At 38.9% G+C, this 60,948-nt stretch overlaps 1 protein-coding gene and 1 non-coding gene across 2 annotated transcripts; one reads left to right on the top strand and one right to left on the bottom strand.

Moving 5' to 3' along the window:
- Positions 1-26,481: 26,481 nt before the first annotated feature.
- Trnas-aga lies at positions 26,482-26,563 on the top strand. Its single transcript has one exon. It is a non-coding gene; the product is annotated as a tRNA-Ser (tRNA).
- Positions 26,564-46,084: 19,521 nt separating this feature from the next.
- On the bottom strand, positions 46,085-60,669 carry LOC111595721 (protein suppressor 2 of zeste). Its single transcript, XM_030225107.1, is given in 12 exon segments — positions 46,085-46,498; positions 49,358-50,267; positions 50,316-50,424; positions 50,426-50,472; positions 50,475-52,404; positions 52,406-52,473; positions 52,608-52,955; positions 54,077-54,317; positions 55,460-55,639; positions 55,739-55,835; positions 55,925-56,155; positions 60,497-60,669. Coding segments are annotated over 11 exon segments (4,155 nt in total). The 5' UTR covers positions 56,064-56,155; positions 60,497-60,669; the 3' UTR covers positions 46,085-46,412.
- Between the last annotated feature and the right edge of the window lie 279 nt (positions 60,670-60,948).

Consider the following 60,948-nt stretch of genomic DNA (forward strand, 5'->3'; position numbering starts at 1 on the left):
TAATGTATACGTAGTTTTTATAGTTGGAAAAAACTACAAAAAAATATTTTTATATTCCACTATCTCATAAATCTTATCACAATTCCAGATTTAAATCACTCAAAACATTTTCTACATATTTTCAACTCAACGAAAATACTTCTTCTAAGCATCCAAGAGCGAAAGAGACAGGCAGATCCTAGCTTAGCAGAAAGTCGGTGCGATCATTGGATTCGCTGTGACTGATGTCAGCTTATGATGATGAGAGCACTCAATAATCATAATTCGCTGTCGCAGCGCTGTCACTGCAAGATGTGACGCGTCATCAATTCGCCTCGATGCTCACTTTCTACTCTAATGCACAGAGTGTGTAAATACAGTTATAATAGAAACATTCACTCATCATTTGCTTCTTTCTACGCTTTCGGCTCTTCGCTTACATAAAATGGCGTCGCATAAAGCTGATGACTGACGTCACAGCTGCACAGCAGACAGCGAACAACCTTTAATCGAAAAACTTAATTTAATTAACATTCTGTTCGGGTAAATATTTGTTTTTAGACTTTAATTGAAAACAAAACGTTCTAAATTGAAATGCCACAGCGACACGCAAAAATGCTATAATTAAATTTATCACTTAGCGAACCGCAAGGCGATGCCAAACGAAGCTTTCGAAAGACATTCGTTGAAATAATTATAAATAAATGAGAGTGCTCAGGCGGTGCGGAAGACGGCGGGACGGGACGTCGGTCATAAACAAACGCATTTTCAGCCAGAGAACATTAAATGAAAAGTCATAAAAACAGCGCCAGCTAACGATAATGGGCAAAGGCCAAAAGCGAAAACGTAATTGCGATTTTGATAGGCGACACTTTTCATGTGACGCCATGTGTGTGAGTGTTGGCATTTGCGGTGGGCGTGTGCCACACACAATGCCGTTAGGGAGGGGCAGCGTGTAAGCATAAAAAAACTCATCAAATATTCCAGCAACAGCGGCAATAGCAGCGTTAACTTAATAATCGCCATAAATGGCGCCATTCGCAACGCAGTGCCGCGCCAGCCTTTGCCTCCCTCTCCTACGTCGTACACTGTCGGCAACAAACTGGCAAACAGCAACAATCTACAAATGACGACTGAATTTTCGCCATGCTGCGTAATGATGAAGTCTGGCAACAGCGCAAACGACAAACGCAAAACTGAATTATAGTAAAATGCGTTCGTATGCGAGCTATGTGTGTGTAAGTGTGTGTGCTATGACCTTTTTCGTGACGTTGCAATCGGCAACACCAGTGACTGACAAGATATTTCATTCGAACTCAATATTATATTCGAATTTCGAATGGGAGAGCCGTCGTTGACGAATTCGCCGCAAGAGAGTATGAGCACGAGAGCGCACGAGTGCGCGCCCGAATGTACATACGTTTCGTCTGCTTCGTTTTTGCTTTCTGTGTGTGTGTGTGTGTGTATATGAGTGCGGATTTTGATTCAAAACAGAAAAGCGCGGAAAATTTTATAAGCGCGCCACTTTTTGTTATGCTTAGCTCTGCGCTGCTATGCTGTGTGTGTGCGTGTGTGTGTTGTTGCTTCATTTTGCCACTGAAAAGCGGCAACAACGCATTGTTAACGTTTTCGGCACTCTCAAGCGCTGTGGCTCGCCTTCAGCTTCGTAATTGAACGAAACTCGAACGTTAGCCAAAAACAAAAACAAATAATAATAAAAAAAGAAGCAAGACGCAAAAAAAAACCTCTAAATTATTTTTTTTATTTTCGATTATTGTTTTCGCTGTTGTTGTTGCTTTTATCAAAGGTCCCGCAACTGCGGCGCATTTATCGCATCTTTTTGCTTTTCCATTGTTTTAGCCTTGTCCGAAAAGTTGGCTAACTCTTTTGTTAGGGCCATAAATCGTTTGATTTATTTGGCCATTTGGCACATAATGAGTGTCTACTGTCCTTGAAGATAAGCAAAAGCTGAAGCTGAGCACCTAATCTTATCTATCTATGGTAACTTTCCTAGCATTGTTAAATTAAGAAAGTTTAGAAAACGTACCAAAACTACTTTTTGCCAAGTTAAAAAGTATTTTTTTAAGTATTTACAAGAAATAAATCTTTTTTCTACCTGTGAAATTGATTGAAATTTCAATTGATTCTATAAGTAATCATGAGAAATTTGGGAAATATGCAGAACACCCGAGGGAAGTCATTGAAAAACTATTTCTTATTGAAATTTCTACTTATTGCCTAAGTAATCATGAGAAATTTGAAGGATATACAATTTACCCTGAAAAATATAAGAACAAACTTTTCATCCAATATAATTTGTAAGAGTTCTATAACATTAGCCTTGTTTAAAGATGTTTTAAGGCTGTCCCGGATTTCCCTAGGCAAAAACATCTCAAGAACTCTTAAAACTACCTAGAAAACAACATGTATTTCATCTAATTCTTTAAAGTATTGCAAAGCATTCTATAGAAAGCAATATCTAAGACATTCATACATTCAATCTAAGGCCTTGATCACCCGTTTCTCTGATAAAGTTATTATTATGAAAAACGAATTACGCAGCGAATGAAAATAGACTTCATATATTGTGTTTTTAAATGGGTTCTCTGGACTGTAGAATACCAAAAATATCGATAATATCGATGCTAGCTAATTCAATCAGATTTTCAAACTCTAAATCTATATTTGAGTGTTATAATTGTCTTACAATCGGTCCACCATTTTGTTATAGATTTCTGTCTACTTAGATATTGTTTGAGAACAATTTGTGCTTATATTTTGGACTTCTTTGTGAACAAAATGTGCAAACTAGATATGTAGATGTTTTAGATATTCATATGTATGTAGGGACAGACGGACAGAGAGACCGATAGTAGCAGTGAGAGACGACGAGAGTCATATTGCTGGAGAACATATTTCCCTTTTCCTTTTAGGGCGCCAATATGTGTGCAGCTCCAAGCAAATAGTCACATCTTCAAACTTACACACTTTTACATACATACATTGAAGCTAGGAACATATGTAAGTTTATAATACCCAACACTAGTAAAACTTTTTAACTTTTCTTAAGAAATTTAATAAGCTAAGATGATTTACAGTAACAGGCTTCTATATATAGATACCAACACACTCGCAATGCAAATGAAAGCAAAAACAAAGACAACGCGAATGATAAGCAGCAGAACATAAAATTCCGAAGGTCAAACAGCGGAATATGAATTAAAATATGCATTTACAAACTCACATACCTGCATACATACTTATGAATATATGTAGACACAAAATAAATAACTGCATTTAAAAGATTTAACAGTTGTTTATAGGCCTGCTTTTTGTAGATGTGTCTGCTTTTGATGGCACTGACGCTGGCGCTGACGTTGACGCAAAAGCAAAGCAAACATGAAAATAAACAGAAGCAAAATGCTGATGTTCCAATTTAGCACAAACTTTCGCTAGTTGTCGCCGCTAGGGGCAAAGAGAGAGAATAGAGAGAAAGAGCGAGGGAAGAGTGGGCAGAATGCTGGAGGTGACGACGTGCAAAGCACATACACACAGAGACAGGCAGACATACCGACTGAGAGACAGTTGCCGCCGCCGCCGCCGCCGCCGTCGTCGTCGTCGTCTGTGTGTGCAAACGTCATCAACATAATTTTCATCACTCAGCGATAAACACGAAAATATGCTGATGAAAGACGCCGAACAGAGCGCCGAGCAGCGCACACACGAATGCCAAACACAGCCACAACACACGACACGAATGCAAGCCGAATGCCAGAGAGCTGCATAGACAGAGTGTGGGTCTCCCAAGGGGCCAGAGGTGGAGTTTCACAGCCAGACAGAGCGAGAGCGAGAGAGCATGAGTGAGAGCGAGAGCGCGAGCACGAACAAACGCGCGAGTAAGTGCAATCGGTTAAGCTAGCGGTTGGGGCCCAGTCTCACCAGTTCGCCACAATGCCAGTCAGCAGTCGGCGAGTGGGTGTCGCTCTGTACAAAGGCAACGGCGGAAGCGGCTCATTGAGACTGCGAACCAAGCGGCCAATTTGCCGCGCGCGTACAAAAACAACAACAATGAGCGCGCAAATGCTGTGTGTCTGGCAGCCGCACACACACACCCTCCCTTCTACCCGCCCTCTCTTTTTATATTTCATTTATGCTTTTTTTCTTTTGTGGCTGTTTTTGCCTTGTGTGCGACAGCCGTGACACTCCATTTTTATTTTTGCCTTCGCCTCATCGACAAAATATGCTCTTGGCACGAAACGTTTGGCCGCCGACGTTCGTCGTTGCTGGGTACCCACTGTACCACATAGCTGCACTAATTGAAGCTCATGATTAAGTAACTTTTGCAAAACTCTCAAGTCCCACAGCTACAGCCGAAGCAAAAGGCACAAAAAACGACGACGACGACGACGTCAACGTCGACTTTCCGGCATTTGTCACGAAAAGGTCTCTGGAGCTGCAACTTTTATGGTGCGCCTTCTCTTTTTCTCATTGTACCCCATTCCTGCAGCTCTACCTCGCCCCATTTCCGCTCCCTGGAAAATGTCAAAAATATAAATCAATTAACTTTTACGTACAACTTTTGCACAAAAGTTTCAAAGCTAAAAACATTTTTTTCGACGGCTTTTCAGATTTTTGTCTTTATGTAGTTAGGAAAATTGAGTATTGGCTATATGGAAAGTATCGGATTGGGTATGGATGATCTTAAAGGCATTCTGGTAACTTTAAAGAGGTAAAGAAGAAGAGAGCTAAGCGCTAATGCAACTTTTAAGGTATATATATCACAATGAACATGATTTCTATGCTGAAATTGGAAGTAAAAAATAAACGCTTACAATCTTTTAAAAGACTAAGATTAAGCGTGGATTAGGCAACATTGCAGAAATATATAATAATAATAATATACCTTAAAATCTTATCTAAGATGTATGTATAGACTACGTTACGTATATATACAAATAGCTCTCCAAAGGAGCTGTTTATAAGAAGAGGGACTTGAGTCCGCCTGTATGTCTGGATGTCTAGAAGTCTGTTTGTATTAGCTGTTACTATGTTTTCTCTTAAGCATAAAACTGATTTGACATCATAAGCGAAGGATGTCTTCAAAAGGCCAACTCCTATTTCATCCATTCCATAACCTCTAAAGTTATAGCTCCATATAACTATGAGCTTATATGTATGCGTGATGTCTGAATTAGTAAAACGTATACCTAACATATGAATAGTTATGTGTGGTATATGTGCTCATATATTTATACGTATGTATAGCTAGTTTTTAGATAGTTTATAGATTGCTTATGGAACTGAATGGTAACTTGATTACAGTGCCTAAGTCAAACTTGGATTAGTTTGAGCTTCATTTTGTAGTTCTCGTTAGCTCAGAAAAATTGTCACTTCGGTGTCAATCCGAAGCCAAATTTTAGACTAGTTTGTACACATATTCTTCAGTTAGTTGGAAATGCTCTGCTCATAATTGTTCCACTAGAAGAGATATCCTGAACTTTGAGCCAAGCAGCTGTTCTACACAAATTAGATTTCTATATTTTGAGATAAATCAGTTAAGGTATATAAAAAGAGCGAGGGAAAAGCATGAAGTTCTCCATCTTTATGATTATTTGAACATCTAGGGAGCATTTAGTTCCCAAATCTGTTGACTTTAGTTATTGAAACATGGGAAAAATGCTCAAATGAATGAAGTTTTTTTTTAAAGAAACATTTGATGTTTTATAATAAAGCTTCAGCTGCTCATGCCAAGAACGATTTGTTAACAGTTTAAGTCTTCAATCTCTAGCTCTAACAGACAGACGGACGAACAGACAGGACGACAAACGGATGTCTTTCCTCTCAACCTTTATCAAGTATCTATATTCTGCATAGAGTCAGCCACGCCTTCTTCCGACTGTCACATTAATTTGAATAAAGCCAAATTATAGCCTCAATTTCCCAGTTCATGGGATGACTTGCTTTGTTAGTTAATAACTATATATAAGCTATACTTAACAGAATAATAACAATTTGGCTTGATTTCTGAAGAAAGACTTCTGAAATACTAGAATTAGAAGCTTTCTATACACATTCATTTTTATAGTCTAGACTAAACGCTTTCAATTAGACAAAACCAAATTTCAGGCATAGAAATTCTTAGCTACTAGCTTATGACAGTAAATAAACGTTTACCAACACTTAAACAAAAATGGCGCTCAAAGTCTGTAATCAACATTGGAATGTGATCTAAGTGGAAATTATGATAGAGCCAAGAGGAAAAGCAGATCCACAAGCAACACCTGAACTCAAATGAAGGTGTGAAGAAATTAATAATATATGTACGTATGTTAATTAGTACAAAACAAGTTTGCATCGTGGATGTTTAGCCCAACTCAGATAAGATTTAGTGAAGAGTACGAAATTGTGCCTCGAATCACTTTCGTTTATATTGTTTATAAACATTTGAAACGAAACGAAAGCTCATTAAATTTAATGTGCAGCATAGAAAGTTAATCGTGTAAACAAGTGACTAAGTGTGTGTGTGAGTGTGTGTGAGTGTGTGTGTGTGTGTGTGTGTGTGTGTGTGTGTCTAAATATCAGCTACAAGAAAAGACCTTCATTTGCGTGTTATTTACAAACAAACAAAAAACGAGATACATCAACGAATCTCTATGCGTAAAGTATTTGCCTTCTGAAGGCCCTATATATATATATATATATATATATATATATGTATGCATATATAATAAGTACTTATGCACACACACAGCACACATCTCTAGTCTCTGTGGAACTGCCCAGCAGAGGAAGAAGCTGCTGCCAAAGTAAACAAAGAAATCATTTCAATTCCAATTGCCAAGGCAACGTCCAACAACAATTCCAACGGATGTTTACTTCGTCCGAGATATAGAGAAGACCAAGCAGAGGAAGAAGAAGCAGCAGCAGAAGTGCCAATTTTATTTATCACTCACAGTTGACTTTATTAACTCACAAATTGTGAATAAATTCTACAAAAGAAAAAAACACTTGAAACTTGAAATGGAAAACAAATGGAAATGATTATGTTTGCTAATGATGATAATGATAATGATAATAGCTATGAATATGATAATGAATGAATGGGATAGCAAATGTATAATGTTAGCATTGGCTAATGATAATGAAAATGCTAATGATAATGATAATGATAATGATAATGATAATGATAATTATAATGATAATGATAATGATAATGATAATGATAATGATAATGATAATGATAATGATAATGATAATGATAATGATAATGCTAATGCTAATGATAATGATAATGATAATGATAATGATAATGATAATGATAATGATAATGATAATGATAATGATAATGATAATGATAATGATAATGATAATGATAATGATAATGATAATGATAATGATAATGATAATGATAATGATAATGATAATGATAATGATAATGATAATGATAATGATAATGATAATGATAATGATAATGATAATGATAATGATAATGATAATGATAATGATAATGATAATGATAATGATAATGATAATGATAATGATAATGATAATGATAATGATAATGATAATGATAATGATAATGATAATGATAATGATAATGATAATGATAATGATAATGATAATGATAATGATAATGCTAATGCTAATGATAATGATAATGATAATGATAATGATAATGATAATGATAATGATAATGATAATGATAATGATAATGATAATGATAATGATAATGATAATGATAATGATAATGATAATGATAATGATAATGATAATGATAATGATAATGATAATGATAATGATAATGATAATGATAATGATAATGATAATGATAATGATAATGATAATGACAATGATAATGATAATGATAATGATAATGATAATGATAAAACTATGGAAGGATATATTGATAGTTGTCTATTTGTGACTGTGTTTATAATAACAATGCCAATGATAGAGAGCAATGCAATGTACATTAGTTTCTGTCGAGGAACTGTCTTGAGTCTAAAGTCTCTTTAAAAATGAAGAACTATCCAACAGCCTATAACACCTTAAGCTATTTGCATTAGTTATTAAATAAAAACAAGCTTAGATAACTTGGCTCTGAGGCAAGGTTGGTAGACAATTGTTGTGCCTGCAGGGTATCTTCAAGTCGGACATCTTTCTAGCTACCAACTTTTCTTTCTGGTTGTTTTTCAACTGAAATTTGATACTTTTCGGTGCATATTTCGGCGCTATTTGCTCATCCTGCTGGCCCGAACGGACAAACATAGTCCGTGGCTGGACTGGGCTACTCGTTGAAAATCGCGATTATAGCGGAGCCAGTGACAGAGGCAGAGGCAGAGGCAGAGACAGCGACAGAGCTTGGAGACTGAGGTAGCTGGGCGACTGGGCAAAACAGTTGAGAGCTGAAAAGCTGGGGGAACTGCATGACAGTGTCTGAATTTAGATGCCGATAAGTAAAATGTATCTGCGGCAAAAGCCGAGGTGCAAAATTCAATGCGAAAGCCAGCCGCAACTACAACAACAACAACAACAACTAGCACAATACCAAAAGCGTCGTCAACAACAGCAGAAACAACAACAACAACAACAACAACAGCAAAGAAACTTGCATAAATGGAACCAGTTTTGAGGCCCAGTCGGAGACGGAGACGCAGCCAAAGCAGAAGCTGAGACAGAGGCCAAGCCAGAGACAGAAGCAGAGGCAGAGGCAGAGGCTGGGAGCCGTAGCTATAGCTGAAAAGCCGCTTCGGCTTTAGTTAGCGACAGCGACGAATAAATTTATGCAGCCTAAAGCGCGTTTTGTGTCCAGGTGGAAGCAGAACGTGGAGAGGAGCAGCAACAGCAGGAGGATGAGGAGGTGGAGAGCAACAGAAAAAAAAACAGAAAACACGGGGAACGGCCTGTTTAGACAGCGAGAGGCGAAACGGGAACGGCTAAAGGGGAATGGAAATGGGAATGGCACACTGGAACTGGAGACTGGCAACTGGGTAGTCGGCATTCAGGGCCGGCACAGTTCGCCTGCCGTGCCGCCACACGTTCCACCCCGTGCCAGTGGCTCGTTGCTTGTTGCTGATTGCTCGCCCCTCCCATCTCTCCTCCCTCCCGTTTCCATTCCATTCCGTGCCGTAACTCGTCGCGCATACCAATGAACGACATGTGAATATTAATGTTTGCCGCCACAGCCAAAACGGATTGGAAACGGATCGCAAACTCAAACTCAAACTCAAAGCCAAAGCCAAAACGAAATCTTGTGACAATTTTGTAGACTTTGCTTGCAAATGATTCGCACTATGCGGAGTTAAATTGCGAGAATTGCGAATTGCGATTTGCGAATTGATGTTTGCAGCCGCGGGTCGTTCGAGTGTGTAAACCCGAGACATAATACATATGGGAGGGGTCTAGCAGACCTACAGCAGCGAGAATATAAATATTTATATACACATTTGTTAACTAATGTAAATAAAGTGGAGAGTAAGAGAGAGGAACTGAGCGTTGTCTTGGTCTTGGATTAGTACTGAGACTTAGCTCGAATAATATTTGATGTGTTCGTAGTATATAAGAGTGTTAAGTCTTGAAGTGATTAGTATAAGTATAAGTATAAGTATAAGTATAAGTATAAGTATAAGTATAAGTATAAGTATAAGTATAGTCTATTACGTATCCGTCTCAGTATAAGTATAAGTTAGTATCGTATCCGTTCGTCTGTATCGTCTCCTCTCCGTATCTCGTCTCCGTCTCCCGTCTCGTCTCCGTCTCCGTCTCCGTCTCCGTCTCCGTATCCGTCTCCGTATCCGTTACGTCTCCGTCCTCGTATAAGTATAAGTATAAGTATAAGTATAAGTATAAGTATAAGTATAAGTATAAGTATAAGTATAAGTATAAGTATAAGTATAAGTATAAGTATAAGTATAAGTATAAGTATAAGTATAAGTATAAGTATAAGTATAAGTATAAGTATAAGTATAAGTATAAGTATAAGTATAAGTATAAGTATAAGTATAAGTATAAGTATAAGTATAAGTATAAGTATAAGTATAAGTATAAGTATAAGTATAAGTATAAGTATAAGTATAAGTATAAGTATAAGTAAGTATAAGTATAAGTATAAGTATAAGTATAAGTATAAGTATAAGTATAAGTATAAGTATAAGTATAAGTATAAGTATAAGTATAAGTATAAGTATAAGTATAAGTATAAGTATAAGTATAAGTATAAGTATAAGTATAAGTATAAGTATAAGTATAAGTATAAGTATAAGTATAAGTATAAGTATAAGTATAAGTATAAGTATAAGTATAAGTATAAGTATAAGTATACGTCTCCGTCTCCGTCTCCGTCTCCGTCTCCGTCTCCGTCTCCGTCTCCGTCTCCGTCTCCGTCTCCGTCTCCTTCTCCGTCTCCGTCTCCGTCTCCGTCTCCCGTCTCCGTCTCCGTCTCCGTCTCCCGTCTCCGTCTCCGTCTCCGTCTCCGTCTCCGTCTCCGTCTCCGTCTCCGTCTCCGTCTCCGTCTCCGTCTCCGTCTCCGTCTCCGTCTCCGTCTCCCGTCCTCCGTCTCCGTCTCCTCCGTCTCCGTCTCACGTCATCCGTCTCCGTCTCCGTCTCCGTCTCCGTCTCCGTCTCCGTCTCCGTCTCCGTCTCCGTCTCCGTCTCCGTCTCCGTCTCCGTCTCCGTCTCCGTCTCCGTCTCCGTCTCCGTCTCCCGTCTCCGTCTCCGTCTCCGTCTCCGTCGCCGTCGCCGTCGCGTCGCCGTCGCCGTCGCCGTCCCCCGTCGCCGTCGCCGTCGCCGTCGTCGTCCCCGCCCCGTCGCCGTTCCCTTGGTGCCGCAGATTGAAGTAAGCAGATCCATTCATAGAAGTGCGCCATAAAGCTTAAGGTTTTTAATGATAAGACAAGTGTCAATCAGGCATTCCATAGAATCTATCGAGCTCACTTAGACCACTTGGAAAATTTGAACTAACTAATAACTAAGTTTTGCAAATATATCAAGGTTAGAGCATACTCCAAGGAGCTCCTCCAGAGCAAATCTAGATAACTAAAGATTAATTTATGAGTTCTGTCTTCAAGTATGCTACAAACCCGAAAAATCTAACTACAACATGTGAACCACAATTTGCTCATACAAAAGCCACTTATTTATGGAGCTGCCCACGTTAAGTTTTTAGTTGAACTTATTTTTGGCTTGCGCAATTCTGCGATTGCGATTGCAAATTGCAAATGAGAATGGGAACGAACAACAACAACGACAACGACAAGAATTATATGAAATCCGTGCGTGTTAAGGATCAAACGGGTTTCGTTCCAGCTCCAGCTCCAGCTCCAGCTCCAGTTCCAGCTCCAACTGCAACAGACTCAGGTCTCATTGTCAGTTGTATGCCACATGACAACTTGATAAAGATTTCATGCCTTTGATTAATATATTAAGTCCCCGAACGGAAAGCCAGAAAGATGAGGAGTAGAAGGGCAAGAGGAATGGGCAAAGGAACGGGAAGGGAACGTGAACGGGCACGTGAACGGGAACGGGAACTCGAACAGCAGGCCGACGGCAAACACCAAACGCCAAAGCACACTCACACACTCACTCATACACACACACACACGCACAGACAAGGTGTGCAAAGTTTTTGGGACATGGCCATAAATCAACTGGGAACTCGCAACTCGCAACTGGCAAACTCGGAACGTGCAACGTGCAACTTCTTGCTCAGTTGATGCCTCCGTTGGGGAAACTTGCAGTTCCGCCTGTCTAATGCGAGACTTCGTGTCAATTAAATAGAATTGAAGTTCACTTCAGTTCAATTTGATGCCATCTCCGCCTGATGCATTTCCAAGTGGGCTTCAAATTCTCTATTCCACTATCGCCCCTCGGGGACCAAGGACAACAAATCGTTTTTGTTAGCATAGTCAAATAATAAATTGATTACAAGTATGAGTAGTTGAGAGCATAACAGTTAGCTGATGGCTATGACCTGAGTCAGCAGCAGAAGGTACACACAGAGTGAGGTTCTAATAGAAAATGCTGTCCGAAGATTGAGATCCTGACATATATTAAGCATATATGTTAAGCATAATTTCTTCATTCAAAAACTTATTTTCCGAAACTATCGGCAGATGAAGAACAGCTTATATTATAAGTATAAGTCTTATAAGTATAAGTTATAAGTCTGATAGATCAGTGTTATCTTCTCAGTCGAGAGTATCTCAGTCTTTCGAGACAAACAGGATAACTATATATTCCAGATTGAAGCGAAAAGCAAGAACTGTATTTGGGTTATTTTCAAAAATTATTTATCTGACTTAACGAATTTCTAGACTCCAGAATAGGGATCCTACATTGTATTCCACTTTGCAACTATTATCACTATTCAATATAAGTTAGATATATATGATATCTATAATATTAGTTGAGAGGTTGCCTGGGATAAGAAACATGCTAAGCATATTCCATCATGCCATTTAATAATATTACAGCTGGTTTTGGGGAGACTTCTACGGGTATAACTGCTATAAGGATCCGAAAATGAGCAAGTTGTCTACTTAACCATTTCAAGTAACTACCATTTATATCTTCAGCATATTTTGTGATTAACTCAAGGTTTCGCTAGTCTCTTCAAGCCATAACCAGTTGGGAATTGCATCTTTCAAACTCTGTGTGAGGCCAGCGTTTACTTTCTATGTGCTTTTGCTTAATGATGAGTGTAGAGCTAGACAGAGACCTTTGGTATATAGAGTTATTGGTATATCAAGTTTATTGTGTATTGACTAACTGATATAAAGAGTTTTGCAAGCAAAAGTAATTTAGTTTAAAAAGTTTTTGTTCTTATCAAAGTTTTGCTACTTGCTACTAACAAACTAGAAAATACCACTTGCAATCTACCCATAGATAAAAATAGATCACACGGTATCTGTGCATATGTTAGAATACCTTTTGCCAAGGTAAGCACAGAAAGCATTCGACTAAATAATGTTGTAGCTGGGAGCTGAGATCTGGTTGCCTGAACCAATCATTAAATGGCATAATTGAAGCCTTGGGGAATACACAAGGACAGCGCACAGAGGCGAAATCTCGAAATATAATAAAAATAAAAAGTCGAATAAAATGGAAATGACAACAGGCAGCAGAGGGTGGACGCAACGAGGGACACAGATGCAAGAAGCACACAAAAAAAGAAGCGTTGGCCAACCCCAAATGGAAGTGAATCCGAATGCACACAGCTAAAGCAACAACAAAAACAACAGTAAAGCAAATAATAACAACAACAATGAAAGTGTGTGTGCAATGTCTGTAATGTTCTTAACATAAAAAGTCAAAAGCAAACACAAATTCGCTGAGCAGTGTAGCTGTGTGTGTGTGTGTGTGTGCGCCGCCTCAAGCACTGGCAGGCACACAAACGAGCGTAAAGCACGCGCCAGCCAAAGAGAGAGAGAAAGAGAGAGGACCACCCACCACACAAACAACAACTGAGAGCATCAGCAGCGCCCGCAACGAGGACAGCGCATCAAAATAGAAAAGAAAAAAAATTTGTTTTGCACGCTCAAAACTTTTTTTCTATTTCTATTTTTTTTCTTTTTTGTACTTTTGCTATTTGCTCTTCGCAGCTCCCCTTGTGTGCCTTTCACTTTGGCTAGTTCGCTCGACTGCCGGCTCTCCTGGGCAAATATTTAATTTTTATAAAGCCTTCATGCTCTCTGCACGTTGTAACTGTATGTGTGTGTGTACGTGTGGGTTGTCTATATGTGTGTGTGTTCTGCATGGGCTTAGCATTTTGTGTGGGCTTTAAAAATATTAAAGGATAAACGCGCGCACATAAAGCTAACATTTTATGATTGCGAATGCTGTTGCTGCCTCTGCTGCCTACGCTGGCTTGTGTGTGTGTGTGCTTGTGTGTTTTTGACATTGGACTAGCTTTTACAGTAGCTTTGCCTCAGGGGAACACTTTTACATCTCTGTTTTCCTCTCTCTGCGTATGTGTGTGTGTTTGTTTGGTTGCTGTGGCGCCTCGATTTGCCTTCATCAATTATTGCTACAAGTTTTGCCGCGTCGCTGCTAATAGTTGATAAAATATGTATATGAAAATGGGCCTATCATTACACGTTGCACGTTTCACGTTTCACATTTCTATTTGTCTAACCCTGTCCTGCAAAGACTTGCCGGTGTCCCTGTCCCCTGTCCCCTGTCCCTTGTACGGTCTGATGTGCGTGTCCTGCGTATTGCGTATTTAGCTCTACCCACCTTCATTAGAATGCATGAGGTAACAGCCCATTCATTAGACATGTCTGTATTTGTCTCTAACAGTGAAACGTTCACGCACGCCAGGGTGACCAGGTTATGCAAATATAGCTTAAAGGTTGACAGTTGTTAGCACTTTGAATGGGATTTGTGTTATTAGAATTTGAAATAATGCGACTTTATCTATAAATGAAGTGTCTTTGAAATATAATTTCAATTTGCTTTAAATTTACTTTAAGGTAAGGTAAGTTATTAAGATTTTACATTTGTAATGTAAATATATACAAAAAAAAGTAAGTCTTACAGGCAGGAGCGACATGTGTGACCCATCAAAGGTCTACATATGCATACAATGGATATCGTATCAACTGCTTATCATTCAAGAAACAATCCTCACCCAAATCTCACCTCACAAAAAAGTAAAATTACTTTAATCAAGTGCTAAAACATCAATCTTCGCTCGTCAACAACAAAATAACTCGCAATAAACTATTTCTTATTGACGTCAGAGCTGGTCACCCTAAAACGGCGAATACAAAATGGAGTAGCTAGCGCCTGTTTGTACGTCCCTCTATCTATATATATACACATGTGTATGTGTGAGTGTCTGTATGTGTGTTAAGGGCTTGGCGTGCGCTCGCTCGTTGCTGTGTTTGTTGTACGCTGCTCACAGCTCTAAATCCGAAAAAGAAGAAGCAGCAGGCAAAAAGCAATTTCGAAAAATGCTAAAGGGCTCGCTTGCTGCGGTCGCTGCTTAGGGCTCGGTAGGCAGTGACGGCAGCGGCAGAAGCAGCGACAGCGGCAGCGGCAACGGAAACATGTTCAATTATCAGAACCGCAGCACGTTGTTGTTGTTGCTGCTCAGCTCAGCTCTGCTCTGCTCTGCTCTGCTTGCTTGTATTTTACCCCGATAGACACACATACATATGCCCATAGAGAGCTGTTGAGTGTAGCCCCAAAAATGGTTTGAGGTTAAGTTGAATTCATGCCATGCGGTCGTCGCAGTTGGACGCTGTTGCTGCTGTTCTTGATATATGCTATGCTTTGCTATGCACACCCTTTAACAGCTTAGCTCTCCTCGCTGCCTCTACCCGCCCTTCTCTCTATCATTCACTCTCGCTCTGTGTTGTAACATATGGAATTGGCGTGTCGACGTTGACGAGCGCTCGTCTCCGCTTCAGCTCTGTAAGCATGTGTGTGTTCGTGTGTGTGTATATATGAGTGGGTGGCTCTCTGCCCGTTGTTGCTGACTGAGTGCTGCTCCAAAGGGGGCGGCGTAAAGCACTCAACGAAACAACAGCAACAACAACAAGAAGAGCAACAACGGCGCTACGTAAAGCGCCCCTGGGAATATGACGTTATAATTTATTTTAAATCTCGCCCGTTTCGCTCGCTTTAAATGTGAACAAGAGCTTTTTTTATTATTTGCCAGCAGCCATAAAATCCATTGCGAAATGCTCATATGGGAAAAAAAGAAGAAAAAGCAGAAGAAACAGAAGGGAAAAAGCATTTGGCTAACTAATTAGCCAGCGTCCAGGGGGCGTGCACAGCGTGAGTGGGGCGTGGGGCATCCCGCCCTCGAATTTTTTTATTGACAGTTAGAGTAACTGTTATTAAATGGAGCTACATCATTGTTGCAATTGCACAACGGAAATTCTATGCAATTTTCGCTAGGTTTATTACTTGCGAAATATTATGATTTTATAATTCAGGTTTAGGGGGCTTCAAATGGAGCGTGGGTGAGCCATGCGGCATGTATGAAAAGCCTTAGGCATTTCTTTTGTCATTTCCAGAAGCGTCTGATATCTGTAACTGTAAAGTTTATCATCAGATAATACGTTATTGAAAGCTTTCAGATAAATATCTGAATATATATACAATATCTAATAATTCGAGAAACTGTTTCATAGCTTTGAATCGCATAGTAAGTCCTCACAATGTTTGGATGATATTTAAGTAGTAGTACGGAGATAAGAGTAGTAATCCCCTTCATACATCTACTCTGCGCATATCTCTGCTTCATCTTCTTCTTCTACTTTGTATTCGTAAGCTCCTGTATATCTCTTCTTTTTGTAGATTCCTCAATATATGATTCGTAAGCCAATTTTCAGGATATTCTCTGCAATCTCCAACTCTAAGTATGAGTCTGATATTTCCTAAATGAAGTGGGTGTAATAGAGAACTTAAGAACTCACGAGTTCCAACTACAGAAACGAAGAGAAGTGCATACAAACCATAGAGGAAGCTTAAGAACCATAGCTCTATATTTGAGAAGCTTTAGACAGAGATATACCTATGTTTATACATATAACACACAGCCAAACGTTGACTCAGTGTAGATGAACCCTAAGAGAATAAGATAATTGAACCCTAAGGAGATTTAGTTAGAATTCAAGTATACCCTTGACAGTTATAACAAAATCAATATACAGATTTAAGGGCTATAGGTTTGGTCTAAGATCCAGATAGGTTTATATACGTGTGCCATAAAGCAGCTCACGGAATTTTGTACAACTAGAAACTATTATGAGTAATACAACTAAGAATATAATATAAAACGAATATCTTTTAAAGCTTAAATTTGAAATGTTTCAAATATGTACACATTTATCTACCTAATATATAGTGTATATTAATATATAGTGTATATATATAATAATAAACACATATACTAGGTATACATATCTATAGAGCCTTACATATTTACTATCATAATATATCATAGTTAAAAAATTGCGTTTCGTATAAACTTAGTTGTTGTTGTTGTTGTTGTTGTTGCTATTGCAGGTTGTTTAGCTCACACAGACAATGCGGACAAACCCTCCGAAATGGCCCAATTGACATTTAACGCTGCCTTTGACCCGCGTGTCCAAGCCGTGACAGCCGCTGCCCGCTGCGCTCTCTCACCCTCTCCCTCTACCCACTCTCAGTACAGACATACACACACACACACACACACACACACACACATACATACATACAAAGAGTGTGCTGCAATTAACCGCAAAGGTTTCCTTTTGTTACTCTCCACTCTACACCGCGCCCTCACTCAACTCTCACTCACTCTCTCTCTCTCTCTCTCGCTCTCTCTAACAGCGTCTTCTGTGCCTAAACGAACGAACGCGAACACGAACCCGAACTGCGAGCACGAGCTACGAATACGAATTGTTGCTGGGAGTTGGGCTGCAGTTTGTCGTCGTCCGTTAGCTTTAAGTCATGAAATAATAATAGGCCTCGACGTAACTTTAATGGCACAGTTATTAACTTTTGTCCACGGCCAGGAAGTGGACTCGGAACTGGACTCGGCGCCGTCCCTCTATAGAGTCCGATAATATTGTTTTCGCTTATCGCAATTATTATTATGTTTTCTGCTTCTTCTTCTTCTCGCTGTTGTTGTTTTCTAATATAGCTGAAGGCTTTGTCTGCTGCATGTTTCCCTTCTGGCCTGCCGCAAAAGCCAATTTCAATTACTTGAGTGATAACAATTTTTCTATTTTTTTTTTAGGTTTCAACCCAATATCCATTAGGCCGCACCAGAGTTTTGGGCTTTAATTTCAAAGTATTTCCCTTTTAGTACTTTTGGCCAATTTTCATTCAGCTTTAAAACTTTTGCGCTTTGGAGCTTTCTGCAAGCGTCTCGCTGTCAGCTGTGCCTGTTCCCAAGCGCCCCTTGCGAAAGTACTTTAGAGCTTCAATAGACCAAAGAATTTATATAGATCAAACAATGTTCTCATGTTATTATGGAACCCACTAACAAAGCAATAACTATGGGAAGTCGGCTTTTCAGCTTTTCAGCTATTCAGCTCCCATAGTTCATAGTTATTTCCGCCCCACTTCTTGAAACCTTTTGCCAAGATCTTAAAAGTTTTTTCATTTATAATTTGGATATGGACTATAGCTATCAAAATCACTTGAATTTGGCTATAATAAATATCAAATGAGTTAATAAGATAATCAATAATAATATATGACTATATACTCACTAATTTTGGAATATATGTGGTCATTGTTTGAATATACCCCTGATTATTACAGTATGAACGTTTCCAATACTATAAAAGCTTCACTATATAATGTATATTTTGGTATTCTTATATATATATACATGGCGTATCGCTAATATAATATGACGTTACTTTAAGAGCCGAGTCTGTCTTTTCAGTATTCAGGCTTGCCACCCACTGTTTCAGTAGTGCTAGGGCTGGGAGTTGTACAGAGTTGTTATGTAGCTATTATCCGAGTGAATTTGCGTCTTGGCTGTACGCTTCTCAGTTCTGAATTGTATTCTCAAATTGTCACTCCATAAGAGAATGAGACAAATATAGCTGTTACAGAACGTAGTCCTGGCTGTTGCCAAGCTATAGATGGCGATTTAGGCCATTCGGACAGGGTCGTTATGTTGTCAGTTGACAACGAAAGACGACTAGAAATTGACATGCTGGAAAGACAAGGTAAATACCTTATGGGGCGCGGTTGTGGAAGTATATATTAAAATGGAAAGTGACTAAAGTGATCCAAGCTCACACATATATAGATATATAGTATATGAATTATCAGCCAGTGTTTCAATTGTTGCTGTATACTAAACAAAACTGTTTTAAAATCGAAACTTCATGCTTAATGATAATGAAAACTAACTGAAGTTCTTAAAACATCTATTAAACATTTTCTCAGAACAGGCAATTATAAAGTCTATAGCTCTACTATAACTCTTTAGATATTCAATCTATAGACAGCTACCGATTAGCTATTACCTATTCTAAGACTCTTCCACATTAACGAAAGTTCACTTTTCAAACTATCTTTTAAAATATCAAAATTTAATAAGATTCGATATTATTCGATATTCTATCATAAAGTGTGTAAGACATATAGACAAATGATTTTAACTGATTCAAAATCAGTCAACTTTATGGTTATGAATAACTAAAACTTGAACAGGATATGGAACTAGCTCTATATTGACCACTTGTATTCATTCTTTCAAAGTCATAACCAAAACGGATATCAACGGAACGAATCATTATTCAAATTTGACACGAGTTGTTAGGGAAATACACAAACATTTACCAACTTATGGACCTCTATATGCACTATTATTTTCATGAACACAGCTGTATGTTTAGCCATGCAGTTGTAACTGCAGTAAATCAATTAATCAATCAATCAATCAGACAAGTGTTGTGAATGGTTCCTAAAGCTAAGACATCTAATATTACAACTAAGTCAATAAATAACCAATAGCAAAATGCATTGACTGGCCGTAAAGGCGTATACCTCGGGAAAGCTAAGCAGGTTAGATTGCTTATGTTGAAATTTATATATGGATATATATATATATGTATATATCTATATATTCTTGTTCGGCAATCAATAGAGTTGTCTGTGACATTTGTAAGCAGCGTTAGAGGCATTGTTTAAATACGTAGTTCCTTTAAAACGACCTTTAGTTCAAGCTTGTTCTTAGGTTATCGATAACTTAGGTTATCGATAACATATTTAAGTTATTTAAGCATATTTCGCTTTATTTAAGAGCTCTTGCTCTTGATTAACTGGGTCTCTAGACTCTACTTAAGTATGTAAATTGTACGCCTTTTGCATACATAAGCCCATAGACCACGAAAAAAACTGAAAAATCTATATTTTGGGCTTATATATTTGTGAATTAACTGAATTATACATTTATCGAAACTGATTTCTGCACAAGAAACTTATTTTAAAGCCAAGTTTTGTCGTTACACAAACTTGTCATATGTTACAGGGTATCTACCAGTCACACACAGCCGCCCGCCGCACTCTTAGCTGTTGTAATTGAGATTTGTTTTCGAGATTTTGCTTTGCCATTCAAATGAAATGCAATACGATTATTACGTCTAGCTGAAATTACCTAATGCCAGCCGAATGAAGTAATAATCAATAAGGCGCAATAATAGTGCTAGACAATATATATAGTATATATATAGTAAACATGTATATGTTTATCTGGCATTTTATGGAGCAAACGGAATGCAAAAATTCGTGCCGTAAAATCAATGAAAGAAAGTCGTAAATTAAATAATTAATGCAATAAAATTGTTATATAAATATTGCAATACCCACACACTCACACACAAACAGCATGTGGTATATGCAACCAGTTTATGGACGCAGACAAAACAAATCAAAAATATATAAAGTAAATAAATAAAAAAAATGCGAATTACAAAATGCGCACAAAATTTGTAAACCCAAAATGCAAATTAAAAGCGATCAATAAAAACGCGAATATATCAATAAAAATCAAAATGCAAATTTTCACAGTTGTTGTTGTTATTGGCAATCGGCAAAGTGACGAACGATAAAACTGAATATGGAAACGAATTGAATATGGAAAATTTATTAAAGCAGCCAAAGAAGGGGTTGGCGGAGAGAGAGAGAAGAGAGAGTGAAGTGAAGAGAGAGCAGAGGCAGTATCTGTGCTATGTGCCAAATATAGCTACGATCCAACTGCAGCAGCAGCAACGACGACGACAACGACGACGATCGAGTACCCCCATGGGTGCTAAATATCGAAAAAGCGAATAAATTTTCGTGCACTTTTCGTATGCAATGCGCAGATACAGAAAAACAGATACAGGCCTAGAGATGAAAGCGTGAGCCAAGCGTGAACACAGAAGGCTAGACATGAGCCAAGTCAAATCTAACTAAAGGTTTCTCTGCTATCCACGTGTTACTTACAATATGTGTATACACATATCAATAATAAAATCTTCATAGATAATAGTTTTAATTATTTCACTTCATCCATTTGTCCATTTAAACAGACTTTGCTCAACATTTTTGCTCTATTTGTGCTTTGCATAACTATTTTTCGTGCTTGCTAAGCTTTCTAGTTCGTCTCTCTATCGCCCTCTCTCTGTGCCTATGCACATCGCTAAGTCGGCGTCACGATGCGAAGTCGGCAGTCACAGAGCAATCATCATCATTAGCAGCGACGCGCGCGTAGGCATCGACTGCGGCAGCGACAGAGACTACAACGGCGTGGATCGGTAGCCGACGCCTTGGGGAGCTTTATTTTCTGTTTTGTTTTTTTTTTCGTCGGTTTGGGGCGGTAGCTGCGCTGGCGACACGAAGCGTACGCCGCGTCGTTTGCTAATTAAAAAATGCGCTCGCTACAAAATAAAACTTAATTGCGATTGCATTTTGCGATATGCGCAGCGCGACTCGTCGCGACGCGACGTCGTCGGGCATTGGCGCAGCAATTGAGTGTAGCTACGGCAGAGGCGGAGCGCACGGGGCGTATGAGCGAGCGCCGGCAATGCGCGTTGACAACAACAGCAACAGTAACTACAACGGCAACAGCAACAACAACATAGGGCCAAATTGAGCACAAGAGCCCACTCGACTTTTGTAGCACGAAGACGTAAGTAAAATAAAATAAAAGCTGCAACAACAACAGCAAGTTAAGTGATGGAGAAATCTGAAGCACAGACGAGAAGCACAACTCGCCGCCGAGTTGCACTTTAAACAGGTTCAGACTGCCTGCTGCTGCTGTTGTTGTTGTTGCTGTTGTTGCTGCCGCCGCTGCTGTTGCTGCTGGGTACAGTGGCCGGCAATGCAATTTGGTTTTTTATTGCGCGACGCCACTGCAGGCAACGGGCGCGCTTAATAAAGATTGATTTACACACAAACACAGGCAGACACTGCAGTCGCGGTGCTTTAATGGGCAGCCAGCACATAATATATACCCAAAAATTATGGCAAATAAAGCTGAATGAGAGCACAAAAGCTTAATCGTTAAATATGCTCAATTGCCCAAATTGCTCGAGGCGTAGAAGGGCTAAATAATAATGAGAGCACACAATCTCAATTGCTACATGTGCTCAAAAGCAAAACTCTACAAGGAGGAAAACATAATGACAAAAGAGAATAGAAGCAGAAAATGCTCAATGATGAAGCTCTGCTCTAAGCATTCTGCCGATCTCTACTAACTCTACATCAACTACGCTACATTGTTTGAACTCTCCAAAATGCGCATGCAAGGCAAAGAAAGACCGCAATTGCCAAAAGGCATAATGACAACTTACAATGAGAGCAGTAAAGCGCTCAATACTCAATGCTCAATGCTATGCCGATCTCTTCCAACACTCCGACAGCTTAGTCGAGTGCAAGCCACGCTCAAGTGCCAGTCGCTGCATAAAGGCGAAATCAAAACGTAGCAGGAGTGTACAAGACGTTGAAGTAGAGCGCAAGCACACACACACACACACACACACACACACCTATATATGCATATACATTGTATACAATTCCAACAACGACGCTGCTGCCTGCTCCCAATCAAAGTGACGTCGACGTCGACGTCGATGTCGGCGTCGAGCGCAATTGCCATTTATGGCCTTGATTTATGTATCTCTGCTACTGGATCTCTAATGCGAGCGCAGACGTACAAACACACACACACTAACACACGTACAGCGAGTATATTGAATTTATTTGCAATTTATTTCATTTCCTTGGCTTGCGGCATGCGGCGAATGTCCGAACGGTCCGAAAGATGCATGGCAATGTCTCTTTGCGGCAGATTTTCATGTTGTTGTTGCATTAAAGTGTAGCCAAGGTAATGGGAAAATGCTGACTCGCCAGCAATTTTCCCAACAACAGAAAGGGTCAAAGTACCTCCCCAGTTTATTGACAGCTTATACCTACATACGTATGTGTGGCTCTGTGTGTGTGTGTGAAAGCTCTCTTCCAAAAGCTCTTTTGCATAGCATTGTTTGGTATTAGATTAACTTGACTGACCTCAAGCTCTGGCCACAAATCCAATAAACACCATCAATTTATTTATTCCAATCAAATATTTTATGTGCTCCATTGGTCATAACGGTGCTTCGATTTAACACATCGTTTGTACGTCATCAGCAACCCCAAAGGCACACGCAAAAAAAAGGCAATTGCTCTAATCGAAAGCAACAACATCCCCCGTTTCGGCGGTCAACAATGCGAATTCGAATTCGATTCGAAAGTTAAGATTGTAACCCGATATCAGCGCTGCACCACTCGAGCGAGCAGTCGACGCCATTGTTAAGAAAAGCAGAAGAAGTAGAGGCGAAGAGGAAGAGCAGCACAAACACACTTCACTCACATCTCAAGAACCGTTGATTCGTTATAAAGTAGCCAAAGAGAAAGAGGAAAAAGCTAAGCCTATTTGAAAAGCCGATACTTGAGCATAAGCCAAAGCAATTGAGTAGAAAGTTTTCGACTGTCAAATTTAACTGCTTAAAGTCAACTTTTAAAGCTCTATGAACAACATTGGAAGATAAGCCAAAAGCTATATTAATTGCCAGCTTGACAAACGGTGCCGATTACATAAAAGATAATGCATATAAAATTGCTTATGTTTCTAAAGCTTTAAGAGAAGGTTTCCTTAACACTTCTGTATTAGTAAACCTCATTGCTTTGTTTAGTATTATCATAATTCCTCATATATGACTATTATATTATATTTTTTCTTATGCGTATGTATGTATCTATGTATCTATCTGTTCTCAATCAACTCATCCATTTATCTAACTATATATCTACCTACTTCTCTGCCTAACTAACTATCAATCTGTCTAGTTTGACCAAATCCTTTAATTTCTATATACTATTTATATTTTGAATCTTCTAGAGAGTTGTAATCGAAAAATCGTTCTTATATTTAGCTTCGCGCCCATAAACGATAAACACAGTCAAACAGATAATACATTTTTTACTGATTATTACTGATATCTATACAAAATATCACTTATTTTCTAGTAAAAGTTTATTTAATTTATTTTTAAGTCTAAACTTAGGATACATATATGTATATAGATCATTCCTATAAACAAACCCTAGGCTTTGAGTTTAGAACTTATGGGTTAAGCTGACTTAGTGCCTCGTCTGCAAGATCTATGAAAAACATTGTAGATTGGTTTTTCTTGGACGAACACGCCCTGTTTTTATGAGGCTTGTCAGTCGCGTCACTAAGCATAGGTACTATAACACTAACTGAACAAGTTAGGGATCTACAAAGACAGAAAAATGTGAAAAAAGGTTGCTCTGACTCGCTTTATAGAAGCAGTATCAAAGTGCTCTTATGAACTAATATTTTATATATAATACAATCCTTTACCTGCCCTGATCAAGGGTGTTCAAAATAAAGCCCTAATAACAACCTATATAAATATGGTCCACATAGCTTCGCTTTCCATCCAAAATCGCTTGCTAACACATGTCCAACTTATTATGAAAGAACTTCCAAACTAAAACCCAATTAGTCGACGTAATCGCTCAGCTTGGGAACTGTAGAAATTCCGACTACCAGGAACTGTTTAGCACTTCAAATACCTCAGACTTCAGACGCAAATACTTCGTACTTCTAACTAACTAATCTAATGGGGTTTGTTTTTATTGTTTGCTCAGTTTAGCAGCGTCAACTTAGCGGCTTTTCGAGTTAATGAGTTCACAACGGAGGCTAAATGCGCACCTGCCCCAACCCCAGCCCCAGTCCCGCTCCATCCAAAACTGGGAACCCAACACATTTGTGCACATATTTGCCTATCTAAAAGCGAGCAAAGCTTTATGGAGTTTATCATTTCAAATGGAAATTCAAGTTGAGTTTGCCAAAAACAGCTTGAGAAGTGTCTCTAAATTCCAAATTTTTACCTGAGCGGAAAAAGGCAAACCACTTGAACTTGTTCACGGTTATATATATCTAAGCTCATGTGTTTATCTAAGTAAATAGAGCAAGAGGTATATTCTACATTCTGAGTTTCAATTTCGGTTCAATTTCTCAACATTTGATGTAATGCAAATGAAAAGTTTTGATCGAAAAAGGTCTTACAAATAGGCTTTTATCAAACTTTCTTTTTGTGCGAAATTTTAAAGGTTTTATATATCAGCAAATGAAGATCCTCAAGCTTTTGTTATCGAAATACCAGATATATATTTTATATATTAATATATACAATATCCTCGGGAAATTTAGCTTGTTTTGCCTAAGGAATATATTAGTTTTTTAAGTTTTGAGAAGTTTTAGCAATTGGAATGTTATTTCTTGGTCTTAAAATTGGATATTTATGAGTTAGGTATGCCCCATTAGTTGCCGAGTCTTGTTATAAAAGGCATTATTCCTTGATCTATGTTAGTTATGGGCAATTTTATGAGATATTCGTAAATTCAGAAAACAGTCTTACTGAAAAGTATTTTAAAATGAGCCAAAGTTTTAAAGCTCTATTAAAAATAAAACTAAATTTCCAATTGGAATATCACCTGTAAAGCAATTTGGCAACGCTGCCAGCAGCTTTTATGGCGAATTCTAAATTGCAGCGAAATTATGGCGAAATGCTTTTGCCGTTGCTCAACGTAACGTTGTGGAGAACGTAAAAGTTTTTAGAGCAAAATGCAAACTACAAATGTGGCCTAACTTGGTATACCCAAACATACATACATACATACATACATAGATACATATATACATATATGTATAAGGATGTACATACGTGTGTGTATATAGCGTGTATTTTCTCTAAATTGCTGCGAAAATTCTGCAAACTCATGGCATTTGAGACACGAAACAAAGAGATTTTCTACTTTGGACATGCCGCAACATTAAGTTTGAAGACTAAAAGCGAAGAAGGCGAGTGGCGAATAGAGGTGGACGACGACGGACGCCGACTTTGAGAGGTCAGACACAAGATGAACAAATTGTTTCTACGCATTTTTACGTGAAGTCAACAACAAATAAATATAAAGCAACAGCAAAGCTGAGCAGAGTAAAGCAAAAAAAAGGCAGCGCTAATGCGCAGCGAGAACAATGGAAATGAAAATGCCAAAAAAAACCCAAAACGAAACTAAGTCAAACGCACAAACTAAAAGCGAACTATAGCGCCAAAGAGTGAGAGAGAGAGAAGGCGAGAGAACGAGTGCACAAAAGTTTCTACAGCGTAAATAAGTTTTTTTTATAAGGCTTTACTTTTATTGCATTGCGAAGCTTAAAGTCTAAAAAGTATCTTATCTCAACGTCTCAAGAGAAACAACGCAAAAATCAACAACAACAACAACAACAGCAGCAGCAGCAGTCAGAACTTACACACACATACATATGCAATCACATGCTCGAATGTGTTTATTTTTAGCTGACGTTGAAATCGCCGCCGCTTCGCCGTCGCCGACCGTTCTTGACGCATCGCTACGTCTTACGTTCGTCGTCGCTGACGTCGCGTTGCCGAATCGTTAAGTCGCTAACTAGACGAGCGTTGACTATAAGCAGTCGTGGCCGAGCGGTTAAGGCGTCTGACTAGAAATCAGATTCCCTCTGGGAGCGTAGGTTCGAATCCTACCGGCTGCGAGAGAGAATTTGACGCGCGATGTCAATTTTTTTTTATATTTTTTTTTATGTGTGAACACACTTCATTTCGTTTTGAGTTTTTATTCTAGAAACAGAGCCCACCCACATTTGCGTCCGTCTGCAGTCCGTTTTCTACCTGGGCCTGTGCCTGTGTCCAACTGAATAAACGTTTGTATGGATGTAGTGGAATGAATGAATGAATGAATGGGCGAATGCTGTGTGCAGCAGTGCGTTATCTGCTCTTCTGCTTCTTCTTTTGTGTTTTTGTTGTTGTTGGTATTGGCTTTTGTCGGTTGCGCGTTTTACCTGCGGGTCGCGGCAAACGGCTACGGCGACGGCAATTTTTATGGCATTTTTATCTCCAAACAGCAACAACAGCGTTCGGAGCGTTGCCACACTGTTTGCCTGGGCACAGCTTAATCTGGTCTGCTGTCGTCAACAGAAACGCCGCTGCCACCGCCGCCGCCGCCATTTTATGGCTAAGGTCGAACGGCAATGCGTCGGCTTCGAATTCGTTTTTGTTGTGTAGAAACTTTTTACATGAAATCGTTTGCCGTAAAAGCTGCCTCTGCAGCTGTGTGTGGGAGTTGAAACGTGCCGATTGCCTAGGGATATATCGACTAATAATATGTGCGGGTAAACGGGCAATCGGGCAACGGGTAACGGGTAACGGGTAACGGGTAATGGATACGGAAACGGATATGGCGTACATGCCGTAAATATTCAGAGCAAATTATGGCAATTGAGAGCGAAACAAGAACAGTTATACACATATATTTATATATGTACTTTTTTGGCAGACAAATTGTATAAACGTGTCGATTGGCATTCTAATATGTTGAAAGTAACATTAGCTTGCCACATATACACAAGCAGCGCTTGCCACACCTGAAAGGTCTCCATTTTACAGCTGCAAAATGACTTTATAAAAGTGGTGAAAGGCAGCTAAAACAAGCCAAATTGTCGACTTTTCCCTATGCAAAGCCTTAAATATCTTATCTATAGAAAGACTATAGAAAGTCTATATAGATAAGATATTGTCAATGAAAATGTTAGCTGAATTCTATGTGGTTTTTGGTTTGTTCTATATGTTCCACATGTTCAATAAATTTCAGCTGAACCGTATATTCCATCTGTTCCATAAATTCCATATGTCTCTTATATTGCATACGTTCCACCTCTTCCATATATTCCATATGTTCTCTACATTCCATATGTTATATAGGTTGTATATATTCCAAATATTCCATGTATATACATCTTTTTCGCCTGTTCCATATGCTCTATATGTTCCACATGTTCAATAAATTCCATCTGCACCGTATATTCCATCTGTTCCATAAATTCAATATGTCTCTTATATTGCATATGTTCCACCTCTTCCATATATTCCATATGTTCTCTACACTCTCTACATTCCATGTGTTATATATTGTATCTATTCAAAATATTTCATGTATATAAATTTTTTTCACCTGTTCCATATGTTCCACATGTTCAATATGTTCCATATGTTCTTTATGCTCTGCATGTTCTACACTTTCCATATATTTCATATGTTACTTATGTTTCATTTATTATATAAGCTGCATATGATATGTATGAAAGTCGTATAAGACTTAGCTTACTTATAATATATATATGAAAATATATATATGAAAATATATTCAGATTTTCTAATCAGTTTTTTTATTATAAATTTATATATTACTTTTATTTATGATTATATTGAATGTTGTCATAAATGATATATGATCAATATCAATATCAATATTCAAACTTCAAACTTCAAATATATCTCATCTTGATCTGTCTATCATCGTTATCTGTTTATCTTTAAGCTGTAAGCAAATTGTAAATTCGTTTTATTCTCTTCTCTGAAACTCGCAGAGCTTGCAAATAGTTTAACATATGCAAAGCGCATGCAAAGCTCTGCTAATCACAAGCTTTGATATCAGTCTGAATATATCTATATACATATATATCTATATATATATATATAGATAGGTATTCCGGCATCTGGCTCAGCTGGTTCGTTGCATACATTAACATTCAAAAAGGCAGCACAAGTTGAGCTGCGATGTTAATCAGCTTCAATAAATTTGATATGAAATTTATTTTTTGTTTTGCTGCTTCTTTTTCTCTTCATCAAAGCTGTAAATTCTTTAATTCAAGCTTTTTATACTCTAGAATAATAGCTGTAAACGGGGCATTTTGGCTCTGCTGGCGTGCATGCAGCAGGCAGAGGGGCAGTAGGCGTGGCAAACAGCATCAATTCCTTAGACTTTTGAACTGTATGACAAACTGAGTCGTTTTAGCCAGGTTCCACTGTACATATATTCCACTATCTTCCTGTCTATCTCTATGACCCGCATTGCTCTCAGTTTCCACAGTTTTAAAAAGTAGCTCACACTGCTTAACTTTGCTTCAAATAAATGATAATCGATAATCGATAGCGATTTATCGCTTAAAATCGATATCAAATCTCACATATTTAAGCTTCTCTTGTGCAGTTTAAGAGCTAGATTCATAAAATTTGATATCTTGCTTCTTCCAAAGTAGACTTAGCTACGCAGCCCTTCCGTTTTTATATACCTCACATCCTAGCCAGCATCATGGCATGAAGTACAGCGTATCTACCAGTCGAGCATTGCCAGCTTGAGCTGTCTAAGTTTGTTGTTATTTTCGACTGCTAATTAAAAGTCGCAATAAAGCGCCAAATGTACTTTTTGATATACATATATCTATATACAACTGTATATATCCATATATCCATATATGTAAATATATATAGATTCACTTAGCATTGTTTCAAGCTCAAGTCTCGCCTTCAATCTTAGCTTTATATGGCCTACCCGACATGTATTTATATAGATATTATATTACCTATCTATATTGAAGGTCTCTAGCGAGTTGTGCTGCATATCAATGGATTTGACATGAATATATATATATATATATATATATATGTATATATATCCATATGGCTATAGTCGCTCTGGCTGTTGCCAAATTGAATGCTTTTCCAGTTTCTATATTTGTCATAACTCATCAAATTTATGGCCAATAAAAAGCATCTCAAAATGGCCGCAGCTGGTTTTTTCTCGCTTCTTTTAAGCCTTTTTTATGTCGCACATATTTCGGATGTCGATGGAACGTTGCGAGTCGAACTCCCCAAATGGAGCGCAATAAAGGCGAAACACTTTGGGCTGCCCGTTCGCGTAAGTGAAACGAGAGTATATTGGTTTCTCAGTGCGATGGCTTGTCCAGGGACTTGAAATTTGGATTATATATATAATCACATGTGGCCTAGGCTGATAGCTGATCAGCTGATAGGACAAATCGGACAGAAACAATAGGAATTCATTCAAGAGGACAGATCGATTAATAATTTTCTGCTTGTTTCAGAGCTAGTTTTTAGCAAGTTTCAAGCGAGTTTTCAGCTAGTTTTCAGCTAGTTTTCCAGTTAGATCTGCTCTTAGCCTTAGAACTATGCTGTTCAGTCACAGGCTTATGTGCTTTTGGCATGTGAGCGAGTATTATGCCGTCGGCAACGACTGACTGCGCCTTAACTGCTAAATTCCAACTTGAAATGGGCTAAAACTGTATCAAAAGTGCGTCTAAAATACGGGGAAAGCAGGGAGCTAGTCAGCAGAAAATTTCAAAGGAAAACTAGCTTATTGCAATGCTCAAATATCCAAGAAAAGCTTCAGTCTAGCCATTTACCCATTGGTCTTTTCATGCCCTATGTCTCAACTGAAGCTAGAGGCAGTCAAAATGTAGATAATTCTCAAGTATTATTATATATATTATATATATTATATATATTATATTTATTATATTTATTATATATATTATATTGTACTTCTATCTGTTCTTTGCACATTTTTAACATCTAGTTCTCTATTAAACCTCTCTCTGTATGATTTATATATATAAATTGCAATCCTCTTCTATTTCAATATGAACCTATAAAGCTGCCTTTCTCTTTGGCATTTTTCCTTAAAGACTTACATTGGATTCCGCTATAAATCTAGCTGTTCGGCTGTTATGATATATCTGTATATTTATATATATATATATATATCTATATATAGTCTCTCTAAACTTCCTAACAATTTGACACTCGCTACCTTTATGATATTTTCCATATTAATCCGTTTTACATCTATGTCTACACACCTTATTATATGATATAAATGAAATATTATGAACTTCTTATAGGATATATATAGTATCCTATAAGAATTTTATAATATTTCATTTATATTATCATCGTCTATCATCGTGATTTGTTTATCTTTAAGCTATATATATATAGTATCCTCTAAGAAGTTCATAATATTTCATTTATATCATATAATATCATATCATATCATATCATCTCATCATATCATTGCCCACACAATCCAATCATATCGACACCTCACCCCACTCTAATATTATCATATGATATCTTACATCTATCTCCTTACCTATACGTCTCTGTGCATATCGTACAATTCTATTATAGATCTATTTCGAAACACGATTGTAATCAACTCTAAGAGCTATATATGTAACCCTTATGAATGTCATTTCGACAGACAACTGTTAACTTTTTTGGACCCTTTTTACTCGTTAGCCACAGCTAAAATATGCACCCCCAGCAAAACTCAATTATGAAATATGCGTCCGACTTGCCGGAACGTATGTGTTTCCTTAACTCAAACGAAATATAATTAGAATTTTTAATGAGTTTTAAAAGTTGAGTTTTTATAAATAATAGAATGGCTGTGTGAGGCTAAAGAATAGCATAGAGAGTTATGGGTATGAATGATAGAGAGATAATAGATAATAGAGAGATAAATATGAAAGACAGAGATCGAGTTGGGAAGAGATATTGGAACTTCCATTAGAAAGTTTAGAGTTATATGACACCCAGTAAGCTTCCATATTGAGAGTACCATAAAGTTATAGTAATTTGTTGATTAGAAAAGTAGGAAAGTAATAGGAAAGTACTCAATCTGAACTCTATCTCCTCTCTTTATAGAGTAGAGATTCTATCTGAACTCTATTTGCGCTCTCTACTTTCCTACTTTTCTAACTAACAAAGAGAAGAGCGAGAAGAGATAGAGTTGAAATGGAGTTGTTATAGAGTATTGATAGAGAAGAGATAAAGCAGAGATAAAGAATAGTTAGAGTGGAGATAGATAGACATCCATTAATACCTTTTGCATAGCAGAAAAAAGCATCTGCTTAGATTTAAGATCTATAATGCAATATTAAAGTTGATATATATACGTAAAATCTATCAATCACATCTATAAGATTTATCTAAATGAGCTTAGCAGACCTAAAGTGACTAAATATTCTAGTAAAAATGAAGATTTCAGCCTTATCGATGTCTGAATAGAACTAATCTGGAGTAACAGCTGAGAATACATGATCGATGCCCATTTGGACTAAGGGTTATTAAAAGAAGAGTTGGAAGAGCTGACGGACAGCTGCATAATTTGATTGAATTTTGCTGGAAAACTGGAGAAAATAAAGTTTACGATTCGTCACGCTCTCAGATGATTTCTAGATTTCATATAGACAGATGCAAAGTAAGATGAAGTATTGTTCAAAGCCCAAATACTCTTAACACGATCTTAACTTCTGTAAACTGTCCAGCTCAAGAAAGGATCATAGAGAGAGAGAGAGAATAAAAGTTTTACTGAATATCAAGTAAAAGCTTTAGTTTACACTCTATACACAATATATACTCTTAACAGATAAAAGCCTTAACGAATAGAAGCTCTACAAAGTACCAAGAGAACACCTGTACCTAACTCTGCATCCATCTTAACATCTGATTACAGCTATACAGAGTATCAAGTGAAAGCTTTAGAAAGCTTCAGTCACATTGCGGCACTTACGAAACGTCAGCGAAGGCAAAGCATAAAACTCAATCAAAGTCCAATTCGATTAAGTCGGTTACATATATTGATATAGCTTATGTACATAGTACAAAGGGAAACATGACTCACGTATTATGCGCTCTTTCGTGCTTATATGACAGGCAACAACAAATGGCGTAATTGAATTTCCTGCTGTTGCTGAAGCTGATGCAAAATCGCAGCGATTGTCGCTGCAGCTGCAGCTGTTGCTGTTGCTGTTGTGAATGCCAATCAAATTGGTGCAGCTCGCGCCGCAGGGCGTCGACGGCGGCGTCCGTGTCGTCGGAGACAGCGGCAGAGCCATCAAATAGCTGTCAGGGACACGGAACAAGGACTTTGCATGTGTGTGTGTGTGTGTGTCTGTTATGACGCCATTTTATAAATGCCAACTTGAGTTGAACTTTAAAAAGTTGCTGACTGCTGCGACTGCTCAACTGGCTGGTAACATTTTAAAATTGTTAATTAAGATTTATTTAATCGAGTTGCCACCTAATTGCATTAACACTTAGCGTACGCGCTGTTCATTTAAATTTATGAATTCGCCACTCAACGCAAAAGTTTTATAGAATGCCAAGCGCTGGGCACTCGACGAGGCACGAGCAAGGCAAGAAATGAAAAAAGGGAAAATTGTATGAAATTTTACGAATATAATTAAAACGATTTTCCATGAAATTTAAAATGAATTTTTTGCTTGCGTATAAAGTTGGCAGCTGGCAGTGCGAGCGAGAGGGACAGCGAACGACAGAATGGAGCGAAAAATGTGAAAATAAAGCAAAGTCCGTATAGTCCGTTGGACCCAGAGCGAACTTTTTGCTACTAACATACACACACATATATACATATATATATATATATATATATATATATATATATATATATATATATTTATATATATATACCGACTAGTCCCTCAGTACAGCTCATCCCCGCTCGTAACCCAAACAACCAACGAACTGCTCGCAAACAAGGCGAAAAAGCTAGAAAATTGCAAAGCGTAGACAGCAAAGAGAGGCAGAGTGCTGCGAAGAGAGCAGTTGCAGTAGTAGCAACGGCAGCGGCAAAGGCAGCGACACAGGCAGTGGGTAGAGAGAAGGCGCACTTTATTTTGGGGCCAAGGGAATGTGTAGTTGAAGAAGAAGTAGAAGCAGCAGCACAATAAGCAGTTGAAGACGAAGCCGAGAATAAGCAAAAAACTTTACAGCCTGCACTTGAGTGTATGTGTGTATGTGTGTATGTGTGTGTTTGCGCATTGTGTTGAGTGAAGATTGCGAGCAGCTGAATAGCAGCAGTGGGAGAGAGAAGAGCGGGCGTAAATGTAAGGCTGCAGGACTGAACGACGAGGGAATAGAGGAATAGAAAATGCGAAGTGAGCTAAGCAACTGCTTGATGAATGGAGCGAATGGGTCGGCAGTGGCAGTGGCAGCGAGCGGGAGGGTTTTGGCAGAGTGAGCAAATAAAAACAAGCGACGTCGTCGCCGCAGCCGACGACACATGACAAATGGCGCACTAGTTGACGACGGCAGCGGCAACGGCAGCGGCAGAGGCAGTGAAACTTTTATAGTGGCAGAAAAAACTGTAAAATAAAATGTCTGCACACAAGGGTGAGCTGGCTATGTGCATGTGTATGCGTGTGTATGTGTGTGTATATGTGTGTATGTGTGTGTGTGTGTGTTTGTATGCATATGTATGCGTGCAAAAAGCAAACCTTGAGCTGTGTGTGAAAAGTCAAAATAGAAATATGTATATAAAATTTGTGCTCCATTTTTTTGGGGGCGCCGCGCAATTGCAATTTAAAATTGCTGTCAGGCAGTCAGTCATGAAATGAAATACGACAGCCAAAAAGCCACCGCAGCAGCAGCAGCAGCGGTATCAGCAGCAATAAGAACGGTGAACTAAAAGCACGAACAAATAGCAAATACAGCAACAAAAGTACATTCAATTTGTTCATACAAATTTATCGCTTGTCGAGAGAGAGAGCGAGAGAGAAAACGAGCGAGTTGTGGGAGCGAGCGTGAGGGAGAGCGAAAGTATGTGACGCGGGCATTGCTGTGGAATTTTTGTACGAAAAACTTTGATTTTTGTTTTTTTGTAAAGCAACAAAATGAATATTTTGTTGGATGTTTTCGAAACGTGTTCCTGTTTCACACAATATGCGAGCGCACATACCACATACATACACTTATACATACAAACATATTTATTATTGTTTATTTATGATGCCCTTGTCGACACTAAACAACAAGTTCAAACTTTTAGCTCTGGCTCCATTATACAGTTCACACATGCATGTGTATATGTAACTGCATACATCGAATTCACACACACATACATGCATGCATTCACTTACGTATAAGTAAAATATGTTTCTGACATTTATTGTCAAATTCTTTTCTGCTATTCCTTTTACGCAATGTTTCTCAATTTGTAAAAGCTTGTTGCTATGCAATTTAACAGTAAATAAGAGTATACTAACACATGTACACACACATATACCTATATAGAAATATGATATAGATGATGCATGTGCTTGAAGCTAAAGATGTAGTGCAGATATAAAGAAGAGATTCTCAGGGAAAAAGGTGAGTTAGTTGCGATAGTTTACAATCTAGATAGTACAATAGAAAAAACTTTAAAAAGACTTGTTCCGTTTGACATGGATACATTTAAGTACTACAATAAAAAACTCATCTTTTAATTAATTAATGGAATTAAACAATCGGAACTTCAACTAAACTGTAGTATATAATCATTAGCAGCATAGAGAGCCATATAGAGTGCCCTAAAAATAATGATATCTATAGCTATATATTCCATATATCATATTCTAAGACAAAACTTTAATATTCAATTTTTCAATTTCAATTTTTCATGTATGTAGCAATAGGTTTCTCAAATGTATCTGAAAACTGTGTAACTAATAAGGCGTGCCGGATGTGTATCTGAAAAGTCAATATACCAATAATCAAGATAGTTCAGTTGCCTGTGCTTAATTACAAAGATTTCAAATGCCGTTCATAGAATTTTTATTGATTAAAAGCTTCCCAGATACACATCAGATATGCCTTGTGAGTTACATGTATGTATATATTATATTATATATCTGCTATGTAACTGTAAAAACGCTACAGCTAAGATAAATGTATCTGTGATGTATTTGCAATGCATTCAACTAATAAAGTGCATCTAAAATGGATCGGAAATGCATATGAAATCTTAGCAAAATGTATCTGCAAACTATCTCTGTGCTTCTCTCTCTCTCTATAATGTATCTGTTTTGTAGCCAAGTAAGTATCTCAAAATGCATTAGAAATGTATTCAAAGATGAAAATGGAACTTGAAATTTTTCAGAAATTTACTTTTGAAATCTAACTAAGAAAAAGTTGAAGACTTTCGAAAACTTCTTTATGCATAAGAAAGTATCTAAAATGAGAACTAATCTACTAATCTAGTAATTACTAATCTAGTAAAAAAATCTTCTAATAATACTAAATACATGAAGCTTGGCAGCTCACTGTCTCAAATGTTTAATCCTTAAATTCTTCTATCAAAAATTATAAGAAGCGGGAAATATTTTAGTATAAGTTACTGATTAAACCAAGTTACAAAAAGTCAAGAGTTGTATATACACTATATATACATGCATGTGCATATATAGCATAATTGAGAGCGGATATTTAAATGATGATATACCAAGCCAAAGAACTTATCACTAAACTGTCTGAATCGAAGAAAAACCCAACTTTTAGCTGGATAAGTTCATACTGGGGTTTGTTTCGAGTTCGAGATAAGAAGATGAGTCAGTAAAATATAATTATAAACTATAATATAAACAATATGAACAAGCTATTTGGTATTATTCGTATACTACGTAGAGTTTAAAGAAGATGAAGCTGAAGCTGAAGCTATGTAAGCCTCTACAATGATGTAGTTGTACTTCTAGATAGAGATATTTAAAGTCTCTACAATCTTCATAATAATCGAATGATAAATTGGAATTTTATAAGTAATAAGTAGAAGAATATGGTTAAAGAGGGAACTTTATAATGCATTGCTGTAAATCATTCAAGTAAATCAGATACGAAAGGGCTTTCCCTACATATAGGGGTCAAAAATAATCATATCTTATGAAAAAATATATAAATATATATATATGTATGTGGAATAAATATGTATGTATGCATGCCCGTACGAGTTCCGCATTGAGATTGAGGCACAATTGAAAGCAATTCGGAATCAATTAGAAAAGAAATTTGAAGAACTCAGAGAATCGCTTTCAAGTAGCACCGACCACAAAGAAGGGAAGAAAACTAAGTTCCGAGTTTTGTTTTCTCACGCACAAAGCGCCGTCGCCGTCGCCGTCGCCGTCGACGTTGACGTCGACCGCACTTCACAAATGAGTGCACATCATTTTGATGGGCTCCCAGTGCCGCGATCTCTCTCGCTCTCTCTCTGTCACCCCTCCTTAACCAGTTCTTTGCCTTTAACTCGTTCGCCCCGTTGCAGCGACAGCAAAAGTAATAAAAAAAAATGATGTGCATGTGCATGTGTGTGTGAGTGCTTGTGTTGAAAATCAAAAACGAGGCGCAAACATAACAAGCCGAATGCCGGCACAGACGCAACGGCAAATTGCGGCGAGAGACGGCATTGCGGCGAGGCTATCATCTTCCATTCCAACGAAGCGAAGTATTTCGAAAAACACGCCAATTGGTCATGTCTCGACCTCGGCGAGACTGCAGCAGCCTGCGTCTGTGTGTGTTTGTGTGTGTTTCAGTGTGTGAGTGTGTGTGTGTGCACGCGCTTATTATTCGATTAACTCGAATGGCCCTGCAGCGGCAATATAACTTTTATTTGAGTTCCGCCTACACTCTGCCAGCAAACAAAAAGCACAATTCTAGCAAAACAGAAACAGCGCAGAGCGAAGAGCGCACAAAACAGGTGCACACTCAAAGAGTTACAAAAGCACACACACACGCACACACATAGTCATAGAACGTCACTCACTCTCATCAGTATCGGGTCGCTCGGTTCACACATCGCACAGCTGCAGAGTGAGCTGCACTGGTCGCTGGCTGGCACGATGGGACGTGCAGAATCTGAATCAGAAGCTCGCCGTTTGCCAAAGGCATCTACTAAACTAACCTACCCAGCCCCTACTCCTGCTGCCGCCGACGCCACTCTTTTTGGTTCATTTCGACTGCGCCTGCCTTTGGCAAACGGCATCCAATGAAGCCGCAAAATTGTGGCTGGCTGCGAACGTTGTTCAAAATGGCAAATTGCCATGCGAACCAGAGCCAGAGCCGGGGGTGAGAGTAGCTGCCAAACAAAAGCAACAACAACAACAACGACATCGAAATCGAATTCGCTTTGCGTGTTTTTCGCATATCGTGTATTGTTGCTGTTGCTGCTGCTGCAAAAGGAAACGGGCGCAGGGGCGCAGCGGTTTGGGAGGGGCACACCTTGAACGCCCGCAACTGCAAAACGTGCCGAGGATTCGCTTGGTTAACGCTCATTTTGTTGTTTTCTTCTTCTTTTTTGTTGCTTTGTTCACTCACTCGCTTGCACTCACTCACACTCACACTCACACACGCACACACATAGAGACTGTGCTAGCTAGCGCCTTGCGCATCCGTCTCTGTCTGTCGGCTGACCTTTTCATTAGTTTTTAATCGTTGTTCGACATTCCCAAACGAACGGCAACGGGTTCAAAGTTGAAGCGTGCAACGGAACGTGATACGAAATGAACAACTGGAACTGGAGCCCGAACTCGAACTGGAACTGGTTACACCAAAAGGTGACTGGGTTTATCCATTTGCCAGATCTTTGGCAAAATACAAATTTCCTCAGTTCCAAGTAAATTGCAAAACTCATGGAATTTTAGATAAGCTTGAATCACGTCAAAGACTTTACTCGAGGGTTTTAGTTAATCATAGAGCTTCTGCATAAACTTAGAGATTTTGATTTTGTGATAAATCTAGAGTAACTTAGGGTCTTGCCTGTAGATCTGAATATCATAAGTCATATGAATTTGAAAAAAATCTTTAGTTAAGTTTCGACTTTTTACATTTGATGTGTACGCGTTATAAGTGGGTTACATAAGCAAAGGTTTATTAAGTTTTGACTTGAATTTAAGTTAGTTTCCAAACTCTAAAGCTCTAATTGGAGTTAAAATTCTGTTTCTTTTCGATACAGTTCAGTGTTTTTCAAGTTCTAGTTCTGCCTTATGCTTAATAGTTTCAGTTATGAAAATTTGCTTTATATGCTAAAATACTTTCTGTCAACTTCATTATAGAAAACATACATCAGAGTAAATTTGATCAAAACATAAGGCAAGACACAGAGAACTATTCAAACACATCGATACATTAGAACTTTAACTAGAAGTGTTTTATATTCATCCCATTTCACACGCTTATCAAATTTATGATGGTGATCAATAACCAGATAATACAAGAAATTAAATAGAATCCCAGTTTTAGGTATATATTATTTAAAATATCTTCAAAAATAATGTCTTGAATTGTCTTATTTCTAATAAGACTTAATTCTGTATCTTCTCTTCTCGTCTGTAGTCTTCTCTTCTTTCTCTTTGCGTCCTTTTCTTCTCTAGTTATACCTAATCTTCTCTAGTCTTCTCTTTTACACTTTTCTAATCTCACATTTTCTTCTTATCTTCTCTCATCTTCTTCTCTTCTCTACTTTCCACATCAATTCTATTCGCTTTTCTCCCCTTCTCTCTTCACAATTCTTACAATTCTTAATTGTTTTCACTTCTCTTCTTCATTTCTCCTCTCTTTTTTCTAAAGCCTACCATTTTCTTCTATATATACTCTTATGTTTCATCTCCCATCTCTCATCACTTATCTCTTACCCTGTTCTTTTATAGCCCTAATCAACACTTAATGAACTTTCCAGTGTTGCATAATCCTGCATCAACTAAAACTTAATAGTTTTTATCAAGTTAACACTTTGGACATTGCCCCCAAAGCGTTGTACAAGCAGATTACTCTGCCAATCACAGGCGAAAACTTCCGACATTGTTCAAGCCGTCGAGACAACTACGAATAAGCTGATAAAACTATAAAACAAGCAAAAGGATTATAAATTGTGCAAAATTACTTTAGTAAACAACTTGGCTAAGCTTTAAAATAGTTTTGCGTGGCTTTTCCTTTAGGCCGGAGTAAGAAATTTAATTGGTTGACACGAGAATATGGGCGTAGGAGAGTTAATTAAATCAGAGCAGAAGAGTATTAAGTAGTAATCTAGAAAAGAAAAGTTACTTTTGGGACTGGCTATGTAACTACTCACAAGGATTGTCTGACAGAAAGTTGCTCTAGTCGGGAGTGCTCGGCCAGCAAATACCCGGAACTCTCTTTCTCTCTTTCTCTTTCTCTGCTCTTTCAAACATTGTAGCTTTATTATATACATACATATGGATGTATTTATAAACAGACATGCACAGATCAGAAGAAGAAGCTGAAGGAATATATATACCTGATTGAAGTTGACCACGCCCACCTCTGCCTGTTAAAGCACATTTCATGTATACAAAATGTAGATGCATTGGGGAAACGATAGAAGTAGATACAATCTTAAATTCGGGGCATATAAATCTATAATACTATGTAGTTATGTATAGCTTTTGGAATATACTAAAGAACTCAATTATCAAAGTTATATGAAAAACAAATAAATTCTGATTTTGTTCTTGCCTTTGCCAAAATGTTGTGTTTAAGCTGCCTTTAATGAGTGAAAAAAATTCTGATTTGAATATAAAATAAATTTTTGATAGATTACATGAATATCTGATAAAAATTTCAATTTGTTCTATTTTTGATAGTAAATAGTTCAAAAAGCTTCTCGATATCGACATGACTATCATATAAAAACCGTAAGGATTATAAATAATACTTTTTCGCCTGCCATAAATTGCCACTGAAAGCCTTAGAAGCTACATGAATGTGCATGAACACATAACTGTAACTGCAACTTAACTTCGACTGTAACTGTAACTGCCCTATAAATGCAGCTTTAAATGCCAGACAGAAAACATCCATCAAATGGCATGAAAAAAAAGCTATTTGATCGATTCGATTTTAATAACAATTGCAATTAAACGAAGCCAACAGAAAAAACAAGCCCAAGTCAAATAGATTGCGCAATTTAATGTAAATGCAATGACTAAGCGAGAGGGAGAGATAGAATGTCAGCGCGTGCTAAGATATTTATATGTATGTAATATAGATAATAAATCATAACGGTTAAGTATTTTCAATTACCCAATTTACCAATCGCAAATCGCAAAGCTGAGCACGTTCCAATGCCAGCAACAACAACGACGACGACGACGAGAAACCGCTATTTATCAGCGACGGCAGCGACAACAGAGCTGTCTGGCTGCGGGGGGTTACAGTTAACTGCAGGCGAACGAAGGCCGGATGAAGCGACGACTTTAGCAAAGCTCCGGCAAAAACAAAAAGCTGATAAGTTCGCGAGCCAAACGTCCCCACTCCACAAAACTCTACTACACTCAATTGTATGTGTTTGTGTGTGTGTGTGTGTGTGCAGTAAAGTGCGACATTTTGCTGCTGATTAGGTAGCGTTCGTTTTTAATAAAAGTACGACAAACAAATAAAATACAACAAGTAGCTGCACACACACACGCACACATAGGCAGGCAGAAACGGCACCCACAAAGGCGAAGCTTCGGCCTCGGCCTCGCTCGCTCGCTCGCGCCTTCGTCCTCATCATCTTGCCCGCTCGCTCTCTCGCCCACTCACTGGCTCACTCACTCACTCACTCACTCGCTCTGCCCCGCCCGACTTTCGTCATTGCCTTGAAGGTTATGGCACGAGCTCGGGCACGTGCCAGTTGTTACGTATTTGCGGCTGTGGCTTTGGCATTATGCATGTGCCACTGTCTATTTCTGTGTTTGTGTGTGTGTGTGTGACGACAACGACGACTTTGGTTTTAGCGTGCCGCCATATGTTTCCGGCAAGTGTCCTGGCCCACACTTCGCCAGTTCGCCGCCCGCCGCCCGCCGCCTGCTGCTTGAGCCATGAAAAGCGTTGAAATCTGCAATGCCAACAAGTAAAACAGCGCCCAGGACTTTGCCTTGACACTGGCTGTGCAATTTTCCTAGCGGGGGTTGGAATTTCAAATGAAAAACTGACAACGGGCCCACAGTCAGCTTGAAGTCCCCCTCCTCTTCCGCGCGCTCTCACTCACCCATCTCTCTCAATCGTTTGCCACAATGCCATTTGGTTATTCGCATAAGATATGCGCGCGTGACACGACACGGCACGAAATGGCACTGGTAAGTAAGTAGAGAGTGAGTGAGAGAGAAAAAGAGGATGGGAGAGTTGCAGGCAAAAAGAGTGGATACTTTGCTCATGAGCTAGCTTAGATCTTAAGCTCGCTTTTAGATAAGGACAAATTTTTAGTTAAATAAATTGTAAATAAAATGTAAAAACTCAAATGTATTAAAATTCTAATAAAATAAAATATGCAGTATTAAAAATTACAAATGTTGTTTACGTACTGAAATCTGAATCTGAATTATTATATATATATATTGAATAATATATTATATTTTAGGAATATTTTTAATATATAATATTTCAACTATTTAACTTATAGTAGTCACATTTAGTGTATAAACAAATGAATATAATATATAAGAACTTATAAAAACGTATACATACCTATATATACCTATCAATAATATATCAACAATCAAACACTATACTTAAACACTTGAAATAACAATTTCTGTATGAAAGCACATCACGCGCTCATCTCTAAAACGTCGTCTAACTGTAACGACGAGTGTAAATGTAACCCGATACTCTTAGACGCACATATCGCAGAAGTATCTATATATATGTATATATGTATCCCCGTGCATAAACGACACCTTCTGTCATCGCCTGCTCCTGTACCTTCTCCTGCCCCGTCTCCTGCTCCAGCTCCCGCTTCCTTTGCTCTGATTTATAAAGGCCCATAGAAAGCGGAGAAAAACGCATTTGTCTATGTGTGAATGTATTTGTTTTTTATTATTATTATTATTAATAATATTCATTCAGTTTATTTTGAAAATCAGCTAATTTATTTGTTTAACTTAGAATTTTGTGTGTGGATTACATTGTGTATGAAGTTGTCTAACAATAATATAATATAATATATATATATATGCATCTAATGTTCTATAATTTATGTTTTTTATGTGCACACATTCAGATTTCTAAATATAATTTATATATATATATATATATAATTGTATTATGTTTAATATAAATTTCTTTTTTTTTTGTTTTGCTTTTTCTCTTTGTGTAAATTTAGTTAATTTTCAGCATGAAAGTTAAAACATTTCAGTGGAACAAACATTTATATAATTTAATATAGTTTTTAGCTTATAAATTATTATAAATTTATAGTTGCTTTTGCACGAAGTTAGTTGATTACAAATTAAATAAATACACAATTCTCTCTTTGTTCTGGTTTTCATAGGAATTTTTACAACAATTTCGCTTAGTTGTCATGGCTATGCTGAAAGTTATCGATATCGAACAGTTTGGGGAGGTTTTCTTTACTCTCAAAGGGGTTTGATTTATGTAAATTTCAACAAATTCTACCCAAAAAGGTGGTTGCAACACATTGTGGGGGTTGTTGTTGGTTTTTTCGACTACTTTATAATATCTATAGCTCGATAAGGATAACGATAGCAGTGCTAGCATGACGATATATTTTATACAATTCATTTTGTTTTGTTTTTAAGTTATGTACATAGAAATAACAGATAAAAACCGAGAGAAAATATTTGAGAGAGTTTTAAGCAGGATATAGGTTATTGCTATAGACGCCGATATACGATACACGATATACGATACACATACTAAAAGTAGCTAAATTATTGTTATATGCATTAAAGCTTATGCGTTTATCGATAAGTGTTAAACTGATCGATAAGTGTGCTTTCACATTTATCAATGTGAGCCTGTGCACTGTTATCGATAAGTGTTTACTCAAGCGCTTAAGTATTTATCGATAAATGATTACAAATTAATCGATTAGTGCTTAATTGAGCGCTTAGGCATTTATCGATAAGTGTTCAAGCGATTAATATTTATCGATTAACGTTTGTTCAAGCGCTTAGACTTGATCGAAAAGTTGTTGGTCACATAATAATAAACGATAAACGATAAACGATAAACGCTTGTTTAAGCACTTGTAGCTTTCAATAAGTTTAGTTGCTGAACGCTATTTAGTTTGGTAACATTTATCGATAAGTGTTTGTTATTGCACTTATCGATAAGCACGCTAAGCGACTTTTCGAGTCACTTGATTTTTATATATATTTGTATATAGGTTATATTGTTATATGTTGTTTTGTTTCGTTTTTGTTTTTTTTTTTTTTTGGTCGAAGCTTTAAAAATAAATGTTCGATTTTGGGTTTTTGTTATTTTGTTTCCTTTTGTTGCTGTTGCTTCGATATTTAAATTTATGTACAAAGTTCGTGCAGCAATTAAACGTAACACTAAATACGATAAAGTATCTACACGTTATTTGAATATATATATATATGTATATATAGGTTTGTATAGGTATATTTTAGGTATATATAGTTGTTGTATTTTCGTATCTTTATGCTTGACACGCTCAGCTCAGCAAAATCGTTAAAATTTTATCGCCTCAACGAACGTGCGTGGCTCTCTAACTGTATGCTGTCTGTGTGCGAGTGTGTGTGTGTGTGGGTTGGCTACTGTTCACACAACACCACCACCACCACCATCACCACCAACAAAAACAAAGATCTAAAAGTCCAAAAATGCGCCGCGGCCGTCAACAACCTGCTTCACACTTCGCCGCAGACAACAAAAAAACAACCAAAAAAAAAAATTAGATACAGAGAAAAAAAAATACTTCCGATTAAGTTCGCTTCACGTTTTCACATCAAATTTATATCAATAATTTATATGATTTCGAGATGCGTTTGGCTTTGATTCAAAGCTACGAAATACGCCTTTCGCTTGTTCGCATTTTGTGATTTTTATCAGCTCTAGGGCCATGAGTCCGTTCGCATAGGCCATCTGGATACCCTATAGGCACATTGAAGTCTATTTAATGTAGTTTTGCTGTTTGGTCTATTCAATTCTCCTTCAACTGAAGCACTTTACGCGCTAATTATGAGTGGGATTTGATTTCTGTTAACTATGTATCTATTGGTTCCTTCTACGAGTTTAAACTAGATAAACGAATTGATTTCTTGTACATTTCTTCTAAGAGCTAACGAGTCCACATGACGAGTTACCCGAACGAGTTACCATAGCGAGTTACTCTAACGAGTTATTCTACCAACTATCTCCGACGAGTTACTCTAGAGAGTTACTCTAACTAATTACTTCAACGAGTTACTCTAACGCGTTATTCTATCAAATATCTGCAAAGAGCTACTCTAGCACGTTATTCTTCAATGCGTTAGTCTAACAAGTTATTTTATCGAGTTGTTCTAGCGACTATCTCCGACGAGTTACCCTAAGAAGTTACTCTCACGCGTTATCCTAAGTCGTTACTCTAGCGAGTTACTTTAACGATTCGAAATCGCTTCAAAATGAAGCATATTACATCAGTGACTGCTTCATTTTGAAGCTATGCAGCTGGAAGTCTGCTTGTTAGCTAAATCCATCGAATTCGCTGCAAAATGAGGCCCTCGCTATTGCAGGCCACGAATTCGCTGCAACGATTCGAAATCGTTTCAAAGAGAAGCTTTGGCTTTGGCTTCTCCCGCAACGAGTTGCTAGTTAGCTCAATCCATCGAATTCGCTTCATTCTTAAAGCATTCACAACGAGTTGTTTGTGTACTGCCATTTTAAAATTGAATCACTAACAACGTTCCCATCAAACTTAAGGCATTTGCTCGAGTTAGTCCTAAGAAGCACTTGATAGCGAGTTGCTCGTTTGCCCAACGTAACTCGAATCATTTTAAAATGCAATGATTCGCTATTGCCATCAGGAATTCAATATCGATAACGAGTTGTTTGTGTGTTTTTCTTAACTATAATTGTTTTCTTACTTCTTCTCGCCAATATAAACACTTTTAATTGAGTTGCTAATACGTTTCTCTATAGATTAAAGCAGTTGGTTCTGAGTGCAGCGAGTTCTTTTCGCTATCTTTTAACACTTGTTTTTTGTTACTTTTTGAATAAATTTTATTCGTTTTGTTATTTAATTTAAAGGTATCTAATCTAAAGCAACGAGTTGTTCCCGATTTAGTTTGCTGCGAATTGTTGTTGTTGTTTCTGTTGTTTCTTGTGTTCAGTCCAACGATTTCAATTGACATCGTAAGCGTATTCAATGTGGTCTGCGCGTTTCTGTTTCTGTTTCAGTGTTTTTTTTCGCTGATATTTTATAATTAATTTTCGTTCGCATTTTGTTTTTTTTTTTTATTTTGCTATGCCAAACAGCAGCAACAAAAGCAGCTCTCGCTGTGGCTTATTTATTTATATTTCGCATTTTTGTGTCAGCTTTTTTGCTGCTGCTGCTGTTGTTGTTGTTGTTGTAGTTAGCAACAAATACGATTTATATTTATATATGCACATATATATATACGTCATATATTTCCATTACGCTTATAATTTATTTCGACTCGTACTAATTCCAATCGCAAATATTTGCACAAATATTTGCATATGTCTGCGAATGCGCTGTATCTGTGTGTATGTGTGTGTTCGTGTGTGTATCTTGTATCTTATAGCTTGTTATTTGGTATATGAATATAGAATTGTATTCATGTTTAATGTCTGTAAGGCTTACGCGCTGCAGTCTAGCCAAGTCATTTCCAGTTGCTGCCTCTCTTTGCGCTTCTCAGTGTGCTAATTGCAGCGGCACGTTTTGTTGTTGTTGTTGTTGTTGTTGTTATTGTTGTAGCTCCATTAATTTGCGTTCGAGTTCTGATTGCCTTGCAGACTCTCGAGTGGCGCCACCAAATACATTTGCGTGCCGCACATCCAAAGAAACGCTGCATTTCAATTTTACAAGTACGAGAAGAATGTAAATTGTTATTCATGCTTGAAAATACCAAAAAAATGATGTAATGTACGAGGCAAGCAAGTGTAAGTGTGTGTATGCGTGTGTGTGAATGAGAGAGCGAGAGCAAAAGCGAGACTGAGCGAATGAGTCGATGTATGCTAGGTGCTGTTTATTAAAAAGGCAGGCAAAAAGAAAAAAATAGCAATGAAAGAAACTACATATATAGCGTTGTTGTTGTTATTGTGTGATAACGGTATAAATAAAAGCAGCATAAGAAATGAGCGATACGGCGAACTAACGAATGACCAACCACAGAACCATAGAGAGTGAGTGTGAAGACAGGAAGAGAGAGCAGGGGGAGGAAGGGAGACAAAGCTAACAGTGGCCTGCACAGCAGGAAGAGAGTGCCGAGGGCAGGGCAAGTTTGAGAGAGGGAGGGAGATAAAGCAAGCCAAAGCCCAGGCTAACGTGGAAGACGCGCATTCATAAGCAAAACGCTTGCTTAAAATAAAAGAATGAGTGGAAGAGGGAAACAGGCAGGAAGAGAGTTGAGAGCAGAGCAAAGGGAAGGGAGCAACAATCTATGCTCGCTAAAGGAAAGAGAGTGATTTGACGAGGGGTAGAGAGACACAGGCAGGAAGAGATTGCTGAGTATAGCAGAGGGGAGGTAGGCAGATAAAGCTAGCTAGAACTAGTGCTCAGGCTAATGTTGAAGACGCATGTTCACAAGCAAAACGCTTGCTAAAAGATAGAGAGTGAGTGAGAGAGGGGTCATGCAGGAAGAGCGTGTCAGTGGAGAAAAGAGGAAGATAGGCAGAGCTAGCTAGCTAGAGCTGTGGCTAACGTGAAAGACACACGTTGACGAGCGTTGCCCGCTAAAAAAATTGTTTTTTTGTGTATAATGACTACTTGAGAAAAACGAAAAACGAAAGAGGAAAGCAAAGACAGCGGCAACGGCAACGGCAAACGCAAAAAGAAAAGAAAGAAAAAACCAAGCAACAAAAACAAGCAGCAGAAAACGCGCAAACACGAAATGTAATTTGTATAATTTGAGTCTCTTCTGCTTGTATTTTTTATCTCTTTTTTTTGGTTGAGTGTGGGAAACGCGCCAAAAAGAAAATACATATAGAGAATACAAAGCACTGTGAAGTTAAGCAACAGCAAACAACAATAGAAAACAGAAAAAAGCAACAACTACAACTGAAGCCAGCCCATTAAAACTAAGTTATCTAAAAGATACTTAAGCTAGGTTCAAGAATTGAAAAAAAAAAGAGTTGAAATTGTGCCAAAGCATATTTGATAATGAGGAATGTTAAGGTTGTAAATATATGTGTACAAAAAAATGTGTTTATCTATACACTAAAGTCCATCAAATATGTTGAAATATATGCAAGGATAACTAGAAGTCTAACAATAAAAGATGTTAATAGTTATATGTTCAGATAAGTTTAGATATGTTAAAGTTGAAATAGATAAAGAGAAGTCTATGCTATAAACTATGGAAAAATAGATCTATCAGTTTATAGAGTAATGTAAATAATCAGAGTGAAAGAAAAGTAGAAAGAGTAGATCTCTAGATTGTAGAAAATTCTAGAGAAGACCAGATATGGCTGTCTATAGATTAGAGAATAGCATATATATATCACCATATAAATCATAGTCTATGAAAGAGTATCTATAAAGTTGATCTAACAGTCTGTAGTCTATGTCTTAACTAAGTTCCGTTAGTCTCTAAGTTTATTAAACGAAACGAATAAGAACTTAAAATTGCATTAGATTAGATTTTAGATAAGCTGCGCTACCTTAAGATTATGCTACGAGTAGAAGCATATATATAAAATATATATAGATACATATATTCAAGTTAAAGGCAAGCTATAAATAAAAATGAATGCATTGTAGCATAAAGTGAATGCAAATGAATATATTGCTATGAGAAAATGAGTAGATAGATAGATATGAATATGAATATGAATATGAATATGAATATGAATATATATATATATGAATGTAAATGCATACGAATATAGATATGTCTATGAAATGAATATAAATAAATATTAAGATGAATATATATAAATATGAATATGAATATATATAAATATAAAAGCATGCGAATATGAATATACTTATGAATATGAATAGGAATATGAATATGAATATGATTATGAAAATGAATATATACGAATACATATGAATATGAATATTCATGAATACGAATATGAATACATATGAACATGAATATGCATATATATATAAATATAAATACATATAATTATGGATATGAATATGTATGAATATGAATATATATTAATCTAAATAATACATATGAATATATATGAATATGCATATATATATAAATATGAATACATATAATTATGAATATGAATATGAATAAGTATGAATATGAATATATATGAATCTAAATGCATAAGAATATGAGTATATATGAATACGAATATGAATATATATATAAATATGAATACATATAATTATGAATATAAATATGAATATATATGAATACATATGAATATGAATATGCATATATATATAAATATGAATACATATAATTATGAATATGAATATGAATAAGTATGAATATGAATATATATGAATCTAAATGCATAAGAATATGAGTATATATGAATACGAATATGAATATATATGAACATGCGTATAAATACATATAACTATGAATATAAATGAATGTGAATATATATGAATATGGAATATGAGTGCATATGAATATGAATAGATATTTATATGAATAATAGATTGATCTTTCGCTCAGTCTTTCATGCGTGTGTTTTATGCAATTGATTTAGATTTTTATTGGTGTGGCACTTACCTTGTGACTAAGCGGAACTTGCCACCGATGCCAAAGTGTCGGTGGCGGCGATTTGTACGGGCGGCTTTGACATGGACTCGCTGTCAGCAGCAGCAGCAGCGGCAGCAGCAGCAGTTGGCAGTGACAGCGCGGGCAGCGAAAGTGCGGGCAGACTCGATAATGTGGCAGCAGCAACAGTTGCTGCTGATGTTGTTGTTGCAGCAGCAATCGTAGTGGTTGCTGTTGCCGTTGCCGTTGCTGTTGCTGCTGCTGTTGTTGCTGGCGTCTTGGCTTCTGTTTTGGCCACGCTGCTGGCTGCCTTTTCTGCCACAGTTGCTGCTGCTGCAGTTGCTGGTGCTGCGCCGCTGTTGCTGCTGCTGCCAAGTGGCGCCTCCTCGGCCAGGGCGGCTGCTTTGGCCTCGGCGCGTATGTTCAAATTGGCTGCAACTTGATCAATTGTTGTTGCTTTTTTCAAAGCGCGCGGCGAGGTGGCAGCAGCAGCGCCCACGCTGCTGTTGTTGCCGCTGCTGCTGCTGCTGCTGCTGCTGCTGCTGGGACTCAGCAAAGTTGCTGCTGCTGTCAATTTGATCGTCTCTTCGGCTTTGACAGTCAGCGGCTTGGCTAGCGCAGTTGCTGTGGCAGCGGCAGCAACTGTTGCTGTTGCTGTTGCTGTGGCTGTGGCTGTCGTTGGCGTTGCCTGATTGCGAAAGGCCAACGCTGAGGGATTTGGTATGCTGCGCACGGATGCATTCTGTGGCCGAACCAGCGCATTCTTTGGCTTATTCTCATAGATATTGCCGCACTTAATCGAGATTTTCTCACGCGCCGTTGCCGACTCGGAGAGCATATGCAGATTTTGTAGATCATCGCCGTTGCCCGCGGCAGCCGCCGCCGCCGCCGCCGCAGCCACAGCAGCAGCAACGGCGGCAGCATTGCTGTTGCTGCTGCAACTGCTGCTGCTGCTGCTGCTATTGTTGTTGTTGCTGCTGCTGCTGCTGTTGCTGTTGGCGGAAATGTTTTGCTTGATTTTGTTTAAGGCTGCCTCCAGGCTGTTGCTGCTGCCGCTGTTGTTGCTGCTGCTCAATGATGTTGTTGTTGTTGTTGCTGCTGTTGTTGTGGGCGCCAGCTTTGTTTGTTTGTTGCTGCTGCTGCTGCTGCTGCTGCTGCTGCGTCCTGCTGATAAATCAAGTATGTCAGCATCCTTGACTGTTGCTGTTGTCGCTGCAGTTGCTGTCGTGCCAGTTGCAACTGTTGTTGCTGGCGGCGGCCGAAATTCGCGCAAACTCGTTTTCGACTTGTCGAGCAGCGCCAAGCCATTGGCTTTGCTCTGGCTGCTCGCTGCTGCCACAGTTGCGGCCTTCTTAGCGGCTGCTGCAGCATTTGATTTTGCTGCAAAGGCTGCATGCGTCGTCGCGTTGCGCAGATTGATCAAGGCGGGCGGCGATGTGCGATAAGCAACATTGTTGCCGATGTTGCCGATGTTGTTGATGTTGTTGATGTTGCTGCTGCTGTTGCCCGCTCGCTGTGCGCTGAGGGCCACAGACAATGGCGGCGACTTGACCATGGCCGGCATCGACAGCGGCGGCGATGACTGCGCCGCGTTTGTGGCACGCTTGGCCGGCTGCCGCGGCAAGCTGGCCGGCGGTCCCATCAGCCGTGCACCGGCAACAGTTGCTGTTAGCCCCGGATTGGGACCCAGGCGCACTATCTCCAGCCCGCTGTCCGCGGCATAGGCATAGCCTGGCACGTTGCGCGGATGCTGCGTGATGGTGAGGCCAGTGGGGCACAGCTGCGGCATGAGCATAGGCGGCGCATAGACGTTGCTCTTCGATCTGGCGGCAACAGAGCCGACTCGATGCAGTTGCTGCTGCTGCTGCTGCTGCTGTTGCTGGTAGTCCCGGCGCGGCTGCTTGGCCAGCAACTGCGCCTGCTGCTGGCTCTCGTCGAGCGAGAGCGCGCGCTTGGGCAGCTTGTTGGCCGCGCTGGCTATGGAGCTGGGCGCCGTTGAGTGGCAGCGTTGCATGTACGGCGGCAAGGTCTGGCGCAGCGGCGGCTGTGGCACTAGAAAATGTGGCGCCTGCACAGCGCTCGGCTTGCGATTGCTATTGTGATTGCTGAGCAGCGGCGGCTTGGCCAACTTGGCTGGCTTGGCAACAGTTGCTGCTGCTGCTGCTGCAGCTGTTGTTGTTGCAGTTGCAGTTGCAGTTGCCGCTGTGGCACTGAAGCCCTTGAACAGGCTGGGCGGCAGCGGCGGCGAGGCAGGCAGTTTGAGCACCGGCTCGGCAGCAACTGTTGCTGCAGCTGCGCTGCAATTGGAGCTGGCTGTCATGAGGCTATTGATGCTGCGTGACTCTTCCCCCAGCGTGCGATTCAGTGCATCCTCTTTGGCTGCGGTGATTGCAGTTGCTGCTGTGACGACGGCAGCTGCTGCCGCCGCCGCCGCCTTGGGTGGCTCCTCCAGCTGTAGCTGCTTGAGCGAGACCAGCTCGCCGCCTGCCAGCGAATGGGAGCGCTTTAGATCCACTTTGTGCGCCTTGTGGTTGTGCGTTGTTGTGATTTTCATCTTCATTTTGCCATCGGTTTGCGAACTGATCTCCGCATGCAGTTTCTTGCGCTTGCCATTCGCATCCTTTGGCTCCTTCGAGTGCTTCTTTTTGCGCTTGCGATGCGACGAGGAGGAGCTGCTGGTGTTGTTGCTGTTGCCAATATTGGCGCTGCCATTGGAGCCGTTGGTGGAGCAGCTGCTCGAGGACATGGGCGAGGCGTTCGGACTGTATTTGAGCGCCTCCTGCTGCGCCGGCTCAATGGGCTTGAGGCCAATGTTCTTGACATATGTCTCCAGATCCACCTGCTGCTGCACCGCCGAGGCGCTCTCCAGCCGCGCCTCAGCCGAGCGCGGCAATGTCAGCTTCGTCGTCATGCTGTTCAGCTCGATCTTCAGTTTGAGCGCCTGCGACGGCGGCGACTTCTTGTTCGCTGTCTTCAGCTCAAAGGCGCCTTCGTCGGCATAGCTCGCCGTCGACTTGCTGAGCTGCGATTGTGGTATGCTGACAACAATATTGAGATTGGAGAGATTGCTGTTGTTGTTGCTGTTGCTGCTGCTGTTGTTGCTGTTGCTGCTGTTGTTGTGGTTGTTGCTAGTTGCCTGCTCCGGCTCTGGTTCTGGCTCGCTCTTGACACGCAGCAGCGGCGCAGCTGTGGAGCAGTTGCTGTTGCTGTTGCAGTTGTTGTTGCTGCTGCTGCTGCTGCTGCTGTTGCTGCTGCTGTTAGCTACAGCATAGTCGCTGTAGCGCATATCATTGCTGCGCAAGCTCTTAAAATTTGTGGGCGCCGCCGCTGCTGCTGCTGCTGCTTCTTCAAGCTCTCTTTTGCCTCCGGCTGGCTGACGTTTGGTCTTGGCCAACTTGTTGTTATTATTATTGTTGTTGGCTTTGCTGCGCGTTTTACTTGTCGCATGCAGCGGCACTTCATCGGCAAAGGTCACCGATTTGCTTGGCTTCGTGGCCACAGCGACATTGGCTTCAGCATCCTGTTTAACCTTTGACAAATTGCTCTCATCGTTTTTTGTTTCTGCGCGCTCGTGCAGCAGAATTCTATAGCGAAACGCCATGGGCGCATGCTGTTGCGGGGCAGGAAAAACCAAATGGAAAATGCAAAATAGAAACAAGCAAATCTTCAAGTTGCAATGCGTTCGCAGGGCGCTAGATTCTAGTCTTAGTTCTGATTTGTCGTGACCCCAGTGTCAACTTGATATGGTCTAAGTTAGAGTTCTCAAAATAACTGAAGTTTCTTAGAGAAATTATATTTATAAAATGTTTACCTCTATGGTAGCTATATATAGCTATATAGAGCGATCTATGAAAAGCATGAATAGTTTAGCTAAGATATCTTAAGAAAAAATATAATTTTTATACAAAAATTCCATTTTGTCTAAATTATATCTATGTCAACAATAAGTTATAGTGCACCGATTCAGTTGCTAAAAAAACATATGCTAAGTAAAGTCAAAAGACTAAGCTGTACCAAGTTTCAAGAAGTTAGCTCTACTAGAAGCTGAGTTCAGCTAGGTATAGACAGAGCTAAGCTACTATATAAGCTGCACAATGTATAGTGCTTAGGTCTTACTTTAAAAATACTTTCAAAAAACATATAATTGATGAAATTCTAGAAGATATTTGAAAGATGTTTGAGAAAAAACACAATTTCGCAGGATCATTTCTATGGGAGCTATATGTTAAAACAGTCCGATAATATTCATACTAAAATATAATCTTAGTAAAGCCCAAAGACGGCGCTGTGCCAAGTTTCTTGCAGCTAGCTGCTCTAAGAGCTGAGTTCACATAGGTACAAACGGAGTTAGTCAACTATATGATCTGCCCTAAAACAGTCCGATTTTATTCATACTAAAATATAATCTTAGTAAAGCCCAAAGACAGCGCTGTGCCAAGTATCTTGTAGCTAGCTGCTCTAAGCGCTGAGTTCACATAGGTAGAAACGAAGTTAGTCAACTATATGATCTGCCCTCTGGATGCTGCACTGAACCCCGATACGGATTTATGGCATGAACACTAAACACACTAAACTAGCGGCACAATTGGATTTGCCAGCGGCTAATTTTAAGTGCCAAACACAGGCAAAACAAATCCTACCCTGTCCAATGCATGCCATCCCTTCCCTTGATAACTCCCATTTAGAAGAAAAAAAAGCAGAAAAAAAGGGAAACAAGGCTTGAGAACTCACCCGCTGCCAGTGGTAACAATAGCCGACGTCCATGAGCGTAAAGAGTAGCGGCAAGACCTCATCCTCATACGTGACCTCGACCTCAACGTGCTTATTCTCCGGATCGATGTCGTACTTGGAGCAGAGGAAGCGCTGCAGATGCCCCACCTTCAAGTTTGCGGGGCATTGCAGATAGCAGATGGGCGGCTTTTCGGATGAGCCGCAATTCTTGAGTGTTGCTGGATGATATTCCAGCGATAAACTGTATTTACCAGAGAAAAACAAAAGAAGAAGTTGAAGTTGATGTTACGAACTTATAGAGTAAAGACTTGGGTAGAAATGTTTTAGAACATTTAGGAAAACTTAAGAGAGCAATATTTTTAGCATAGCTGAACTGTGTAAGAAAGAAACTTAATTAGTTTTTTTCTTAAGCTTCTTTCTTCCATATCAGAAAAAGTAAGAAAAAACCTGAACTTCTTAACAGGAATGTTTACATATTTATGCTATTTACGATAGAAACAAAATCATATTTGAATAGCAGATATGAGATATCGAAAACAAATGCTTGTAAGTCGAAAAGAATTAGTTAGTCAAGCTTCTCTCTTGAAGCGCGAAACTTAGAAGGAAACTTAATGCTACAAACCAAATTCTTAGCTCTCTATAAGGAAATTGAAGAGGAACTTTCATTTAAGAAGCTAAACATCTATGAAGAGTTGAAGAAAGTAGAAATAAATGAAAAAAGTTAATGGATTTTTGAGCTAAGAGAATAGAATGGAAAACCAGGAAACTTCGCTGAGCTGAATAGACAGACTGATATATGGATTATAGCTCTCTATAATGAAGTTTTCTAGCAACTTCACATATAATACTTGAAAATATATTTTTTACTAACAAAAATTCCAAATCTTTTAGTTTTCAATTTTTTAAATCAAACTAAACTAAAAATTTACAAAAAGAAATTACATATCTTACGATTCGACTATATATAACTAGTGTTTAAAGATTGATCACTGAAGATTGAAAAGTCAAAGAAAGAAGCAGAGTTCCTAAGTAACTCTTTTCCATCAGAGAGAAACTCTTGCTTAAATAATTCTTTTCTGCTAAGATTTCTTCTCATTCTTTCGTACTTCATTTTCCCTATTTAAAAAAAAATACTTGGAAGTTATAGTTTATAGATCATTTCACTCATTTCTTGATAAGCAAATGTTTGACTTTGATATTTAATAAAGCTTAAAAATTAAATGAAACAAAGAAATCTAAAGCGTGAATAGGTTTCTGAGAGATAGTTTAGATTAGATTAAATATCTAGAAAAGAATACTTAAAACTTAGCCCAAATTTGAAAGCAATAAATGAAAATAGTCTAGAAAACTTGTATAGAGAAAACTAGTTGGGATTTGACCTACCTAATAGGCTCTCCAGGCGTATAGAACTCCTGTTGTTGTTGTCGTTGTGATTTGAGCAACAAATCCTCCTCGGCATCCAGTTCCTTGTGCTGTTTCTTAAACTCCATTTGACGTTCGCCTTCGCGCTGATAGAGACCCGGCACCAGTTTATAAATCAGCGCACGCAAAGTGTCATCGGATCTGGAGGAAAGAACGAGGCGGGACAGTTGTTAAAGCTAAGCCAGGGGCAGAGACAAAGGCAGCGAGAGGGAGTAGTGTGAGAGCTGTTGCAACACCTACCTGAGGTTATCCTCTCTGATATGTTTGCCCCCGCTCGACTTGCACTGTGGGCAGTAAGCATCGCGCAGCAAATGTATCAGAATGCAGCTGCGACAATCTGAAGAGACGACAATTGAGATAGGCATGGCATATAGATGGATAGATATATATATATATATATTTAGTAGAAGCTTCCAATCGACTTACATGTGTGATAGCAAGTGTCCACTGTGGTCGGATCTATCATATAGCCTCGGCATATGTGGCACGTGAGCAGCTCATTGAACTGACTCAGCTGTGGTGCGGAACCAGTGCGTTCACTTGATTCCCGTTTGTGTAGCTCCATTTTCAATTTCATATTTGTTGTGCGTGTGTGTGGGTGTGTGTTTATTAATAGCCTCTTTGAATGGTTCAGAATGTTTTAGATGCTAACATGTCCTGCGAAGAAGAAGAAGAAGCAGAGCAAGAAATGAGTTGGAAATTAAGTTTAGAAAAAGATTTAGCAGAGAGACTAGACTTAGACTACAATTTAAGTAGAGTTTGAACCTTAGAGACTCTACAGAGTTGACCTCAAGCCATTGCTTGAGTAGAGTTTGAGCCTGAAACTCTAGGTGATTGACAAGCAAAGTTAGGCAAAGATAGGTTCAAGCTTTATAGGACTGTTAGCTCATATAATATAGGAGAGAAATGAGCTTAGACTATAGCTCAAGTAGAGTTTGAAGCCTTGATGCGATGCTATGCAATGCTTGGGCATCCTAATGATGGCTGTTAGATCTTGGCCAGCAAAAACTAAAGAGCTGCAAGACAAGATCGAACTGAAGCTTTGAGACGCCACACACAGCTAAACAAAGGTAAAAAAAAAACAACTGTGAGAAACAACATAAAGCAAAAATCGCAGCAACAACCATCATCAACACCCAGCGACATGAATGTGGTTGGGTCGCTCTAGGTCTCGACGCGACTCGTCTCATCTCGTCTCGTCTCGTTTGTCAAACAAAAGCCCAACATACACACACACAGAAACAGACACATAACTATGTATCCATATAGTTATATCTATGTAGCTGCAACTGCAACTGCAACAGTGGCTGCCACAAAAAGATCTGGCAACGTCAGACGCAGCACTTTCAACTAGTAAATCAGCCATCCATGAATCGGAACAATGCCAAAGAAAAAAAAAACAACTATCTACACGCATATATACACACACACACGCACACACACAGTTATGTATATAAAAAGAACAAAAAACTAACTCATATGCAAAGCGCATTAAGGCAAAGGCGGTGTGGGCTGTGGGACGCTACTGGGCTTACAAGCGACGCCCTTTGTGCCTCACACAGAGGGCAGCCGACACACAACCTCTCGCATACACACACACACACACACGTACAGCGCACTCGACGATGTGTTGTACTTGAATCTAGTTTTAGGTTTTTCGCCTTCGTCTTCGTCGGCGTCTTCGCTGCCTTCGTCTGTTGGGTTCGTCTGACGTCTTCGTCTTCGTCTTTGTCTTCGTCTGACGTCTTCGTCTTTCGTTGTGCAAACGAATAAAGTACGAAAATTACGCTCTTGTATGCCCTACACACACACACACACACACACAGTTAGAGTTGATAATCATAATAATAATGATGATGATGATGATAATTATTACGATGTGGGCAGCGAGTTGGATCAGCAGGTTGGCTTGCTTAAGAAGCAGCAGCAACAGAGCCAGCAGCAGCAGCGGCAACAACATAGGCATAGAGCAAGAGGAAGAATATGTATGCCACATCAAGTTGATGAGATTTGAATGAAACAACAAAAACAGCAGCAACAGCAAATGTCATGTTAATGTGTGGAAATACATATGCACACACATACATACACATATGTATACGTATATATGGAATGTGTGCTGTTAGAGCTTTTAGGAACTAGTCCTAATTGTTTTGTCTGCAATTAAGTTGCTTTTGGTGTCAAATTAGCATAGTTAAGAGACTAAGCCAGTCAGACGTGTGTGAAATATAATATTAAATGTATCAAATATATTTCATTGCAAGGCATAGTTCGGGAAGTATGTGTGTACTTGTTGCAAATCTTTAAAACTTATTTAAAAAGCAACAAAAAATATTTAATGATTTACTTGAGTAAACTGGATGAAATGTTAATTAATTATGGAATACTTCTATGTGTGGGAAACTTTGAATATTATACAATTTAGAATGCCCATACTATACAGCTCTCAATCTATATACTCCATAGACATAGATAAATAAGTAGATGGTTAGACAGCTTAATATATAGGTATATCTAGTAAGATATACATAGTTAGCTATGTTTCTATTTATCAATCAATCCGTTTAACCATCTTCTTAGAGATATATATTATATGTATTTGTCGTCTATCTGGCTGTCTATACGCATAACTATTCTAGTCTGTCTATTCATCCCCAAAATTTAACACCTTATCCATCTTTTATTTCTATCATTTTAAATTTTCATCGTCTTTTGAAGTAAAATTCTTGTGGTTTTATGCTTTTTAGACCAATTTTTGATTATAAAATCTATAAAAATAATATATCTTAGTTTTGAAAAAGTGCTGAAGTACCAAATGCTCATACTATTTTATAAGCAGTAATAACTTTTATTTATTTTATGCTTTAAAAGGTCTAAATATATAAAGATCTATAAAGTTTCTCCAAATATATTTACTTACTTTAATATAATATATATTCAATCAAAGTATTCTTTCGTAAGCTGCAAAATAATATGTGACTCCATAAAATATTCTCTAATATTACTTCTAACTTTCTATCAATCTAAATTTTGTAATCATTTTAGCTAAAATAAAGGCAGGTCCTGCTTAACTTGAGCTTTGTTCCGTATCAAATTCATATTGAATAGTTTTTGAATATACAACAATTTAAAATTTGATATTAAAATAAATCTTGAGTTAACTGAGGACTTGCCCAGCTGCTATGCTTAGTGTTTAAGTCTAACTGTAGGGCAAATAAAAGTCGCCTTGGCCCGCAAATGCGCTGCCCACTTTTTTCTCTTTTTCTCATTTTGTTTTTGCCCCGTTTGCCTTTGACATGTTTCTGCTTTTGTACGTCACACGCTCACGCGAAACTGGCACGAAAGCAGCTTGTAAAAGGCAAGACGAAATAGGCGGCAGCAATGACAACAACAGCAAGAAGCAGAGAGAAGCTGTGCTGCGATGCGATGCGATGCGATGCTAGCTAAAAGCAAAAACAACAACAACAATAACAAGCAAAACAAAAAGCGAGCAAAAAGGAAGGCAGCAAAAACAAAAGCTGGCAAACTAAGTCAAAGTGGGCACAAGGATAGAGTTAGCAACAGCCAAAGGGGGTCGACAGGGCGGGAAAGAGAGAGCAGACTAGAAGCACGGAAGCTGGACACTGCCTTATGCAGAAAACGCAAACGTTGCTAAGGATAATGAGTAAGTGGGCGCAATGCAAACACTAGCAGAGCCATTCATCAACGCCCACACCTACGCCCACGTCCAACCCAACACACACATACAAAGTGTTAGGCTAAAGTGGCCCACTGTGCCGGTATTAGTGGGTGGCTTATGGGTGGACAATTGACAACATTGATGACGTCTTCAATGTCGCTGACGTATTAGTTTACGAGCAAGGCTCATAACAATACACACATACACACACACACAGATACAGTTGACAGTGACGAAATGGCCACAGCTTGCACAGACTTCGCCGCTTCGCTGTTATCGCTATCGAAACGAAACGAAGCGAAGCAATAATAACAACAACAGCCACAACAGCCGCTACTGGCGCCGGCACGAGCGCACTTTACAACAACAATTCACAGGGTGGTTGCTACACACAAACACACACATACACACATACGCTCATACACACAAACATACACTCATACACAATTAGAGACACGACGCGCACGCAACAAGCTTTGCCGATGACGAGAGACGCGGCGACACAGCGAACAATTTGTATATATGATCGAACGAAATTTACTTGCGTTATGCACGTGCGGTATTGTCCACAACAGCAGCCGCTGAAAATACAACTGAAAGCAATGCACGAAATTCAAATGCTATGTGCGAGCGCTGCTACGTTGCGTTCGTACTCGCATTCGGTACTCGCCGCGCAATTGAGGCGAAACGAGCACACGACAACAACAAGAAAACACGAAGCGAAGACGACGACGACACCAATTTGTATCTATTCGCCGCGGCGAGAGAGCAGCAACGACAGCCGCCCCTTGTGGGCTGTGGGGAGAGCGTAACAGCGGCACAATCAAATCCCAAAACAAAACTTTCTACAATTTGCGCGCGCGTGTTTTCGCCTTCGCCGCAGTTTTAGTTTCGGTTTTTATTTCGAATTGGCGGCGGCGGCGGCAACGACGAAAATTCCAATACGACAACAACACTCACACATACGCACGCACGAACACAAACGTAAACGCACTTGTCACGTGTACGTGTGTTTACAAAATTTTCACGCACACACACCGAAGCACCGTATAGTAGCATACATGAAATTTTTTTCGTTACATTTCGCCGCGCTCGCCGCGCAATCAAAAGCAAAGTGAAATTTTTCTTATTAGAAATGTACACACCGAGTTTTTCCAAGCGTTTGCCAAAGTGCGACGCAAATTGTTTACAATGTGGCTAAATAAACTCACGTATTTGATTAGCCGGCTTGAACAATTGCAATGAGATTGAAATCAATTTTACACATAAGCATATAAATCGATTCAAACCAAATGATGGACTCTTCTTCTTTTGCTTACTTTATAGCACTTGCCGACACATACACAAACGCACGCAGAATGGGCGCTCTGTGTTTGTGTGTGTGTATGCGCGCTTCTTTCACTTCAGCTGCTGCTACTCTTATCGATTTCTCATACACGTTTTTATTATCACGAACAGCGGTTGAGATTTAAAATACTCTTGCTCTCTCCCTCTCACTCACTCACTTAATCGCCCTTTCACTGTCTCTCTTGTGCGCTGACAGCGTAGAAAATTTACTTTACTCCGTCCGCAAAGTGCACGGCACGAAAACTGTTCAAAGACTGATTCTGATTAGACCTGCCAACGAATTCGGCACCGCGTTGTGTGCCATGCGTTCGTCGCGTCTGCGCATGAGAGCTCGCCGTGAGAGCGAGAGCTAGAGCGCGAGCGAGACAAAGAGACGCTCTGTTGCCGTTTCGCGCCATTGCTGTACCGCCCACCCTGCGGCTGT

The sequence above is a fragment of the Drosophila hydei genome, unplaced genomic scaffold (assembly GCF_003285905.1).
Source record: "Drosophila hydei strain 15085-1641.00,03,60 unplaced genomic scaffold, DhydRS2 tig00008122-arrow-pilon, whole genome shotgun sequence".
NCBI lineage: Eukaryota > Metazoa > Arthropoda > Insecta > Diptera > Drosophilidae > Drosophila > Drosophila hydei.